Genomic DNA, 72,089 nt, shown 5'->3' on the forward strand with positions numbered 1-72,089 from the left:
GATGCATCGTTTAATCTGGTTTGCTTTTGTCTATGCTTCATGGAATCGATCATGTTCATTCTTTTTGGCCTGAGCACTGTGTTCAGAACCATATTTTAGCAATGACATTTGCTGATATTAGTCCGTAACTTGCAAATGTTGTAGTTATAGAAGCTATTCTGTAAATTGCTTGATTGTGTAATTTAACACTGTCTCTGTGTTGTGAACAATAGGTTGCCATCCCGCTAGCCCAGCTGAGGTCCGTTAATCCTTCGACGAGCAGAACAAACGCAGCTGAGAAATACATCCAGGTGGTCTCGGTCGATAATCACGAGTTTTGGTTCATGGGCTTTGTGTACTATGACAGTGCTGTAAAGCACCTGCAGGAAGCACTCCAGGAGGCCCGTATTTTGCAAGCTTAGTGATGTCTATAGGTTTGGACTAGCATACAGTTGTGGTATACTTTGTGTGTCAGACAAACTGGGAGTTGCCCATGTGTAGTTTGATAGGTGTTGTCGTTTGCTGCGATTCGTGTCACTTTGAACTGGGTTTTTCGATTTGTGGCATCATATCCATCCTGTCATGTTCGTTCAATGTGTTGTTTGATGTCTACGATTGAATTTTCATTTTGCTTCCTGCAAGAGCAGTCTGTTCTGAGGTTGTATGCTTGTAGTACAAAGTAGGCTGATTGCAGGTGAGATGCAGTCAAAGAAAGATGCACTCTACAACACTATCATTTGTAGTCGGATTGGCGACATTTGCTGCAGTGCACATCATCTTGAACCGCTCGTTCGATCTGTGGGTTCATATCCATCTTGTCATGTTTGGTCTTTGTTATCTTCTGTCTTTGGTTGAATTTCGTTTTGCTTCCTGCAATAGCAGTAGACCAAGCTGTTCTGAGGTTAGCCTGATTAGAGCAAAATTGCAGTTAAAAGAAAGAAGCAGTTTTAACCGGTGGAACTGAATGTTATTAATAATTCTCTGAAGAGACGTGCCTTGTGTATCAATGAACAGGTTATCCATGTTCAGTTAAAATAGAGGGAGATCATTCCAGGTACCGTTGATTGTTTTTGTTTGACAAATTACTAGTATTGATTGTCGGTCATTGTAGTCCTGCACTGTTCATGCTGCTACCGGTGAAACACGTAGCAGTATGGTCTCTACATAGTCTTGACAGGTAGGCCCAGAGGTGCCTCTCCACCCTCCTCAGCCGTCTGATCTTCCATGGTTCAGACAAGGATCGCAGACTCGGACCGAGCAAAAAGAAGCAACCTCCGCGCTGTTGGTCTTCCAAGGTTCGAATCATCCTTCACATGGGAGAGCATTGTGGCAGGTTTACAAACTTTCAAGAGGGGTAATATTTGGAGAGTGGGTACAGGATCTCAAATAAATATCTGGAATGACCGATGGATATCAGAGAGCCCTACAAGAAAGGTTCTAACCAGAAGGGGCCAAGCTCTTGTTGAGAAAGTGGAAGATCTTATTGACCCAGCCACCCATTCATGGGATGAAGCTCTTATCAGAAGCATATTTCTGCCAATAGACATGGAAAGAATTTTGAAAATCCCATTGTCTAAACACTTATTGGAGGATTTTGTAGCATGGCATGCCACAAAGTCGTTTTGCTTTTCAGTGAGACCTGCGTACTATATTGAATGGGAGCATCAATTTGGAGCAAGATTGGGCTGAGAGCAACCACTAGAGATAATCCGGTTTGGGATGTCCTGTGGAAGCTACAAGTACAGAGTAAAGTCAAAAAAATTGTTTGGCGAGCACTACATGGAGCATAATCGACATATTAAGGTCAGTCCCGAGTGCCCTTTGTGTCCAGAGGGGCCTGAAGATATCCGGCACTTAGTATTCACTTGCGCAAGAGCTCGCAAAGTCTGGGAGTCATTGGGTTTGAATGAAATAGTGGATACAAACCTAAAAAGTGATCGATCAGGATCTGTGGTGATGGAGGAGATCTTGCGACTCCCGCAAAATCACCAGTACTTGGACAGTTGGGTTTAATACGAAAAAGGGTTCGCGCCTGCTTTATATTATAAAGCAACAACACCAACCATACATGACCAGTTTAGGTTCAAGAAGAAGCAAAAGAAAAAGAGTGCAATAAGACAGTAATAGAGGTTGAGCTAGGGGCACAACACATCAAACCCCTGCAAATGAAATAAAGCTACTAGCTAATCAGGCTCCGGAGGTGGAGGTGGAGTCAGCGGAGCCATGGAGCTAGCGGTGGAGCGAAGTCCCGCGATGATCATGTCCATGTTATCCCGATTGCGCCGCTTGCTAAGTGGTCTCCAGAGCTATAAGAAGCCACACATTTTGTAAATAGCATCAGTCACACGGCAGGGAATCACATGCTCAATCACTAGTTCAGTTGGGTTATAGGAAACGGTTGCGGTAGCTGCGTGGTATATTTGGTGGGAATGTCGGGAGGCCGTGAAGGGTGAGTCGATTAAGCAGGCCGCTAGTTCAGCTTTTGCTATTCAAGTAATCACAGTTAACCATGCTCCGAAGCATAATGTTTTGATCCCGGAAAAGACATGGAAAAAACCACAGCCGGGGTCATACAAGCTGAATACTGATGCGTGTTTCTTCGAGGATGGTACGGGTGCAGTACCGGCGATCTTGCATAACTGCCGTGGGGAAGCGATTGCGGGAGCTTCTGAAACGTTTGATCATGCATACAATGCACAACCTGCTGAAGCACTAGCATTACGGAGAGGGCTCCAAATGATCTTTGATATGGGATGTTCAAAAGTTGAAGTGGAATCCAACTGCTTGGAACTGATGGATGCATGCAACGGAAAGATGGATATTCAAGGACCTAATTCAGCGTTACTTGCTGATTGCTTTCACTCATGGTATTACATCAATCTCTTTCAATTACTGTCCCAGATAAGCAAACATGTTGGCACACTTTCTGGCTATGACTTGTTTTGATTCTAAGATAGCTATGTTTGGGTGGATGTTGCTCCTGATTTCTTATTACCTTACTTCTTGATGTAACATTGCCACGTTATAAATAAAAGTGCCAGCAGGCATTCCCTAAAAAGAGTTTTCAATCCACGCCACCACCACTGATGAATCATGGTGAAGCCCGGAAGAAGTACGCAATACATTACACCGACCTTTCGAGATCGCCCCTCTCCAGGCTGCGAATTTCCGGTTAGGTTAACAATTCACGAAATGTGTTATGGTATCGCATAGCATGGTGTTGCTGCTCGAGTTCTATGCTTTTCTTCTAGACAAACATGAGTTATGTGTTTCTTTTGCCCCACCCCCATTTTAGTCTCTACTGTATGTAGTAAAACCTATGTAACAAAATGTAAGACGTTTTTAACAATTCTACATGAAACAAAATCGTCTTATAAAAAGTTACAGAGGCAGTACATCGGAGTTCGCTTGTGTTTTTATCTTCGAATACAAGAATAGATGGATGCTGTCAATTTTTGTCTTGATATTCCCCCCACTTATCCGTTCTGCATGGAAGGGCCAACGGCTAGGCCAGGTGCCTCGTCAAGCTCAACAGTTGATGCAGATTTGGATTATCATATTCTCGGACTCCATGGACAGCTCAACAAGCTAAAAGGAGTAAGAGCATTTGCAGTCACATATGACAAATCTGGCCCCTCAAACGCCTGCGGACGCGTCCGAGCACGTCCGCGGGAAGTGACCAGGCATAACTTAAATTTCACTTGTTGTATCCGAATATCTCATACTAGATTCTTATATCCTTATAAAGACATGCAAAAGGAAATAGAGCCTACGTACTACGTCAATCCTATCTACTCCCCGTCGGAGATCACGACGGTCTCCGTGCCCGGCTCCGGCAGCATGGGCGGCAGCTGCAGCTCCGGCTGCTCCGCTCCAGTCTCCTCCGCCTCTATCTCTGCGTTGAGCTCGGCAAAGAGCGTGTCGGACTCCGCCTGCTCCCGCCGGAGAAACGCCCGGTTGGCCTCCACATAGGCCTCATTCTGGATGGACTCCAGGATGACTTGTTACTCGGCCATCTCATCGGACTGGGCGACGGCGAACTCCGCCTTCGCCTGCTCCATGTTGAAGGCCGGCACCTGCTGGTCCGGCTCCTCCGCCACCTCTAGCTCCATCGGAGCCATCTCCTCCTCCTCCTCCTCTTTCCCCGGCTGCTCCTCCTCCTTTTCCGGCTCCAGCGAGTCCGAAGGCAGCCCGGCAGTGATGCGGGCGGCGCGCGCGGCTTCCTTCGCCTGGATCTGCTGCTGGATCTCGTAGCGGCGCTCCGACGTCAGTATGGCATAGTAGGCGATCTTGCTCCGACCGGAGCGTGGGCAGAGCGCCAGAGCGGGAGAGGGAGGAGGTGGATGGGTTCGGACTGGCGGCGCGGAGAGGGGGGGTGGGGATGGGTTAGGGTTGCGAGACGCCGGCCGACTTAAATAGCCGGATTCATCTTGGGCGGCGAGCCGGAGCGGCGCCACGCGGCGTTCACACCGCAGCGACAGACGTGGCATCCGTCGGACTGCTGGGTTTCCGGACGTTCCCGTGTGGGGCCGGACCATCAGGCCGACGTGGTGGGCGTGCCCAGACGCCCCATATCCATCCCATATTTGGGCTCGATATGGGGGGTGCCGGTCAACCCGAACGTTTGAGGGCGTTTGACGGATCCGTATGGGTCAAAAATTGTGACCGGGCAGTGACTGGGCGGCCCCGGCCGACCGTATGAGGCGGGTTTAAGAGGTCTGATTGTAGATGTTGTAATTGGTTGATGGATTTCTGCACCGTGTATGAACAGAATATACTGTGCATGTTATAGTATTTGGAATTGAATGAAACCACTGGGGCGGCTAGAGCTTTAGCGTGTAGTGCGATCGTGCAATGCTCCATGCGACTATGTGAGCCATGATGTCCTAATGCTGATAATTTTGTTTGGGCTATTATCCTTACAAGGCATTTGTTTGGTGTTGCAGGTTGCTAAAGAGATCAATTCAGAGGCCATGTCCCAAAATGATCCCATCTTTCAGCTAGTACGTGAATAATGATAGACCAAACACCTATCCATCCTTATTATGTTTATGACAACTATCACTAATATGTTTATGACATATCTTTTTTTTTTTGCGGGGTTATGACATATCAATCAGTCATACCTCATCTGCCCATTTCTTCAAACACGATTGGCGATCCTTTACAATTCTTTGCACGCTACTAGTTGCCTAACCATCCTTGTATAAAAGTGGCAATACACTGGTTTTGGCCTTATGTTAGCTAGTTGGGCGACTTGTGTTCTACAGAAGACAAAAGCACATATCTTAGTATATTCATTTTACCGCTTTCCTAGAACTGGTACAGAACCAATAATGGGATCCGACGTATGGTATGCTTATGTTAGAAACATGGAATTTCTCTTGTAGTTGTAGTATTATTTACTTCCTCCGTCCCATAATATAAGATATTATTACATAACGGTTGTAATAACAACTTATATTATGAGATAACGGAAGTATCTCTAATTTATATATTGTGGATGTTTTTCAGTAAATGACTCTGACAGATGCTCACGAAGGGTTAAAGAACAGCATGAGGAGAATAAACAACAAAATCGTACAGAATGGCTCGAACCATCTTGTTCATATAGTTCTCTTCGCTGTTGGCTGTTTATTTTCTGGTATATCTCGCCTCCAAATTCCCTCTTTAACAATAACATGCACCAATTTGTTGTGTCTGTATTCCCCACAGCTGTGCCCGTGGCTATGAAAAACTGAACGGAGTCAAATTTATACTCACCAGGCGTTGTCTTCAGCACTGTAAGTCGGTATATGTTACAGTATGACAGTACTATGTCATCAGTTGTTGATAGATTAATGATACGTAGTTGATGGAATGGGTTTGTTCTTCTGTATCTTGTAAGAGAATCTTGGGGAAGACTAGTATAGGGTCTCACATTAGGTGGTGAGATTAATGAAATCAACCACAAAAATTCATATTTACACATTCTGAAAAATTCTGAAATTATTTGACAACATATCTGCGCGTGTGGGAGTGGAACTCACATTAGGTTACAATTCAGAAATGTTCAGTTCTTGCCCATGAGTACAGTACAATATCGGCACTGCTGCTTTTCAAATGTGGGAGTGGAACTCTTCTGCTGACCGCTGTCTCTCTGAACAGGATAGCAGAAGTTCTGCTGATTTCTTGACATGGTGGAAAAGCTGAGCACACTAGACATCGAACTTGAAGTCTGGTTATCATCTTGATCGAAGAGTAAACAGTAATGTTATGTTGACATCTATATTATCTCAGTGAAAGAATGAAGCAGCAATACTTGTCCATTAGATTTCAGAAACCGACCCAAGGAAGTGAAAACTGAATAGTACTAGCACTTAATTTGTCTGTGCTACCTAATATGAAACACAATATCGTACACAATGTATGAAAGGCAAAAAGAAAATTCACTATACACCAGTATATCAGCCACACTACATGCGCAGTCGCACACAAAACTTGTCTGTCTGTCTTCAAGGGGCAGCCAGCTCCAGGTCTCCGGTTTCGCTCCCCACCTGCTGCTGCTGCTGCTGCTGCAGCTCGCTCTTCTGCGCCTCCAGCTTCTTCTGCTGGACCTTCTCGCCGTACATGTAGGAGGCGAAGCCCCAGAGGGAGAGCACCAGCGCGATGCCCTTTGGCCCGTCGAACTTCTCGTGGAGGAACATGACGGCGAGGATCTGGGAAAGCGGCAGGAGGACGGCGATCATGATGCCGGCGAGGAGCGAGGAGGCGCAGGTGATGAGCCCCATGATGCCCAGGTTGAGAAGCTGCCATGACACGGCGTCCCACACGAGCACCAGGTAGTAGTTGGTCTTGCCGAGCCCGAACGCCGCCGCCTCGCTCCGCAGCGCCCCGAAGTCGCTCTTGATGGCCATTCCGAGCAAGCACACGATCGTGCCGGCGGCGCCCATCACGGCCTGCATCTGCATCACCGTGGAGTAGGGAGGCGGCGTCCTCGCGGCGGGTCCCGTCCGGCGCCCGTATCGTTCCATGGCGACCTCAACGAGCGGCAGCACGAGCCCGGCGAGCGCCGCCGCAGCGATGCCCTCGCAGAACCCGGTCCAGTACGCCTTGGATGTCACGCCCGCTGGCTTCCCTGCTCCTGGCCCGACACCGAGCACCGCCGGGCCGATGATGAGCAGCAAGACGGCGTTGGCCGAGAAGGGTGTGAAGCGGAGCCCGACGAAGAGGAACGCGAACACGGCGGTGAAGGCGAGCTGCGTCGCCAGCAGCAGCGACGACGTGGACAGCGGCAGCGCCTGCGACCCCATCGCGTACACGTAGCACGACACGGCGTAGAACCCGCCGAGCACGGCGGCCGCGACGACGAGGCGAGGCGGGAGGAGGAGGTTGGCGATGCCATGGCGGCGACCGCGGAAGAGGGAGACACACAGGGGTGGGAGGAGGAGCGGCCAGCCTGAGATCTGGAGCAGCGCGGAGAGCCACAGGCGTTGGCCGCCGTGGACGAAGTAGACCCGCAGCAGGAGCGGCCCGCCGGCGCCGATCAGGACGAGGCAGGCGCTGAATATGACCAGAGGCGACGGCCGGTAGCGAGCCGGCGAAGCTGTCGAGGCGGCTGTGGCGCGGGGCGGCGAGGCGGTTGGCGTCTTCGCTGCTTCTTGCATGGCCGAACTGGCACTAGCAGTTAAGGTTGCCATGACGTGTCCTAGCTAGAAGTACTTGTATTGCTACTTTGGCTTACGAGTTTGGTTTGGACTGGCTCCTGTTTGTTTGATGCTCAAGATGGGATGAGCTTGTGTGTTAGATGACAGGCTTGTGGGGGTTTATATAGGAGCAGGAAGATGTTAACAATGAGTTCGACCCCAGAGAAAAAAACTAATTAACTACGTACACAATTTAGTTAGTAAGTCAGTCAACATAAAGGAAGGAGGAGAGAAGTACACACGTAACAGTTAACAATGAGCTCTTCAGTCTATATGTTATGTTCTCAATTCAAGATACATTTGTCCCGGAGCGCTGCCAATAATGGCAGTGGTATGTACTACTCCACCTGCATTCATCTTGATATTTTTCGTGCATGTTTAATATTCATTTGTTTGATAATGGCGCAAGAGTTAGGCTATTTTCTTGGAGAAGAAGACTATGTGGCATGAAGCTTTGAGGGCTGAGGCCGAGTCCTCGACAAGGGTTTGCCGGGCTTGCGAGGGGGGTTGGGGGGGGGGGGGGGGCGAAGGCAAAGGGGAGAAATATTCAACACCGTTTTTCTTGTTTTCGGCCAGATGATAAGGAGTATGTCCATTTTCGTGATTGAATTGAATTGCCAAAATAAATATAAAAGAAGAAGGCGACGCGACACGAGGCTCAGAGGCCGAGCCCGAGACGAGGGCTCGCCGTGACCTCCTCCGAGACAAATGGCGCGGAAGCAACGAGGGAGACGAAGGGGAGAGATGGATGACACCATTTTCTTGTTCCAAGAAACTGATAAATAGTCCGTCCCATTTTCGCGATTGAATTGAATTAGCAGAAATGCATAAAAGCGTTAATCTCCTCCATGCGCCCCACATGATCTTTCACTAGGAGCATGCTACTGCAATCTTCATCGGGATCACATGTAAACAAAGCCAAGTGTTCTGTTTAAAGCACAGATCATTCCTGCATCTCCAGATAGCCCAAAGAGTAGTGGCATGAACAAGGTTATTGGCTTGGTTCTTTTTGTTGCTAACCCACCATCTAGCCATGCATTCATAAGTGACATGTTCAATGCTAGTAAGAGAGCTGATAATTTTCCAAACTTCAATAACAATCACATAGTCAAAAAACATGCGCATGATTCTGCTTCACAATAGAAAAGACAAGGGACATCTAAATGCTATCTTTTGAAAACCTTATCCCTAGTAAGCAGTTTGTCATGAGAAACAAACCATAAAAATGTACGAATTTTAGGAGGAACAATCAATTGCCAAATAGCAGGAACATAAACAGGAACAATCCGCCTAAAATTGGCAAGAGCATACATGTATCTAACAGAGTAAAGTCCATTAGATTCCAACTTCCAAATGATAGGATCATCCCCATTCATTTAAATGCAAGGATTAAGCAATACTCACTAAATCAAACCAAAGGAGCAGCAACCTGTTATCCACACATCTCCTAAAGGTTATCTTTAAATTGCAACCAATCCAAGTATCAGATATAAATATATTTTGCTCATTGGCAATAATATGCAGCTCTCAAAACTGAATAGCTAAACAATCATCTGATGTTCTTGTATGTCACGACTCACGACCGAGCAAGGGATGACACTTGCTTCATACATTGACCAGGGCGGAGCTGCAACTTGCATGCATGTGAGCGAAACGGTCAACGTTTCATGAGCCTGAACTCGTGCTGCGTTTAATTTAACCATTCTCTCATTTTAATCAAATTTGACCATCTGGCTCGTGCCAAGTTTAATGCTGTCTTTTTAAATCAAATTTGACCATTTTCACAAGCACTGCGCTTCCGCGTGCATAGTAATCAACCGCCACTTCTAAATACCAACAGCTGACGTGTATCAACGGTCTAGTCCACGTCGGCACCGGTAAAATACTAAGCCTGCCTAGCTACAACAAAAGCTTCTCTAATACATACTCCACACATGCATGTACGTAGACGTGATGATTGTTTACCGGGAAGAAAACAAAGGAGAAGCGCCTGCGCAGAAAGTGCAGCTTAATTAGGGCTGCATGTGTTTGGTAATTGGTCCGCGCATGGCCGCCGCCGGGACTGAGTAATTAGAACGCATGTGCCTTGTTGCCCGCAACTTGGCAACTTCATTTCTGTATCTTGAAAGATTTTGGCAGTACTAGCTTCTTTTAATCTGTTCCGTAATCTACTTGCTGATATTTACGTAGGCATTCTTGCGAGGATCTAAATTGCTAATTGTAGATCCCGGTGAACAGTACCGTAACATGCCCCCCTCTCTAGACCGGCCAACATAAGCAGTGCATGGCTACAACACTTCACTCATTTTGCTACATTTTTCAGAACACTTATTTCAGTCAATTCAAAAAACAATTTCACCATTTCAAAAACTTAGAGCCTAATTGGTTTGATGCCAATAATTGGCATGCCAATTGTTGGCAAGTCTAAAAATTTGGCTCTCAATTGGTTGGCTACCAATTGGTTCTTGCCCACCTCTCAAAAAGTTGCCAATTTTTGGCAACTTTTGGTTTTGCCAAATGTTGGCTCGCCAAATATTGGCAATGCCAAACTTTGGCAGCAAACCAATTAGTTACTGTCATATCATTTGAAAAACACATTTCCCTCATTTCAAAACATTGATTTTATTCATTTCAAAAACTGATTTCACTTGATTGAAAAAATATGTTTCACTCATTTCAAAAAAAATATTTCACCCATTTCAGAAAACAGATTTCTACCTTCGATCTGGACTGTCCATTCTAAATCCAACGGGCATGTCAATAGATCTCGGTCGTTGTAGCTCCGCTATAGCTAACTTTTTCGAGGCCTAAATGCATAGCTATAGTACTTGGTAACAATATCCTAGCTACTAGTCACAATAGCATAGCTTGCCATCAGTTATAACCAAAATTATTACCTTGTAAGTGTACATGTAACAAAAACAATTTTTGATCAATTGTACACGTAATTTATAATCGTGTGCTGGACGTTTTATCTTGAAGCTTTGACCTGGTAACGACAGCTTCACGACGACTCCTATGAACACCGATGATGTTGCAACCCAGCAAGCAAATAAATCATCTATCAATAAGTTCATTAGTTAATTGTTGGATTTTCTTTAGCAATGTGGATTTTTGGAACCTGCACATGTACCCGGTTTAGCAAAACAAAATTTGAAAAAGCAAATATTTTGGAAACTTTTTTGCAACATCTGGTGCATTACTCATGTGTAAAGTTTTGAGACAAAATGACTTCCGTGATATTGCTGGCAAAAAAGACATAATTGCTACTACAAAATGTGTGAATAGTAAGCTTAACATAGTATCTATTTTTATCATTCGAAATGAGTGGTGAGCTACCTCCAAAACAAGAACAATAGTATCTTTTTTTTATTCGCCCAAAAGACCACAAAGGTCATTTCATTGCGAAACTTTACATCTGAGTAATAAACTAGAAAATGCTTGTTGCAAAAGAGTTTCAAAACTATTTGACCTTTTTTTTACTTTTTTTTTGCAATTCAGGTACACGTGCACCCATGTTCACCTTAGTATTTTTTTTGTTTCTTTAGTCCTTAGTTAGCCGTGTTTTTTGTTCCACTTTTATTCTCTTGCTTTATAAATAAATATCTTCCACGATACCTCGCTATAGCTATAGCTTAGACCTCACCGGTGAACCAACATATGGTTGAATTGTTAGGAGGACAGTTGTATCCATAGCCAACCAGGGTTCAAGTTGTAGACTTGACACTGGTGCTTGTATTTTTTCTGAATTTATTGCAGGATTCCCAGCAGGTTCATTCAGTGGAAGGAAACGTACTCATCGACTACGAGGCACCAGTGATGACTTCGTCATTCTCAAGATGCGATGCTGGCTCAGTCTCTCGGAGTTGCTCATAGGGGTATCGTGTGCGTGTGTGCATTCATAGGAATGAGTGTATGCTCGTATATGTGAGTGACTTTGATTGTATTGTGTTAAAAAAAGCTCATACCTCATCATGAAGCTGCGAAAAAACACGATTAAATCCTTGCATTCTTGTTTACTTTTGTGGGAGTGTATGTTGATATTTTGTTGATTAAGTTGCACTTTGAGCTAATTGTACTTTGTTCCCTGGGTCACCCAGTGGGTTTAAACTAAGCAGATGCTAATTGTACTTTGTTTCCTGGGTCACCCGGTGGGTTTAAACTAAGCAGGTCACCAATGCATGCAGAGTCACAAATTGCCTATAATAAATTTGTATAAGTCGGTCACCCTTGTGGATAGGCACATATCAAAATTATCATTGCCATCTCATGAGGCTTGTGCTCTTCAACATGAACTCAACGTGTTAATAAAATACTGATCCAGACACTGCAAGTCTGCCGGCTCTTACCATACAAGGTTCTGGTCGTTCGTCGTTGAGAAGGTCTGCACGTGAGAAGTTGGTAGCAGTAGGTTCAGATAACAATCGATAGCAGGAGTGAATTTTTTGTTTCACTCTCCAGCCTATGTGCATTCTGTTGGATTCTCAATGATCCAAGGGACTAAAACACATCACCTACCACAAGAAAATCGACTCGGTCAATTAGTCCATCGACCAATACTATCTCTATCCGGTTCATCAATGTTGAAGGTGGTTAGGCCCTCAAGATCAAGAAGTATTTTGCCTTGGAGTCTGGAGGGTGTTGGTACACTTATTTCATACCAGCAAAAAGCTACGTAGAAAGGGAAGTGCACAAGGAGATGTTAGTTTTTCAAGATTGTTTTTCTTTGCAGCCGAGCTGTTCCTCGTATGAAATGTAGAAGCAGATGTAGCCACGCATGATTGATTGGTTCAAACTGCAAGGATCAATGATGAAGCGAAGACCACATATAATAAGGACATAAGTACCGAGAGGCCCGATGTAAACCATTCTTCAGAAAAGGTAGATCTTTTCTGGAGATTTCTCCGGACATTTTGACATGTGTAAGTACTATATACCAATTGCTTAGATAAACTAATTAGAACTTTGACAGAAATTGCCAAGTCAATAAGGTGTGTATGCTACTGGCCCAGTCATACTCCTACGGAAAACTGAAATTTTGTTGTTGTACCTACACTTGCTTGGGTCAGTTTGTGAATTATAATGGATAAGTGTTGCTGCTTCATTCTTTTCACTAGTACAATATGTCAACATAGCAAGACACATATCAAACTTCAAGGTCAATGTCGAGAGTGATTTTTCTACCATGCACGGGATACATCGCGCATGCACCCCCGTTTGTTATTACTTTGAGATTCATGCTAGTACGTTATTTGACAGCATGCAATTTTTGTCTTGTTACAAAGTGTTACATAATGTTTCATTAAGTTTTTGTCTTGTTTCAAAGTGTACCATAATGTATAAATGTGTACCAACAAATAAGAATGGACTTGTTTCCTATCGAATTTATTGGTAGACAAAGGTATACAGAAAAACATTATGCTACACTTTGGAACAAGAAAAAACTCTAATGTAATACCCTGAAGCAAAACAAAATTTGCTGAAAAACATGGCATGAATCTCAAAACAATGGTGGAATGTGGATCCATTCACCATTACTTGGTAGAATATCATTCTCTTGTGTCCAAGAGCCTTTCGTACTTCACTTTGGAAATCTGTGTTTTCTTCTTCTTAACAATTGATACATGATTTTTTGGAGGCTTTCTAACATCTAATATAACCTTTACTCTATAAAAGTTACCAACAAAATCACCGAAACCCTGTTCCTCTGCATAAAACTCGCCGACCTTTCCAACAAGAAGCTTCATCAGAGGGCCAAACCCATCCGTCAGATCATGGAATCATATCCATATTTTGAAGGGACAATTATATTTGTGCCCTTAATTGGAACCCACTACTCAAATTTGCCCCTAATTCTGAAGTGTGCTCAAATTTACCCCTCTTCCGTTAAGTACGGTTATAGAAATGCCCTTTCGTACATTTTCCGTCTAGTGAAAGTCCCTTGCGCGTATAGAAAAATGTAACGGTCAAAGGCCTTTGACCGGACGGAAAATGTACGGAAGGGCATTTGTATAACCACACTTAACGAAAGAGGAGCAAATTTGAGCACGCTTCAAAATTAGGGGTAAATGTGAGTAGGTTATTCGAGTTAGGGGCTGAAATGTAATTGACCCTATTTTGAAAGTGTTGAGGTCAATCTTTGATGGTTTGGTGAATCCTTCATATGGAGCTAGCAAAACTAATCGCCCTCGGAAAGTCAAGCCCCCCCATCCATCACCTTGTCGCAATCTCCAAGGCATGAAAGGTGCAGAGTATAAAGATTATTGCCCAAAGATCAAAATTTGACAGTCTGGGCTAAATCCCATGCGCTTCTCATATTCTAGTAAAACCAGAAATCACCATACTCAGGGTTTGTATCCACTTTGTTGATCACCCGCCACCGAGCCTCCATAGTTTCTGCTAGTGTCACATCCTCATAGACCAGGTCATCTATCGTCTCTCCTTCGTCAATGCCCAATCCGTTCATCAGATCCTCAAGTTCCTTGTCCTTGCGAACAACTGAAGCCGATGATGTGGCCACCATCGCCGAACTCGTTCATCGCGCCGGGGAAGTTTTTTTTACGCGTCAATGGCAGGCTTACGCGGGCCTGAACCATATATTCGAACCAAAGTTACCATTACAAGAGAGAGAATAGATATACAGGGGGCGGCGGGGAAGTTTCACAACCTAAAACCCTACTGTCGCCTTCACACCAAGGCCAAGAAGCAATTCAAGGTTGCCCCTGGATCAGCCCGAACGCGAGATCGGAGGGGAGAGGAAGGAGAACGACGGGAAGGACTCAACGGCGACCCAGATCAGGATGGCATATTCACATCTTCCACTTCCGAGAAGTGAACATTTCTAAATAGGCATTTTATACAAAAAGAATATTTTTAAATACACTTTATTAACTCAACAGTACCACTTGATTTCTTTGTGCTACCTAGCTACTCCCTCCGTTCCAAAATAGATGACTCAAATTTGTACCAACTTTAGGTACAAATTTGAGTCATCTATTTTGGAACGGAGGGAGTAGAACAGAATGAAATAATGTCGTACGAAATGTATGTCTCTATACTATATAGTTTGTACTTTTGAATGGCAAAAACAATAATTCTACACCAATAATATCAAGGGGCAGCCAGCTCGAGGTCTCCGGTTTTCCTCGCCACCTGCTGCTGCAGCAGCTCGCTCTTCTGCGCCTCCACCTTCTTCTGCTGGACCTTCTCGCCGTACATGTAGGAGGCGAAGCCCCATAAGGACAGCACGAGCGCGATCCCCTTTGGTCCGTCGAACTTCTCGTGGAGGAAGAGGACAGCGAGGATCTCAGAGAGCGGCAGGAGGACGGCGATCATGATGCCGGCGAGGAGCGAAGAGGCGCAAGTGATGAGCCCCATGATGCCCAGGTTGAGCAGTTGCCACGACACGGCGTCCCACACGAGCACCAGGTAGTAGTTGGTCTCGCCGAGCCCGAACGTCGCCGCCTCGCTCCGCAGCGCCCCGAAGTCGCTCTTGATGGCCATGCCGAGCAGGCACACCATCGTGCCGGCGGCGCCCATCACGGCCTGCATCTGCATCACCGTGGAGTAGGGAGGCGGCGTCCTCGCGGCGGGTCCCGTCCGGCGCCCGTATCGCTCCATGGCGACCTCAACGAGCGGCAGTACGAGCCCGGCGAGCGCCGCCGCAGCGATGCCCTCGCAGAACCCGGTCCAGTACGTCTTGGATGGCTCGCCAGCCGGCTTCCCAGACCCCGGCCCGACACCGAGCACTGCCGGGCCGATGATGAGCAGCATGACGGCGTTGGCGGAGAAGGGCGTGAAGCGAAGCCCAACGAAGAGGAACGCGAACACCGCCGTGAAGGCGAGCTGTGTCGCCAGCAGCAGCGACGACGTGGACAGCGGCAGCGCCTGCGACCCCATCGCGTACACGAAACACGACACGGCGTACAAACTGCCTAGCATGGCGGCCGCGCCGACCAGGCGAAGCGGGAGGAGGAGGTTGGCGATGCCATGGCGGCGGCCGCGGAAGAGAGAGACGCACAGGGGCGGGAGGAGGAGCGGCCAGCCGGAGATCTGGAGCAGCGCGGAAAGCCACAGGCGTTGCCCGCCGTGGACAAAGTAGACCCGCAGTAGGAGCGGCCCGCCGGCGCCGATCAGGACGAGGCAGGCGCTGAATATGACCAGCAGCGAAGGCCGGTAGCGAGCCGGCGAGGCCGTTGGGGCGGCCATGGCACGGGGCGGCGAGGCGCTTGGCGTCTTTGCCGCTTCTTGCATGGCACTAGCAGTTATGGTTGCCATGAAGCTCTGCTGGGAATATGCGTGTTCTGCTACTTTCGCTCACGAATTTTGTTTGGAGGCTCCTGTTTGTTGGATGCCCGAGATGGTGATGAGCTTGTGAGTAACATGACAGGGTCGTAGAGTTCATATAGGAGACCTAATCAGGAGAAAAATAGTAAGTAGGTGGGTCAAACCTAAAGGAAGGAGGAGAGAAGTACACACGTAGCAGTTAACAATGAGCTCTCCGGTCTATATCTTCTGAACTCATGATATATTTGTCCGGAAGCGCTGCTAATGATGGCAGTGTATGTACTGTACTCCATATCTTGCGTTCAGCTAGAGTAAATATTTTTCGTGCGGTGTTTGCTATTTGTAAGGTATAGCCGAATTTCTCAAACCCGCCATATACGCTTGGTCACGATTTTTGACCTAGACGGGCCCATCAAACGGCCGGAGTGACCGGCACCCCCCATATCCAGCCCAGGCACGTCCACCATGTCATACCCGACAACCCGACCCCACCTAAAAAGTATCTCGCGAAACACCAAGACTTCATAATAACCATCATATGGAGCACATGAAAAAAAAAACAGCTCCAGCAGAGCCCCGTATGAGTCACTATCCCGTGCATTACGTAGAGTCCTCCATATCTGGCCTCCGAGCCTTCATATTTAACGTCCGTGTGCCAACTTATGAAACCGTGTGGCATGAAAATAAATTCACATGGTCCCTCATCTCATGGTGGAGATGGAAGAGAGGTCGAGGAAAAAAACGTCCCTTTAGCGAGTGGGCCCCATGGGGCAGATGAAATTTGGAGGCTAGAATATATAGCGATTCTGAGTGCATATTTTTTTAGCCTGCCATCACTATAGCGATTTTGACGATCGTTTTTTTTTGGCTACTCTGCTAGAATTGCTCTTAGTCACCTAAAAATTGCAAGGACGAGTCGAGTTCCTGGGAGAAGAAGTTACGCGGCATGGAGTTCCGAGGTTGAAGGGGGAAGATGGAGGAGGACACATTTTGTTTTTGTTTTCATGCACCTAATAAATTCCCTGTCCTATTTTGGTGATTGAATTGACTCGGTATAAAAACATAAAAGCAATACTATTTGACATATAATAGTTTCCTGTTTTCAGCTTCAGTCATGACATGGTACATGTCTCTTATGTACTTATGAATTCCCCTGAAACTGTTCAAAATCCTGCATGAATTAATCTGAACAAATTTATTGTTGTCCAAAAGAATCAATTGATACTTGACCAGGGAGTAGGTTTTGTGTCATGGGCACGGCTCACGACCGAGTAAGGATGACTCTTGTTTCATTGACCAGGGCACGCAGGAGCAACTTGCATGCATGTGAGCAAAACGGTCAGCTTAGACTTGTGCGGCGTATTATTTAACCATTTTCCAGTAAGCATTCCGTTTCCGCGTCCATATATATAACCAACCACCACGTATCATCGGTCTATTCCACGTCGGCTCCACTAAATTACTAAGCCTAGCCTAGCTACAACAAAAGTTTCTCTAATACATACCCCTTTTTTTGAATTAAAAAAAACGAACGAGAAGCGGCAGGACCGAGTCATTGGAACGCATGTGACTTGTTGTCTTGAAGGATTTGGTACCTTCATTTTATTTGTTCAGTCACTAATCTACTCCTCTTTGCATGTTGGCATCCTGTAATTTATTTAGTTCGGATCCATATTTTGTGTAAGTTGGGGTCTATCAAATTGCATATATTTTTTGTTCAACCTTGTGCCTAAGCAGAGATTGAAATTGTCATTTTGCTATCTCGACGTGCGTTTGACAGTCAAGTACTCCCTCGATAACTTAATATAAGATTTTTTTTTACACTATGCAAGGTATTTGGGATCCGTAGTTGACGATGGTAAAATTGATGACCGCATGGGTGCCGTACGCGAAATTGGTAGCAATAAGTTCAGAAAACAAACAGTACATTATTGACGTTCTTTCACTTTCAAGTCTGCGCGTGTTCCGTTCCATTCTCAATTATCAAAGCGCTGAAAACACATTCACCTACTACGAGAAAATTGACTCGGTCCATTAGAGCAACTCTAGCAGACCCCGTATCCTCCCGACTCGCAAAACGTTTTTGCAGTTCACGAAAAAACGTCTTTGCGGGCCGGCGCGGACGGCCGTAGTTGCAGACCCCGCATAATGGACCCTAAAAAAAGATATTCCCAGAATATGCTTTTTTACGGGTTGGGTTGCGGCGTCTGATCTGGCGCAGCTTCTCCCGGCCCGCAGAACTTAAATTTGCAACTTAACTTGATCTAGCATATTGCATTGCTTTGCTTTATTAACAACATTGGATACAAAAGGCATCACCAAATCTTTGCTAGAATAGCAAGATCAAAGAAAACAAAAACTACAAGTATGCATTTTAGAAGATTTCCAACTTCCATAACTGCTCCCATTAGTTGGACTAACATCTTCTCCATGCATTCGTTGTTGATCTGTGGATTCTTGATTTTGCATTCTTCTTTCTTCATCTTTGGTTCGGAAGAAGTAGATGTTGCTTTCCCTCTAGTTGCACATGCAGCCGCATCATTGCCTTCGATTGTACTAAGGAGTGCACTAACATCTATTAAATTTCTTTCTATCAACAAATCAATGTATTGCCCTTCCCAAAACCAAAATGAGCATCCATCGTCCTACACAAAAGAATGAGCAAGCTCGAAGTGAGCCAGCGCAATCGTCCTACACTTTCCGCGTGCAGTCGTCGCACTCTATGAGCGGCATCGGCAAGCCACAAAGACGCTGCGCGAGCGCCGAGCCCGGCGGACGGCCAGACGAGTCCCTGCCCGCAAACCTTCGGCGACGGCGGGCGGACGAACTCGTACCTGCATGCGGCGATGCGCCCTTGCCTGGGCTGCGGGAGAGGCTCCCCGACCACTCCATCGCTTGGGGCAGCAACCGGCGGCCGGAAAAAGCCAAATCCGGCGGCCCGCGATGAAGTGTCGCAGATCTGCAAATCCGGCGGCCTGCCGACGCAGGGGGGAGGCCTCGTGCGCGTGGCGGCCTTCCGGCATGCTCCTGCCGGCTGTGGTCGCCTGAATCTTGGGCGGCGGCCGGCGGCGGCGCGAGGGGGGAGAGGAGAGGTGGTTGGTGTGAGAAAGCGCGGGATGAAATGTTCCCCCACCAACCACTTCCGCTTATATGCAGGGCACCGCAGCCGCGAGGGGAAAACCCGCGTTTTTCCGGGTTGGGCTCGGGATTTTGCCGCGCCCTCTAAAATTTTTTGCGGGCCGGGACGGGATGCGGGGTCTGCTAGAGTTGCTCTTGCTCCATCGACACAACATTCTCTCTCTCTCTCTCTCTCTCATCGATGGTGCAGGTGGTTAGGACCCGCCAGATCTTATCATCCGATCGAGGAAGTCTTCTCCGTTGTAGTTTAGGAGGGTTGGTACCCTTAATTGGTAGTAGTAGGAAAAGGCCAAAAAGGGAATGTTGATTAGTTTCCCATGGATTGCTTTGCTTAGCAGCCGAGTTGTTCGTAGTAGGAAATGTAGCAGCAGATACAGTGGCGCATGATTGATTGGCTAGATATTCAAACTTCAATGATCAACGATGAAGCGAATCCACCTATAACATGGACAAAAATCTAGAGAGGCCGTCGTAAGCCATTCTTCAGAAAAGATATCTCTTTTGTGGAAATCTCTCATGGTATTTTGACATGTGTAAGTTCACCCTAATAGTCCATGACCAACCACCACTTCTCAATACCAACAGCTGACGTGTATCGTCGGTATAGTCCACGTCGGCACGGGTAAAAATACTAAGCCTAGCCTAGCTACAACAAAATATTCTCTAATACTCTGCATACTCAGCACATGCATGTACCTAGACGTGGTGATTGTTTAGCAGGAAGAAAACAAAGGAGAGGCGCCTCCGGAGAAAGTGCAGCTTTGAGCTGCATGTTTGGCCCTTGTTCTGCATAGCCACCGCCGGGACAGAGTAATTAGGACGCATGTGCCTTGTTATCCCCAATTTGGCAACATCATATTTCTTTATCTTGGAAGATTCTCGTACTAGCTTATTTTAATTTGTTCGGCAATCTAATTTCTAAGACATGTATGTATGTATGTATGTATGTATGTAGGCATTCATGCAAATGCAATGGTTTAAATTGCTAGCTATGGCTGTGCTATAGTTAACTTTTTGGGAGCATAAAAACTAAGCTATGGTATTTTGTACCGATGTCATAGGCCGCTATAGCATGGCTTGCATCACTTTAAGCCAAATCTGGTACTACCTCCGATCCAAAATAAGTGTCGCCGTTTTGAACTAAACGGCGACACTTATTTTGGATCGGAGGTAGTACTTTGTAAGTGTATCTGTACCATAAACAGTATGTAATCAATTATACACGAAATTTTATTCCATAACGACAATGAAAATTAAACCTAACAAGTTAGCATCCAATCTTTTGTTCACCGATTTTTATCCTGAATTTTTGGCCAGCTGACGATTACGTCCCGACTACTCCTATCAACTCTCATGATGTTGCAACCTGGCAAAAAAATAAATCATCCATCCCTAGTTAATTAGTTAATTGTTGGATTATTTGTTTTTGGTTTGCTTTTACTTTCTTTCTTCCGCGATACCCTACTATAGCCGCTCAGCTCTCGCCGCGAAGCTGAGAAAAACACGATTTAGAACCTTGCATTCTTGTTTACTTTTGTGGGAGTGTATGTTGGCATTTTGTTGGTTAAGTTGTACTTTGAGCTAATTGTACTTTGTTCCGTGGGTCGTCCTGTGGGTTTAAACTAAGCAGGTCACCAATGCATGCAGACTCACAAATTGCCTATAAGAATTTGTGTAAGTCGGTCACCCATGTGGACAGGCAGAGATCGAAACTGTCATTGCTATCTCACGAGACTTGTGCTATGCAACATGAACTCAACGTGTTAATAAACTACTGAACCAAACACTGCAAGTGCGCCGGCCCTTACCATACAAGGCTCTTGGGTCGTCCGTCGTTGAGAAAGGTATGTATGTGAGAAGTTGGTAGCAGTATGTTCAGAAAACAATCCATAGAAGGAGTAATGTTTTGTTTCATTTTCCAGCCTATGCGCATTCCGTTGGATTCTCAACGGTCCAAGCGACGAAAACACTTCACCTACTGCAAGAAAATCAACTCGGTCAATTACTCCATCGACCAGCATTCTCTCTATCCGGATCATCAATGTTGCAGGTGGTTAGGCCCTCAAGATCAAGAAGTGTTTTGCCTTGGAGTCTGGAGGGTGTTGGTATACTTATTTCATACCAGCAAAAAAACTAGAAAGGGAAGTGCGCAAGGAGGTGTTAGTTTTTCAGGATTATTTTTCTTAGCAGCCGAGCTCCTCGTCGTATGAAATGTAGCAGCAGATATAGTCACGCATGATTGATTGGTTCAAACTGCAAAGATCAACGATGAAGTTGAAACCACATATAATAAGGACAAGAATACTGAGAGGCCACTGTAAGCCATTCTTCAGAAAAGGACGATCTTTTGTGGAAAATTCTCTGGACATTCTGACATGTGTAAGTACTATATACCAATTGCTTAGATAAACTAATTAGAACTTTGACAGAAATTGCCGAATCAATAAGGTGTGTACGCTACTGGCCCGGTCATACTCCTGCGGAAAACTGAAATTTTGCTGTTGCACCCACACTTGATTGGGTCGGTTTGTGAATTGTAATGGATAAGTATTGCTGCTTCATTCTTTTCACTAGTACAGTATGTCAACATAACAAGACACTCATCAAACGTCAAGGTCAATGTTGGGAGTGATTTTTCTACCATGCACGGGATATATCATGTATGCATCCCCGTTTGTTATTACTTTGAGATTGGTGCTAGTACGCTATTTGACAGTTTGCAAACTTTGTCTCGGTACAAAGTGTTACATAATGTTTCGCTGAGTTTTTGTCTTGTTTCAAAGTGTACCATAATATATAGTTGTGTACCGACAAATAAGAATGGACTTGTTTCCGATCGAATTTGCTGGTAGACAAAGGTATATAGCAAAACATTATGCTACACTTTCAAAGAAGAAAAAACCCTAAAGCAAAACAAAGTTTTCTGAAAAACATGGCATGGATCTCAAAACAATGGTGGACTGTGGATCCATACACCATTACTTGGTAGAATATCATTCTCTTATCACCAGGAGTCTTTCGTAATTCACTTTGAAAATCTGTGTTTTCTTCTTCTTAATGATTGATACATGATTTTTCAGAGGATTTCTAACATCTATGCGCTTCTCGTATTCTTGTAAAACCAGAAATCACCATACTCATGGTTTGTATGCACTTTGCTGATCACCAGCCACCGAGCCTCCATAGTTTCTACCGGCATCACATCCTCATAGATCAGGTCATCTATCTCTCCTTCATCAATGCCCAATCCATTCATCAGATCCTCAAGTTCCTTGTCCTTGCGAACAGCCGAAGCCGATGCTGTGGCACCCATCGCCGAACTGGTTCAACGCCCCGGGGAAGTTTCACAACCTAAAACCCTACCGCCGCCACCACACCAAGGCCAGGAAGCAATGCAAGGTTGCCCCTGGATCAGCCCGAACGCAAGATCAGAGGGGAGGGGAAGGAAGGAGAATGACGGGAAGGACTCAACGGCGACTCAGATCACGATGGCGTACTCACATCTCCCACTTCCGAGAAGTGAACATTTCTGAATAGGCATTTTATACAAAATGAACATTTCTGAATACGCATTATTAACTCAACGGTACCACATGATTTCTTTGTGCTACCTAGCTGGTATAGAATGAAAGAATGTCTTACGAAATGTTTGTCTCTATACTATAGTTTGTACTTTTGAATGGCAAAAAATAAAAAGTTTACTACACCAATAATATCAAGGGGCATTCAGCTCCAGGTCTCCGGTTTTCCTCGCCACCTGCTGCTGCAGCAGCTCGCTCTTCTGTGCCTCCACCTTCTTCTGCTGGACCTTCTCGCCGTACATGTAGGAGGCAAATCCCCAGAGGGAGAGCACCAGTGCGATGCCCTTTGGCCCGTCGAACTTCTCGTGGAGGAAGAGGACGGCGAGGATCTCGGAGAGCGGCAGGAGGACGGCGATCATGATGCCGGCGAGGAGCGAGGAGGCGCAGGTGATGAGCCCCATGATGCCCAGGTTGAGCAGCTGCCACGACACGGCGTCCCACACGAGCACCAGGTAGTAGTTGGTCTCGCCGAGCCCGAACGTCGCCGCCTCGCTCCGCAGCGCCCCGAAGTCGCTCTTGATGGCCATGCCGAGCAGGCACACCATCGTGCCAGCGGCGCCCATCACGGCCTGCATCTGCATCACCGTGGAGTAAGGAGGCGGCGTCCTCGCGGCGGGTCCCGTCCGGCGCCCGTATCGCTCCATGGCGACCTCAACGAGCGGCAGTACGAGCCCGGCGAGCGCCGCTGCAGCGATGCCCTCGCAGAACCCGGTCCAGTACGTCTTGGATGGCTCGCCAGCCGGCTTCCCAGACCCCGGCCCGACACCGAGCACTGCCGGGCCGATGATGAGCAGCATGACGGCGTTGGCGGAGAAGGGCGTGAAGCGGAGCCCAACGAAGAGGAACGCGAACACGGCCGTGAAGGCAAGCTGCGTCGCCAGCAGCAATGACGACGTGGACAGCGGCAGCGCCTGAGACCCCATCGCGTACACGAAGCACGACACAGCGTACAAACTGCCTAGCACGGCGGCCGCGCCGACGAGGCGAAGCGGGAGGAGGAGGTTGGCGATGCCGTGGCGACGGCCGCGGAAGAGAGAGACGCACAGGGGCGGGAGGAGGAGCGGCCAGCCGGAGATCTGGAGCAGCGCGGAGAGCCACAGGCGTTGCCCGCCGTGGACAAAGTAGACGCGGAGCAAGAGCGGCCCGCCGGCGCCGATCAGGACGAGGCAGGCGCTGAATATGACCAGCAGCGAAGGCCGGTAGCGAGCCGGCGAGGCCGTTGGGGCGGCCATGGCACGGGGTGGCGAGGCGCTTGGCGTCTTTGCCGCTTCTTGCATGGCTGGACTAGCACTAGCAGTTATGGTCGTCATGAAGCTCGGCTGGGAATATGCGTGTTCTGCTACTTTCGCTCACGTATTTTGTTTGGAGGCTCCTCTTTGTTGGATGCTCCAGACGGTGATGAGCTTGTCTGGAGTAACACGACAGGGTTGGAGGGTTTATATAGGAGAACTAATTAACTAAAAAATTAGTAAGTAGGTGAGTCAAACATAAAGGAAGGAGGAGGGAAGTACACACGTAACAGGTAACAATGAGCTCTTCGGTCTATGTCTTCTGAACTCGAGATATATTTGTCCCGGGGCGCTGCCAACAAGGGCAGTGTATGTACTCCTCCGCCACTTGTTGCATTCATCTACAGTAGATATTTCATATTTCTAAGAGCAAAGTTGCTAAAAACACCCAAACTTCACAATAACCTTCATAAGGCATACATGCAAAAAATAATAATTCTCAGCTCTAACAGAGTCGCCATCCTGCATGAATTAATCTAAACAAACTCCCCCTCAAAAAAAATCTAAACAAACTCATTTGGCGTCCTAAAGAAACATTTGATAGGTTTTGTGTCACGGGCACATGGCTCACGACCGAGTAAAGGACGACTCTCGTTTCATTGACCAGGGCGCGCAGCAGCAACGACTTGCATGCATGGGTGCAAAACGGTCAGCCTGTACTTTTGCCGCGTATAATTTGACCATTTTCCGGTAAGCATTCCGCTTTCGCGTCCATAACCAACCACCACATATCATCGGTCTAGTCCACGTCGGCTACACTAAAATACAACAAACCTAGCCTAGCTACAACAAAAGCTTCTCTAATTCATACTCCACACACGATGATGCAAGTAGTAGATATGATGATTGTTGAGCGAGAAGAAAACGAAGGAGAAGCGCCACGACCGAGTCATTGGCACGCATGTGCCTTTGTTTGTTGTCTCCAACTGCTAACTTTCCATTGTTTTATCTTGAAGGATTTGGTAGCTTCACTTAATTTCTCCGTTCACTAATTTGTTTTATCTTGAAGGATTTGGTGGCTTCACTTAATTTGTCCGTTCGCTAATCTACTCCACTTTCTGCGGGTACATGCATGCATGCATGCAATTATGCTGGCATTTTGTACTAGTTTAATTAGCTCGGAGCCAGATTTTTGCGCAAATTGTACTACTTCGTTCCTTGGGTCACAGATTTCGGATCCGTCGTTGACGATGATAAAATTGATGACCGCATGGGTGCCGTAGGTGAAATTAGTAGCAGTAAGTTCAGAAAACGATCGGTACAGTAGTGACGTTCTTTCACTTTCCAGTCTGACGAGTTCTACTTCCACATTCTCAATGATCAAATAGCTGCAAATACATTCACCTACTGCGAGAAAATCAGGCTCGGTCAATTACTTCTCGACACAAAATTCCCTCTCTGTCTCTCGGGGTCATCGACGGTGAAGATGGTTAGGACCCGCGAAATCTTATCATCCGATGGAGGAAGTCTTCCCCGTTATAGCTAGGAGGGTTGGTACGCTTAGAGCATCTCTAGGAGACCCTGCATTCTGTCCCGACCCCATAAAATAACCATCAAAATGCGGGTCGGGGCGAAAAAATCTGCCCGATTGGACCCCGCATCCCGCCCCGGCCCGTAAAAAATTTTGAGGGGCGCGGCAAAATCTCGGTCCTAACCCACGAATACGCGGGTTTCCCCCTCGTCGCTGCGGTGCCCTACATATAAGCGGAAGCGGTTGGTGGGGGCGACATTTCAGCCCGCGCTTTCCCCACCAACCACCTTCCCTCTCCCCCTTGCCCCGCCACCCAAGATTTCGGCGAAAGCAGCCGGCAGGAGCACGCCAAAAGGCCGCCACACGCACGAGGCCTCCAATCCCCCCCCCCCCCCCCCGCGTCGGCGGGCCGCCAGATTTGGCTTTTCCGGCCGCCTGTGGCTGCGCCAAGCCAGCTTGGCCGGCGAGCCGGGGCAAAGTACACAACGTTGTTGTCTGTGTGTTGTGTGCCCCTACAAAATGATGGTTAGCCCTCCATTTAGTGCTATTGTTCAAAAGAGAATGCATGGCTGAGCCCGGGCAACTGCCCCGGGTAGCCGGGAGGTAGCTCCGCCACTGCGCCAAGCGATGGAATGGTCGGGGAGCATCTCCGCAGCCCCGGCAAGGGCGCATCACCGCATGCAGGTACGGGTTCGTCCTCCCGCCGCCGCCGACAGTTTGCGGGCATGGATTCGTCCGGCCGTCCACCGGGCTCGGCGCTCGCGCAACGGCTCTGTGGCTCGCCGATGCCGCTCATACAGTGCGACGACTGCACGCGGACAGTGCTGCGGCTGACTTCGGGCACGCCGAAGCACCCCGGATGGGTGTTCTTCAAATGCGAAAATGACGGGGTACGTGCACTTGCGGTAGCGCATTTTGATAGCTCATTAGCTCATTTCGAACATGCTCATTCATGTATGTAGGAAGATGGATGCTCATTTTGGTTTTGGGAAGGCGAATACGTTGATTTATTGATAGAAAGAAACTTAATAGATGTTCGTGCACTCCTTAGTAGAATCGAAGGCAATGATGTGGCAGCATGTGCAACTAGAGGGGAAGCAACGTCTACTTCTTTCAAACCAAAGATGAAGAAAAAAGAATGCAAAATCAAGAATCCGCAGATAAACAATGAATGCATGGAGAAGATATTAGTCCAACTAGTGGGAGCAGTTATGGAAGTTGGAAATCTTCTAAAATGCATACTTGTGGTTCTTGTTTTTTTGGTCTTGCTATTCTAGCAAAGATTTGGTGATGTCTTATGTATCCAATGTTGTTGAAAAAGCAAATAAATGCACTATGTTAGATCAAATTAAGGTGCAAATTTAGGTTTTCCGGGCCGGGAGGAGCTGCGCCAGATCAGACCCCGCAAAGACGACCCGTAAAAGAGCATATTCCATGAATATCCTTTTCTACGGGTCCGTTATGCGGGGTCTGCATCTGCGGCCGTCCGCGCCGGCCTACAAAAGCGTTTTTCTGCGAACTGCAAACGCGTTTTGCGAACGGCCGGATGCGGGGTCGGGGTCTGCTAGAGTTGCTCTTAATTCATGTAGTAGTGGCAAAAAGCCAAAAAGGGAAGTACGTACAGACATGTTAATTAGTTTCTCCGGGATAGACTGGATTGTTTGTCAGCATGATCGATCGGATAGATATTCAAACTTCAAAGATCAACGATGAGGACAAAAATGCTGAGAGGCTGCGGTAAACCGTTCTTCAGAAAAATAATATTTTTTGTGTGGAAATTTCTTCAGACAATTTGGCATGTGTAAGATCACCCTAATAATGTGTAGGCTATATCAGTTGCTTACAGATAAACTAATTAGAACTTTGACGGGAATTACCAAGTCACTAAGGTGTGTGCTACCGGCCTGTCATGCTCGTGCGGAAATTTGTGTGCATTGACTGAGAAAGTACTGCATTTTAAGTCTAGAAACCATCCCTCCATTACAAGATCAGGAAACTATACCGGTGCTTAACTTTTAGAGCAACTCTAGCAAAATCACTATATCGGATCGATCGGCATAATACTATCTAGTATATAGCAATTTTGGTCGAAAAGACCACTCCAACAAAGTCGCATACGCCCTTTGGCCTACAAAATTTACAGAGCACGCTTCGAATCGAGTCCGCAAGCTTGCATAGCTGAAGGCTAGGGGCGTTGACATGGAGCGGCCTCCATCGGGAGAGAAGTTTTAGTCCGGCCTCTTTCTCTCGCACGCAGCCCGGTCAATGAGCTATTGTCCATACCTCTGCCGCTTCCTGCCCTCACATATTTTGACCGCATGTCGACGAGTGTGTGGGTAGAAATGGTCGCCACTACACTTTCTCGGGTCAGTTTCTGAATTATAATGGAGATGTATTGTTATTTCGATCTTTCCACTGCGATGGTATATGTCAACAAAACACTTCTATTTTGAGGGAACTAATACGCACATGAGCTTGCCAAAAAAAATACGCACATGAGACTTCAAAGCCATTGTCTAGTGTTTTTTCAACTCTTGGAATTATATTTCTACTACCATGCATGGGATATACTCCCTCCGTTTCTAAATATTTGTCTTTCTAGACATTTCAACAAGTGACTACATACGGAGCAAAATGAGTGAATTTACACTCTAAAATATGTCTACATACATCCGCATGTGGTAGTCATTTAAAATGTCTAGAAAGACAAATATTTAGGAACGGAGGGAGTACAGGGCATCCAGGACCCATCATTACAGATTCATGGTACGCTTTTTGGTTGTTGGCAAAATTTCATTTACTTTTTTTCTTGTTTTGAAGTGTATCATATGCATGTTGCGTACTAACAAATAAGCTTGCACATGTTTCATATAGAATTTCTTGGTACATGATGGTACACAACGAAGCATCATCTTACACATTTAAACAAGAAAAAAGCCATAATGTTTTTTTCAAAACTGTCAACCGGGGGGGGGGGGGGGGGACTCCCCACCTGAATATATTTCAAAAAATAGTGGTTCAGAGGAGACGAGAGGAGAAAAAATCCCGCCACAATCCAGCGTGGATTTTTTTATCCGCCTTTTTAAGGCGGTGGGACCAAAGAGTGAGGTCCGAGATGATAGCCCTAATTACATTACACAGTGAAGGAGACAAATCCCTAAAGGTTTTGCCGTTGCGAGCGTCCCAAATTTTCCATAAAATGAGAATCAAAATGAAAGGCCAAAAAGACTGAGGTAGGCCGTGCAGAACCGGCGCCTGCCAAATGTTGGACAGAGGAGGGTGGCAGGGCAGCAGCCCAATGGCCCCCCAAATGGAGCTAATTTTTTTTAAATAATACATTTTTTATTAATTTGCACAAATATTACGCTGAAAAAATAATTTTCAAAAATAATACACCGTCGGCCCGCTGCAGGCCGACTGGGCCTAGTCAGCCCACAGCAGGCCGACTGGGCGTACTCGGCCAGTAGCAGGCCGACAGCTGGCCCGCCTGCCACTTGTCGCACGCGCATTGGGCAGGCCACGTCGCGGGGTGGGGAGAGGGAGCTGTCGGCGCGGCGGTCACGGGGTGAGCCCCTGTCAGCCTACTGCGGGCCGATCGGCTAGCTGCGGGCCGACATGGTGCGGCCCCACCTGCAGCACGCCCGGCTCCCTGCGGCTCGAGCATATCTGTTCGCTATCCCACTCGAGCATATCTGTTCTTCCTCTGTTCTTTCCTTCTCCCTTCTGTACACGAAAATGCCTTCAATTTCTACACCTAAATGAGCCAGTTTTTTGTGGATTTGGCACCGTGAATGGATTCAACTTAGTTAGGGCAGCCAAAAGAGTCCTCGATCTACTGATGGGGTAGCTTGTGGTGGTCGTGGTGAGCATTTTGGTAGCTCGTGGAGGTGAAGGTGGTGGTGGTGAAGTTGGGGCAGTGTGGTGGAGGTGGTGGAGGTGAAGCTCGTCGTTCGTCGTTCTTCGTTGGAGGCGGAACACCGGCAGTTTGATGGCCGCCGTTCGTCGTTCTTCGTTCGCACGCACGCTTCAAGGGTACATTTTAGCAAACATTTTATTTTTCGTAGGTGCTCCGGTAGTATTTGTTAATATGTTTGGATGTGAAATAAATTAGGTGTGCGATTATTGTTATTTGCCCCGGTAGTATACGTAAATATATTTAGGTGTCAACTAATTATTTGTGTAAAAATGTGTAGTTGCTCCGGTAATATTTCGTACTATATGTGGATGTGAAGTATTTAGGAGTGTCAGTATTTGGAGTAGCTCCCGTAAAATCCGTAACATAGGTAGTCAAATATTAAAATCTGTAAATATTTGTAGTTGCTTCGGCAAATATTTGTAATATACTTGTAGGTGTGTGAATTGTATTAGTTGCTCCGTTAATATTCTGTAATATATATAGACATGTCTAATATTTTTTAGTGAATTGTATTTCGTTGTTGAAAAAAATAGATGAGCCGAGATGTCTGATGTAGTGAAGTTCAGATTTTACTATGGTCCTGGTCCTGTCCAAACAACTGTGATGGGAGCAGATCTGAGTGAATTTACTCACATAGAGGTGCCAATGAGCGCACCTCAAACATGGTCTGTCAGTCAGTTGAAAGAATGGATTGCGGCAAGTTTAGGTCTTGATACTGAAACACACACCGTCGGTGTTCATGCATTATGGACACAGTCAAGTACAATAATTTACTTTTATTTGAGGCCGATAGAGCGAGACTCCGATTGGGTGCGGTGGTTACAAGGTTGTGAACGAAGGGGATGCAATCCTTTTGCTTTAGTGCTTCCCGTCGTGAAGGAGGTCACTGCACATGTTGCTCTAGTGCTTCCCGTCGTCGAGCTTCGTGTTTTCTCCAGAGCCACAGCAGCACGATCCCTCGTCGAGCTTCGTGTTTTCTCCACAGCCACAGCAGTACGGTCCCTCGTCCAGCTTCGTGTTTGAGCCAGAGCAGCCGTCACATCCAGCAGGTATGTGTCTTCATATTTATTGTTTTCAATATTAATTGACGCGACCTCATTCTTCATGATGAAACGTTCCATCGCGCAGGAGCATACGGATATCAGGCATCTATGTCGGCATCACATGACACGTGGGGGAGTGATCAACATCCCGGGGAGAACATACAGGCTCAGATGTCGCAGCACACCCAGTGGATGAACATGTTTTCGACTCCTCCACCAGGCCCCACACAGGATACACAACATGACCAGGAAGAGTCTGAGATTCCTCCTCGTCACATTATTCCACCCGACAGGTGGGGATGGTCGCCGCTTCCAGATCCGCCTCCCCGCCAGGCTAGACGTCGTCACTGACGCTTCTATCTATCTGTACAGACATTACCATCTATTTCTGTGTGAGACTTATGCCTATTCTATGTATGAGACAAATGACTATGTACTTATGTATGAGACATATGCCTACTCTATTTTAGTACTCTGTTATCTGAACTACAAGATCATATTTAGATAGAATATAATGCTCATACAACAAGACATTACAAACAACTAGATAGAACTACATCTAAATTAAACGGTACGTACGACTGAACTTGCAACATACAGCATAAAAACTACATGAAGTCATCATCGTCATTCTCGATCGATGCAGAACTCTTGCCCTTCGACGGTGAAGAACTCTTGCCCTTCGACGATGAATAAGTCGTGCCCTTCGACGATGCAGAAACCTTGCCCTTCGACGATGCAGAACCCGGAAGCGGCGGCATGAAGATATCATCTTCGTCCTCGCTCTCCTCAGTCCATAAACATGGATTATTTGCTGCAATCCTTCTGAAAGTTTCACTCTTCGGCACCACTACCTTCTTCCACCTTTCATGCAACCTAAGAAGTTCTTTACGTACCTCCTCATAGGTCCTTTCAGGCCACCCAGACCTACGTAATTCGTGAGCCAACTCTTTCATTATGGTGTCACTACCGGTGAGTTCATCCCATGGAACTATCCTATTGTCCATCCTGAAATCGATAGCTAGCCTCAGAAGAGTCTTGCTCATCCCAGGGTGAAAACTACGATCGAAAGGATAATGCGACATCTCAACTACACTACACTGGAATGCTTATCCACCTCCGTCTGAAGGGGGTTTTATAGGTAGAGAGGAGAAAATGGCGGGAAAGAACGACTGCAGTATGGCGGGAAAGAGTTGGCGGGAACATATGGCGGGAAACGGGTGGCGGGAAAGAGTTGGCGGGAACATATGGCAGGAAACGGATGGTGGGAAAGAGTTGGCGGGAACATATGGCGGGAAACCGTGGATAAGAAACGGGTGGCGGGAAAGAGTTGGCGGGAAAATATTAAGGGGAAAGGGTTGCGCGAAAATACGTCGTAGTTTTGAAAAAAAAAATCTGTAATATCGTACGGGGCAAAAAAAATCTGTAATATGGTATGCATGCATCAGTCGGCCCACAACAGGCCAATTAGTTCCTGTCGGCCCACAGCAGGCCAATTAGTTTCAATCGGCCCACAGCAGGCCGACTGGACCTTGTCAGCCCCCAGTTGGCCGACTGGACTTTACCTGGTGGCCGATAGGCCAATCGGCCAGCAGCAAGCGGATAGGACCCCAGTCGGCCTGCTGTAGGCCGACTAGGACCAGTCGGCCTGCTGTGGGCCGACGGTGTATTATTTTTGAAAATCATTTTTTGGGCGTAATATTTGTGCAAATTAATAAAAAAAATGTATTATTAAAAAAAAAATAGCCCAGATGGATGCCGCCGAAGGGATGCAACAGTCTGGAACAAACAAAATTTGCTAGGACGATTGAAAAGCAACTATGGACAGTGGATCCATGCACGGTGCATATGGTAGAATATCATTCTCATCTCTGGTGTCCTCACCTTTGTATTTTGCGACGGTAGTGTACTCAACATAACGTTTGCTACCTTTTCCCTCCCATAACTTCTGCCATCTTTTCCAATGAGATGTTTGTATAGTCTTTTGAATCCCCGTTTGACGTCAATAAAAGCTTCCCGCAAAAGAAAAGTTAATAAAAGCTCTCCTTAAAAAAATTCCTGAAGAAGCAGCAATATGCATATTGTACTACACTTATTGCAAGAAGTGAACATTTCTGAATAGTAATGTTTTTTATTAACTCAATGGTAGCACTTGATTTCTCTGTGTTACCCTACTCTTGTATTTCCTGTGCTTTTGAAATTTAAAAAATAATCACTACACTACACGCATAGAGAATTTGCCGGTCTTCAAGGGGTAGCCAGCTCGAGGTCTCCGGTTTTCCTCGCCATCTGCTGCTGCAGCAGCTGGTTCTTCTGCGCCGCCGCCTTCTTCTGCTGGACCTTCTCGCCGTACATGTAGGAGGCAAAGCCCCAGAGGCAGAGCACGAGCGCGATACCCTTTGGTCCGTCGAACTTCTCGTGGAGGAAGATGACGGCGAGGACCTCGGAGAGCGGCAGGAGGACGGCGACCATGATGCCGGCGAGGAGCGAAGAGGCGCAAGTGACGAGCCCCACGACACCCAGGTTGAGAAGCTGCCACGCCACGGCACCCCACACGAGCACTAGGTAGTACTTGGTCTCGCCGAGCCCGAATGCCGCCGCCTCGATTGGCAGCGCCTTGAAGTCGCTCTTGATGGCCATGCCGAGCAGGCACACCATCGTGCCGGCGAGGCCCATCATGGCTTGCATCTGCATCACCGTGGAGTAGGGTGGCGGCGCACTCGCGGCGGGTCCCCTCCGCCGCCCAAACCGCTCCATGGCGACCTCAACGAGCGGTAGCACGAGCCCGGCGAGCGCGGCCGCCGCGATGGCCTCGCAGAACCCGGTCCAGTACGTCTTGGATGGCTCGCCCGCCGGCTTCCCGGACCCGGGCCCGACGCCGAGCACCGCCGGACCGATGGTGAGCAGCAGGACGGCGTTGGCAGAGAAGGGCGTGAAGCGGAGCCCGACGAAGAGGAACGCGAACACGGCGGTGAAGGCGAGCTGGGTCGCCAGCAGCAAGGACGAGGTGGACAACGGCAGCGCCTGCGAGCCCATCGCGTACACGAAGCACGACACAGCGTACAAACTGCCTAGAACGACGGCCGCGCCAATGAGGCGAGGCGGGAGGAGGAGGTTGACGATGCCGTGGCGGCGGCCGCGGAAGATGGAGACGCACAGGGGCGGGAGGAGGAGCGGCCAGCCGGAGATCTGGACCAGCGCGGAGAGCCAGAGGCGTTGCCCGCCGTGGACGAAGTAGACCCGCAGCAGGAGCGGCCCGCTGGAGCCGATGAGGACGAGGCAGGCGCTGAATATGACCAGCGGTGAAGGCCGGTAGCGAGCCGGCGAGGCGGCCGTGGCGCGGGGCGGCGAGGCGCTTGGCGTCTTTGCTGCTTCTTGCATGGCCGGACTGGCACTAGCAGTTGTGATCGCCATGATGTGTCTTAGCTTAGCTGCAAGTATGTTTGTACTGCTACTTTGCTGTTTCTTGGATGCCCTCTCTAATCCTCTCACACGGGTGGTGAGAGCTTGTGTTAGACAGGGGCTTGTTGCAAGGGTTTATATAGGAGCAGGAAGACGTGAAGCTCGACCCCAGAGAAAAACTAGTGGCTAATTTTCTTTGATAAGAAAAAACTAGTAAGTAGACAAATTATTAAGTAGGTGAGTCAACATAAAGGAAGGAGGAGACAAGTCAGTACACACCTAAACAGTTAACAATGGGTGATTGCGTCTGCTTGTTCTACTATTTGTCACTCAAAATAATGCCAATAAGGTACTCCTACTATTCCACTTGTGGAAACTTGTAGCATACTTGTATGCCGCTGGATATTTTCCGGATTGAATTTCAACATAAAAACAAAGTTGTTTGACGTACAATGTTCCACTGGTTTCGGCCACTCAGTCATAAATCACACTCATCAGTACTGTACACCGAGTCATAGTTATGAACTCCACAGAAACTGTTTGAATCCTGCATGAACTATTCTGAGCAAACTCATTTACTAGTATCCTAGACAAACATCCCATATCCTTCATTTAAAAATAATATATGATATCCTTTTTAGTTTTATACCACGGCTCACGACCGAGTCCAGGATGTCATTTGTTCATTGACCAGGGCGCATGCAGCTGCAACCTGCATGCATGCGGGCAGAACGGTCAGCGTTCCACGAGCCTGGACTCGTGCCGCGTTGGGTTTGACCAATCTCATCAGTGAGCATTACGCTCCCGCGTCCATAACCAGCCAACAACCACCAGCTCTCCATACCAACAGCTGAGCTATCACCGATCTACTCCACGTCGGCACCAGTAGAATACGAGTGCTAGCCCTATCTAGTCTTATTACAAGTTTACAACGAAAGCTTGTCTAATAATTCAGACAGGGATGCGTGTAGTACGTAGACGTGACGTGATGATTGTTTAGGGAGAGCAAAACAAAGGAGAAGCGCCTCCGGGGAAGGTGCAGCATGCATGCTTGGCAACTGGCGTGCACGGCGGGCGGGACAGGGTAATAACTTACTCCCTTCGTTTCTAAATATTTGTCTTTCTAGATATTTAACAAGTGACTACATACGAAACAAAATGAGTGAATCTACACTTTAAAATATGTCTACATACATCCGTATGTGGTAGCCATTTAAAATGTCTAGAAAGACAAATATTTCAGAACGAAGGGAGTAGACCGCATGTGCCCAACTTGGCAACTTGATCTCCGTATATTGTTTTTGTTTTCAAGGATTTGGTTGCTTCCTTGATTTCATGTACAGTACTCCCTCCGTTCCTAAATATAAGTCTTTGTAGAGATTTCATTATGAACCACATACGGATGTATATAGATGCATTTTAAGTGTAGATTCATCTATTTTGCTCCTGTATGTAGTCCACCTAGTGGAATCTCTACAAAGACTTATATTTAGGAACGGAGGGAGTATAATAGTACTATGCAGAGTACTGGTGTTCCGTAGTTTAGTTAACCGGGCCAAGTCCTTTAACCAATTGTACTCCCTCCGTCTAGGTGTGTAAGTCACCTTACGAAAACTAAATAATCCCAAAACACTTAGGCACGGTACATTAACTCCCTCCTCGTTTTTTGTTTTGTGACATATCAACCAATAAGAGATGTGGGCCGTGCATGCTTTTAATGACTTGAGACTACCAAACATGACATGCAGTGGTTAGTTCATTGCATGCAACGCTATTAATTAGCAAAAAGACATTAAGTTTTCTCGTTTTCCTCTCCGCCTTGGTCGCGGTGCACAACGTAAGATGACTTACACACCTAGACGGAGGGAGTAGTTTGGTCCGTGGGTCACCGGGTGGGTTCAATTAAGCAGCTGGTCGTCATTGTTTCATTATGTTTCTCTCGGTTTCTCCTTTGCTATATACTGTATGTCACGGGACGTGTGCTCTATAATACTCAACTCAGCCCATGTTCGCTCTTATATTAATTTACAGAGTAAAAATGTGCTATGGGTCGTACTGTTATATAGTACTATTATCTGGGCCGCTGGTCCACCTCGAGATGGTTGCCACATATTTAACACTGTATTTCGATGGAGGAAAAAAAATCCTATACGACCAGCTCGTACGGGACTAAACGGGAGACCCATCTCCGCACTTGACACCTGTCAAAAGCGAATCTCAAAGCAGCAGCCCTTCATCCCATCGTTTCCCTTCGTCAAATCTCGTTTCCAACTTCCAGTTCCAGCTCACTCCGATTCCCACGTTCAAAAAGACCATCCCATCTATTTACATCTCGCCGGCGACAGCGCAGCCCGCCGACGACGGCTAGGCTCTGCAATCAGTAGTCTCTCCGCCAGATCCTCCTTTGCCCACACGTAGCTCCTCCACGCCAACGGCGACAGGCAACTGGGCGGTGCCTGAGCTTGGGCGCCGACGAACATGGCCGTTTCCGGCGGGAATGGACCACCACGAGCAGGGAAGTTGCTGCCGGCGTCAAGGAGTAGGGCCGTGAGTGGATGTGGCAAGTAGATAGGGCGGGCATGCGCGATGGGGCGTCGATGAGCGTCGCCGTTGCCGACGAGGATGGAGCGAGCAGAGTTGGGGACTTGCCGATGGCGTCGAGGAGTGCACCGGCGGCGACGAGGTGAGCAGCCGGGCGAACCTCACCGGCGGCTGTAGAATTTGGGGCTACAGAAAACGAGATTTGGCAAAGGGAGTCGATGGAAAAAGGCCTGTTGCTTTGAGATTCGGTTTGACAAGTGTCACATGCGGAGATGGGTCTCCCGTTTAGACAGCATGCATGGTTTGGAGGGAGTACTGTACAAGTTACCGGTAGAGTATACTGTATACATGTCCTGGAGCCAATGAGCCGATCTTGACGATGATGATAAAATCGACGACCGCATGCAGGCCCTACGTGAGAAGTTGGTAGCAGCCGCAGTAAAAGATCTGAAAACGATCGATAGCAGCGACTTTTCCACTTTCAAAGCCTGTTCTGTCGGATTCTCACTGAAAAGTAAAACACACACACTCACCTACTACTCAAGAAAATCGGCTCGGTCCATTACTCATCGACCACCATGCCAGGCCGAGTAATTGGTCTGAACATGCTGTCTCAGGGTCATCGATGGTGCACGTTGTTGTTAGGACTAGGACCCGAGATCATATCATCCGGTCGAACAAGTCTCAAGTCTTCTCTTCTCTGTAGGATTATGGAGGGTGGGTAGATAAGCTTATTGCTTCAAATTACTAAGTTGCTAGCATAAGGCCAAGAAGGGAAGTGGGTACAAAGAGATGTCAAGCATTTCTAACACTAACCCGTAAATTTGCTTCTTCATCCGTTCGTGGACACGAATGCGGTAGCTGGCCATCCAATGTTATTTTATATATGTTCGTTAGTAAAGGGCAATTTAAAGTTCAAATAAAGTCCAATTCATAGCGCGCGCCGGATCACACCAGCGCCAAATCACATGCCCGATCACAATAAAAAAGAGACAAGTATGCTTAAGTTTTTACATGCCCCGTCACAAAAGAGTATGAGTACGGCAAACCGTGTTGAAAATTAAGATTTTCTTTCCTACCGGACCGGTAATCCGAGCCTCTGTGCTCAAGGTGCCGCCGCTGCCGCGTAGGCAGCCTTCGCCTCCTTCTCCGTTGCCTCCTCCTCCTCTTTGTCCACTGCCTCCAAGTCATCTTTCTGCGAGTGTTTGACAAAAAACTACCACTTTAGAGGTTCGCGTCCCACAGAACTACCACTTTTTTTAAAAGTGGCAGAAAACTACGAAAAAAACTTAATCCCGTGACTAAAAACTACCAAGCTGACGGAATGATCGTTTTGACCGATTTAACCGCGATTCAGACAGCAGGGGCCCACGTGCCAGGCTGGCGGGCGGCCTAACGGCTAATGGCGCGCGCGTGCTACCGTTAGAGCCGCCGCTCGGTCGCACCTGGTCGGACCAGGTCAAACCTGGCCGGCCGGCTCCCCATCCCCCACCCTCTATCACTCTCCCCCGAGCTCGTCCCTAGCCCTAGCCGTCGCCAGCCATGGCGGCTGTGGATGCAAACTCCGGCAGCGATTCAGGCATACCTGCGGACGTGGTCGGCAGCTTGCCGCAACAGCCTTCTCAGTCCGAATCTCATCCTTCGCAGAGGTTGGGTTGGTCGGCGCCGGCGCGACCACCGTTGACGACAAGAAGCACAGGTCAAGGTCGACGGAAGCTTCCACGTTCTGCGGGCGGTGGCAGGTACGGCATCTCATCTATTAGATTCAGAGATTTCAAATTGTGTAAGAAACTGAACAAAACAGTTTGACAAAAACTCAATATTGTGCATACTTAGGTTCAGTTATCCGGTTTTCAGTTAATAAAGGTTATTCATTAAATAATTTTCAGAATTGATGACCCAAAGTGGGCAATTTGGTTCCATTTCAATGCCAGAGAATCTGTGGTTCGAAATCTGTACCAGTCAGACATATCATATTTGACAATGCTTTCTCTTATTGGGAATGAGGGCTTTGTGGCTGATGATTATATGTACTATGTATTTGATGAGGAGAAAGGATTAGAAGGTTTAGATCAAATATGCTGTGAAGATGATGTGCAGCAGATGTTGATCCATTCTCATAATGAAAAGATTCTGAACATAAGAGTAGTGGGAGCTCTTGAGGCATGTAATGCAGATGAAAACAGAGATAGTTATTTTGCTAAACATTGCATTAACACTCAACAAAGTTGCACTAAGGTGGTGGATATAAGCATGGACAGAAAGGAAGAGCTGAAGAAAAGCATGGTGCGGAGACAAGTTGACCTTAACCATTTTGAAGGTGGCACTGATGTGTCTGAATTTGTTTCTGATGATGAAGCTGCAAATTCACGTTCAGATGGGAACAATGTGGATTTTCAGTTACAGTATTCCTCTGAAGATGAAGCTGCAAAACAAGATACAACAGTGGTACAGAAACTGAAGGTAGTGAGAAAACCTGGTCCAACCAGTAGATCCCACCATGAGGTTGAGAAAAAGGAGAAAGCAGATTGGTTCCCTGAAGCAGATGAAAAATGTTTCCCTGGTGATTATTGCATCAATGATGAAGAAGATGAGCCTGAAGGATCCTATAAACTACCAAGTGGTAGGAAGAGAAGGAGTAAGAAGTTGAAAGATAGGATATGGTATGATCACAAACTTCAAGGACCAGTAGAACAGTTCTATAAGGGCTTGTGCTTCACCACTGTGTATGAGTTTAGAGATGCACTTAGGGATTTTCACATTAGGACTTTGAGAAATTTTCATTACCAAAGAAATGCCCCAGATAGGATTATTGTTTGGTGCTCAGAGAGAGCACAGGGATGTGATTTTTATATATGTGCCTCTAAGTTAGTGAAGGAAATATGCCCTAGAGGCAATAATAAAGTTATTATTTATTTCCTTATTTCATGGTAAATGTTTATTATTCATGCTAGAATTGTATTAATCGGAAACATAATACATGTGTGAATACATAGACAAATAGAGTGTCACTAGTATGCCTCTACTTGACTAGCTCGTTTATCAAAGATGGTTAAGTTTCCTAACCATAGACATGAGTTGTCATTTGATAAACGGGATCACATTATTAGGAGAATGATGTGATTGACTTGACCCATTCCGTTAGCTTAGCACTTGATCGTTTTAGTTTACTGCTATTGCTTTCTTCATGACTTATACATGTTCCTATGAGATTATGCAACTCCCGATTACCGGAGGAACACTTTGTGTGCTACCAAACGTCACAACGTAACTAGGTGATTATAAAGGTGCTCTACAGGTGTCTCCGATGGTACTTATTGAGTTGGCATAGATCGAGATTAGGATTTGTCACTCCGATTGTCGGAGAGGTATCTCTGGGCCCTCTCGGTAACGCACATCACTATAAGCCTTGCAAGCAATGTGGCTAATGAGTTAGTTGCGGGATGATGCATTACGGAACGAGTAAAGAGACTTGCCGGTAACAAGATTGAGCTAGGTATGAGGATACCGACGATCGAATCTCGGGCAAGTAACATACCGATGACAAAGGGAACAACGTATGTTGTTATGCGGTTTGACCGATAAAGATCATCGTAGAATATGTAGGAACCAATATGAGCATCCAGGTTCCGCTATTGGTTATTGACCGGAGACGTGTCTTGGTCATGTCTACAAATTCTTGAACCCGTAGGGTCCGCACGCTTAACGTTCGGTGACGATCAGTATTATGAGTTTATGTGATTTGATGTACCGAAGGTAGTTCGGAGCCCCGGATGTGATCGTGGACATAACGAGGAGTCTCAAAATGGTCGAGATGTAAAAATTGATATATTGGACGGCTATATTTGGACACCGGAAATGTTCCGGGTGGTTTCGGAGAAAACCGGAGTGCCGGGGGTTACCGGAACCCCCCGGGGAAGTATTGGGCCTTAGTGGGCCTCAGGGGAGAGAGAGGGCAACAGCCCAGGAGGTGGCGCGCCCCCTCCCATGAGGAGTCCGAATTGGACTAGGGGAGGGGGGCGCGGCCCCTCTTTCCCTCTCCCTCTCCCTCTCTTTCCTTCCCCCTTCCCTCTTCCTAGTTGGACTAGGAAAGGGGAGTCCTACTCCTACTAGGAGGAGGACTCCCCCCTCCTTGGCGCGCCCCAAGAGCCGGCCGGCCTCCCCCCTTTCTCCTTTATATACGGGGGCGGGGGCACCCTAGAACACACAAGTTGATTGTTCCAAGCCGTGTGCGGTGCCCCCCTCCACCATAATCCACCTCGATCATATCGTAGCGGTGCTTAGGCGAAGCCCTGCGTCGGTAGCAACATCATCACCGTCATCACGCCGTCGTGCTGACGGAACTCTCCCGTGAAGCTCTGCTGGATCGGAGTTCGTGGGACGTCATCGAGTTGAACATGTGCTGAACTCAGAGGTGCCGTGCGTTCGGTACTTGGATCGGTCGGATCGTGAAGACGTACGACTACATCAACTGCGTTCTCATAACGCTTGCGCTTACGGTCTACGAGGGGACATGGACAACACTCTCCCCTCTCGTTTCTATGCATCACCATGATCTTGCGTGTGCGTAGGAATTTTTTTGAAATTACTACGTTCCCCAACAGTGGCATCCGAGCCAGGTTTATGCGTAGATGTTATATGCACGAGTAGAACACAAGTGAGTTGTGGGCGATACAAGTCATACTGCTTACCAGCATGTCATACTTTGATTCGGCGGTATTGTTGGATGAAGCGGCCCGGACCAACATTACGCGTACGCTTACGCGAGACTGGTTCTACCGACGTGCTTTGCACACAGGTGGCTGGCGGGTGTCAGTTTCTCCAACTTTAGTTGAATCGAGTGTGGCTACGCCCGGTCCTTGTGAAGGTTAAAACAACACTAACTTGACGAAATATCGTTGTGGTTTTGATGCGTAGGTAAGAACGGTTCTTGCTCAGCCCGTAGCAGCCACGTAAAACTTGCAACAACAAAGTAGAGGATGTCTAACTTGTTTTTGCAGGGCATGTTGTGATGTGATATGGTCAAGACATGATGCTAAATTTAATTGTATGAGATGATCATGTTTTGTAACCGAGTTATCGGCAACTGGCAGGAGCCATATGGTTGTCGCTTTATTGTATGAAATGCAACCGCCATGTAATTGCTTTACTTTATCACTAAGCGGTAGCGATAGTCGTAGAAGCAATAGTTGGCGAGACGACAACGATGCTAAGATGGAGATCATGGTGTCACGCTGGTGACAATGGTGATCATGACGGTGCTTTGGAGATGGAGATCAAAGGCACAAAATGATGATGGCCAAATCATATCACTTATATTGATTGCATGTGATGTTTATCTTTTATGCATCTTATTCTGCTTTGATTGACGGTAGCATTATAAGATGATCTCTCACTAAATTTCAAGGTACAGGTGTTCTCCCTGAGTATGCACCGTTGCCAAAGTTCGTCGTGCCGAGACACCACGTTATGATCGGGTGTGATAAGCTCTACGTTCATATACAACGGGTGCAAGCCAGTTTTGCACACGCAGAAATACTCGGGTTAAACTTGACGAGCCTAGCATATGCAGATATGGCCTCGGAACACTGGAGACCGAAAGGTCAAGCGTGAATCATATAGTAGATATGATCAACATAGTGATGTTCACCATTGAAAACTACTTCATCTCACGTGATGATCGGACATGATTTAGTTGATTTGGATCACATGATCATTTAGATGACTAGAGGGATGTCTATCTAAGTGGGAGTTCTTAAGTAATATGATTAATTAAACTTTAAATTTATCATGAACTTAGTCCTGGTAGTATTTGCATATCTACGTTGTAGATCAATAGCTCGCGTTTAGCTCCCCTGTTTTATTTTTGATATGTTCCTAGAGAAAACTAAGTTGAAAGATGTTAGTAGCAATGATGCGGATTGGATCCGTGATCTGAGGATTATCCTCATTTCTGCACAGAAGTATTATGTCCTTGATGCACCGCTAGGTGACAGATCGATTGCAGGAGCAGATGCAGACGTTATGAACGTTTGGCAAGCTCGATATGATGACTACTTGATAGTTTAGTGCACCATGATTTACGGCTTAGAATCGGGGCTTCAAAGACGTTTTGAACGCCATGGAGCATATGAGATGTTCCAAGAGTTGAAATTAGTATTTCAGACTCATGCCCATGTCGAAAGGTATGAGACCTTTGACAAGCACTTTGCCTACAAGATGGAGGACAATTGCTCAGCTAGTGAGCATGTGCTCAGAATGTCTGAGTACTACAATCACTTGAATCAAGTGGGAGTTAATCTTCCAGATAAGATAGTGATTGACAGAGTTCTCTAGTCACTATCACCAAGTTACTAGAACTTCGTGATGAACTATAATATGCAAGGGATAACGGAAATGATTCCCAAGCTCTTCGTGATGCTGAAATCGACGAAGGTAGAAATCAAGAAAAGCATCAAGTGTTGATGGTTGACAAGACCACTAGTTTCAAGAAAAGGGCAACGGGAAGAAGGGGAACTTCAAGAAGAACGACAAGCAAGTTGCTGCTCAAGTGAAGAAGCCCAAGTCTGGACCTAAGCCTGAGACTAAGTGCTTCTACTGCAAAGGGACTGGTCACTGGAAGCAGAATTGCCCCAAGTATTTGGCGGATAAGATGGATGGCAAAGTAAACAAAAGTATATTTGATATACATGTTGTTGATGTGTACTTTACTAGTGTTTATAGCAACCCCTCAGTATTTGATACTAGTTCAGTTGCTAAGATTAGTAACTCGAAACGGGAGTTGCAGAATGAACAGAGACTAGTTAAGGGTGAAGTGACGATGTGTGTTGGAAGTGGTTCCAAGATTGATATGATCATCATCGCACACTCCCTATACTTTCGGGATTAGTGTTGAACCTAAATAAATGTTATTTGGTGTTCGCGTTAAGCATGAATATCATTTGATCATGTTTATTGCAATACGGTTATTCATTTAAAGTCAGAGAATAATTGTTGTTCTGTTTACATGAATAAAACCTTCAATGGGAATACACCCAAGGTGAATGGTTTATTGAATCTCGATCGTAGTGATACACATATTCATAATAGTGAAGCCAAAAGATGCAAAGTTAATAATGATAGTGCAACTTATTTGTAGCACTGCCGTTTAGGTCATATTGGTGTAAAGCGCATGAAGAAAATCCATGCTGATGGGTTTTTGGAATCATTTGATTATGAATCAGTTGATGCTTGCGAACCATGCCTCATGGGCAAGATGACTAAGACTCCGTTCTCCGGAACAATGGAGCGAGCAACAGACATGTTGGAAATAATACATACTGATGTATGCAGTCCGATGAGTGTTGAGGCTCGCGGTAGGTATCATTATTTTCTCACCTTCACAGATGATTTGAGTAGATATGGGTATATCTACTTGATGAAACATAAATCTGAAACATTTGAAAAGTTCAAATAATTTCAGAGTGAAGTGGAAAATCATCGTAACAAGAAAATAAAGTTTCTACGATCTGATCATAGGGGAGAATATTTGAGTTACGAGTTTGGTCTTCATTTGAAACAATGCGGAATAGTTTCGCAACTCACGCCACCTAGAACACCACAGCATAATGGTGTGTCCGAACATCGTAACCATACTTTATTAGATATAGTGCATGATGTCTCTTACCGATTTACCACTATCGTTTTGGGGTTATGCATTAGAGACAGATGCATTCACGTTAAATAGGGCACCATCTAAATCCGTTGAGACGACACCATATGAACTGTGGTTTGGCAAGAAACCAAAGTTGTCATTTCTTAAAGTTTGGGGTTGCGATGCTTATGTGAAAAAGTTTCATCCTGATAAGCTCAAACCCAAATCAGAGAAATGTGTCTTCATAGGATACCCAAAGGAGACAGTTGGGTACACCTTCTATCACAGATCCGAAGGCAAGACATTCGTTGCTAAGAATGGATCCTTTATAGAGAAGGAGTTTCTCTCGAAAGAAGTGAGTGGGAGGAAAGTAGAACTTGATGAGGTAACTGTACCTGCTCCCTTATTGGAAAGTAGTTCATCATAGAAATCTGTTCATGTGACTCCTACACCAGTTAGTGAGGAAGCTAATGATGATGATCATGTAACTTCAGATCAAGTTACTACCGAACCTCGTAGGTCAACCAGAGTGAGATCCGCACCAGAGTGGTACGGTAATCCTGTTCTGGAGGTCATACTTGACCATGACGAACCTACGAACTATGAGGAAGCGATGATGAGCCCAGATTCCGCGAAATGGCTTGAGTCCATGAAATCTGAGATGGGATCCATGTATGAGAACAAAGTGTGGACTTTGGTTGACTTGCCCGATGATTGTCAAGCCATAGAAAATAAATTGATCTTCAAAGAGGAAGACGGACGCTGATAGCAGTGTTACTATCTACAAAGCTAGACTTGTCAAAAAAGGGTTTTTGACAAAGTTCAAGGTGTTGACTACGATGAGGTTTTCTCACTCGTAGCGATGCTTAAGTCTGTCCGAATCATGTTAGAAAATTGTCACATTTTATGAAATCTGGCAAATGGATGTCAAAACTACATTCCTTAATGGATTTCTTGAAGAAGAGTTGTATATGATGCAACCAGAAGGTTTTGTCGATCTTAAAGGTGCTAACAAAATGTGCAAGCTCCAGCGATCCATCTATGTACTGGTGCAAGCATCTCAAAGTTGGAATATACGCTTTGATGAGTTGATCAAAGCATATAGTTTTATACAGACTTGCGGTGAAGTCTGTATTTACAAGAAAGTGAATGGGAGCACTACACCATTTCTGATAAGTATATGTGAATGACATATTATTGATCGGAAATAATGTAGAATTTTCTGGAAAGCATAAAGGAGTATTTGAAAGGAGTTTTTCAAAGAAAGACCTCGGTGAAGCGGCTTACATATTGAGCATCAAGATCTATAGAGATAGATCAAGACGCTTGATAAGTTTTTTCAATGAGTACATACCTTGACAAGATTTTGAAGTAGTTCAAAATGGAACAGTCAAAGAAAGAGTTCTTGCCTATGTTGCAAGGTGTGAAATTGAGTAAGACTCAAAGCCCGACCACGGCAGAAGATAGAAAGAGAATGAAAGTCATTCCCTATGCCTCAGCCATAGGTTTTATAAAGTATGCCATGCTCTGTACCAGATCTATTGTATACCCTACACTGAGTTTGGCAAGGGAGTACAATAGTGATCTAGGAGTAGATCACTGGATAGTTGTCAAAATTACCCTTAGTGGAATAAGGATATGTTTCTCGATTATGGAGGTGACAAAAGGTTCTTCATAAAGGGTTACGTCGATGCAAGTTTTGACACTAATCCAGATGACTCTAAGTCTCAATCTGGATACATATTGAAAGTGGGAGCAATAAGCTAGAGTAGCTCCGTGCAGAGCATTGATAACATAGAAATTTGCAAAATACATACGGATCTGAATATGGCAGACCCGTTGACTAAACTTCTCCCACAAGCAAAACATGATCACACCTTAGTACTCTTTGGGTGTTAATCACATGGCGATGTGAACTAAGATTACTGACTCTAGTAAACCCTTTGAGTGTTAATCACATGCTGATGTGAACTATTGGTGTTAAATCACATGGCGATGTGAACTAGATTATTGACTCTAGTGCAAGTGGGAGACTGAAGGAAATATGCCCTAGAGGCAATAATAATGTTATTATTTATTTCCTTATTTCATGATAAATGTTTATTATTCATGCTAGAATTGTATTAATCGGAAACATAATACATGTGTGAATACATAGACAAATAGAGTGTCACTAGTATGCCTCTACTTGACTAGCTCGTTTATCAAAGATGGTTAAGTTTCCTAACCATAGACATGAGTTGTCATTTGATAAACGGGATCACATTATTAGGAGAATGATGTGATTGACTTGACCCATTCCGTTAGCTTAGCACTTGATCGTTTTAATTTACTGCTATTGCTTTCTTCATGACTTATACATGTTCCTATGACTATGAGATTATGCAACTCCCGATTACCGGAGGAACACTTTGTGTGCTACCAAACATCACAACGTAACTGGGTGATTATAAAGGTGCTCTATAGGTGTCTCCGATGGTACTTGTTGAGTTGGCATAGATCGAGATTATGATTTGTCACTCCGATTGTCAGAGAGGTATCTCTGGGCCCTCTCGGTAATGCACATCACTATAAGCCTTGCAAGCAATGTGACTAATGAGTTAGTTGCGGGATGATGCATTACGAAACGAGTAAAGAGACTTGCCGGTAACGAGATTGAGCTAGGTATGAGGATACCGACGATCGAATCTCGGGAAAGTAACATACCGATGACAAAGGGAACAACGTATGTTGTTATGCGATTTGACCGATAAAGATCTTCGTAGAATATGTAGGAACCAATATGAGCATCCAGGTTCCGCTATTGGTTATTGACCGGAGACGTGTCTCGGTCATGTCTACATAGTTCTCGAACCCGTAGGGTCCGCACGCTTAACGTTCGGTGACGATCGGTTTATGAGTTTATGTGATTTGATGTACCGAAAGTAGTTCGGAGTCCTGGATGTGATCACGAACATAACGAGGAGTCTCGAAATGGTCGAGACGTAAAGATTGATATATTAGACAGCTACATTCGGACACCGGAAGTGTTCCGGGTGGTTTCGGAGAAAATCGGAGTGCCGGAGGGGTTACCGGAACCCCCCGGGGAAGTATTGGGCCTTAGTGGGCCTCAGGGGAGAGAGAGGGCAGCAGCCCAGGAGGTGGCGCGCCCCCTCCCATGAGGAGTCCGAATTGGACTAGGGGAGGGGGGCGAGGCCCCTCTTTCCCTCTCCCTCTCCCTCTCTTTCCTTCCCCCTTCCCTCTTCCTAGTTGGACTAGGAAAGGGGAGTCCTACTCCTACTAGGAGGAGGACTCCCCCCTCCTTGGCGCGCCCCAAGGGCCGGCCGGCCTCCCCCTTGATCCTTTATATACGGGGGCGGGGGGGACACCCTAGAACACACAAGTTGATTGTTCCAAGCCGTGTGCGGTACCCCCTCCACCATAATCCACCGCGATCATATCGTAGCGGTGCTTAGGCGAAGCCCTGCGTCGGTAGCAACATCATCACCGTCATCACGCCGTCGTGCTGACGGAACTCTCCCATGAAGCTCTGCTGGATCGGAGTTCGTGGGACGTCATCGAGCTGAACGTGTGCTGAACTCGGAGGTGCCGTGCGTTCGGTACTTGGATCCGTTGGATCGTGAAGACGTACGACTACATCAACCGCGTTCTCATAACGCTTCCGCTTACGGTCTACGAGGGTACGTAGACAACACTCTCCCCTCTCGTTTCTATGCATCACCATGATCTTGCGTGTGCGTAGGAATTTTTTTGAAATTACTACGTTCCCCAACAGTTAGTTCATGAAAAAACATTCTGCATCAAGAAGTGTGATATGTTGCACACTTGTGGAGCATGTGCAGAGTCCACAAAGGTTACTACTAAGTGGATGTCAAGTTCAGTACAGGCAGCATTGAGAGAAGACATTAGATCTCCTGTGGATGCATTAATTAAGAAGACCAAGACTAAGTTTTTAGTGGATGTATCAAGAAGTGTGGCATATAGGGCAAGGAGGAAGGCTGTTGATGTAGTTCAAGGTGACCACAAGCAGCAGTACTTGAGGCTCAGGGGTTATCTTCAAGCAGTTCTTGACACAAACGCAGGTAGCAGGTGTATAGTAACAACATTTGAAGATCCAGAGAACCCAGCACCTACTCCTAGATTCAAGTATATGTTCTACTGTTTAGCAGCTTCAAAGGAAGGTTTCCTTAATGGTTGCAGACCATTTATAGGTCTTGATGGATGCTTCATCAAGTTAACCACTGGAGAGAAAATTCTTGCAGCCACAGGAAGGGATGGAAACAACAATATTTATCCTATAGCGTTTGGCGTGGTTGACAAGGAAGATGGTGATAGTTGGAATTGGTTTTTAACTCAATTGAGATGTTGCATTGGCAGTGGCACCAAATTTGGAACATACACTATCATATCTGACGGGCAAAAGGCTGGGAAGAATTTCATTGAGCAATTTAGTTGTTATTACTTTTTTGAATTAATTCATTATGTTCAATTGTACTAATAATTTGTGAATGTACAGGGCTTGCTTAAGGCAATAAATGAGGTATTCCCTGATTCACCTCAAAGGTATTGTCTTAGGCACATATATGCAAACTTTCAATCTGCTGGGTTTAGAGGCCAGGAACTAAAGAAGTGTATTGACAAGGCTAGCTACTCCTACACTAAACATGGGCATGAACTAGGGATGGCAGAGGTGAAAGCACAGTATGAGGATGCTTGGAAGTGGCTCGAAAAAATTCAGGTCTCTACTTGGGCTAGGTTTGCTATGGATCATACTTGCAAAACAGATTTAGTTGTGAACAATCTTAGTGAAGTCTTCAACAAGATGATACTGGATGTTAGGGCCAAACCAATAAGGACAATGTTTGAAGGGATTCAGACCAAGCAAATGATCAAGAGGCAACATACTAGGGAGAATTTATAGATTAGCAGGTGGACAATCACACCTACCTACTATGAGATTTTAGAATAGAACAAGCAGTATGCCAAGTATTGCCAGGCTGATAGAGCTGGTCCAACAATTTGGCAAGTTACTAGCAAAGAAAAACAGTATTGTGTGGACATGGAAGGGTGTGATAGCCTGGCTTATTAGGGATATAGACTACTCATATCAATAAGGAATTCCTTCTTTTCCGAAAGCCCATTCGGACAGAACTCCAAAGTTAAGCGTGCTCAGCTTGGAGTAAGTTTAGGATGGGTGACCGACCGGGAAGTTGCTCTCGGGTGCGCACGAGTGAGGACAAAGTGCCCAGAAAAGACTAGTATTGATCTTTGGGGCTAGTCTAGATCCCTCCAGGGGTAACGACCACCGGCGGGTGTGTCCGGGGTGTTACAAGTTGGTATCAGAGCCGACCCTCGCGGTTACACGGATGTTTGCGGACAGGTGCGCGGTCATGTTGTTCATGATGTTTGTGACCCGTTGTGGCACACGGCATGGCACATGTACCGAACTGGATGCACAGACGTATGTGCCAAGAGGGAACGTTCTTATGGCCCGACGAGGACGTCGGTTCCTCTGAGTGGGGGTGTATGTAGCCTGGCTTATTAGGGATGATAGACTGCTCATATCAATAAGGAATTCCTTCTTTTCCGGAAGCCCATTCGGACAGAACTCCAAAGTTAAGTGTGCTCAGCTTGGAGTAAGTTCAGGATGGGTGACCGACCGGGAAGTTGCTCCCGGGTGCGCATGAGTGAGGACAAAGTGCACAGAAAAGACTAGTATTGATATGTGGGGCCAGTCTAGATCCCACCAGGAGTAACGACCACCGACGGGTGTGTCCGGGGCGTTACAAAGGGTATACATGTGACTGCAAGAAATGGAACATGACTAGTGTACCTTGCAGTCATGGCATATCTGTAATGACAAAGCAAAAGCTGCATCCTGAGGACTATGTCAATGGGTTTTTCAAGAAGCCACTTTATTTGGAGACATACAAAGAAATTATATACCCTGTTCCTGGTCCAGATTTCTGTCCTAACACAAACACTCCAGACATTGAACCTCCTATGTTCAAAGAAAAGGCAGGCAGAAAACAAACTGCAAGGAGAAAAGGGGACTTTGAAGTTCCTGGCCCAAGAGACACCAGTAGGATGGGGACAGTTACCTGTGGAAATTGTGGGTTGAAAGGACACAAGTATACAAGTTGCAATAAGACTCTTAGGCCTACCACACTGTCTACATAAGAGAAGCCACCAGAAACCAGTGGATCCCTGCGCCTCATTCCTGACACGTCTCCAACGTATCTGTAATTTTTGATTGTTCCATGCTATTATATTATCCATCTAGGATGTTTTATATGCATTTATATGCTATTTTATATGATTTTTGGGACTAACCTATTAACTTAGAGCCCAGTGCCAGTTTCTGTTTTTCCTTGTTTTTGAGTATCGCAGAAAAGGAATACCAAACGGAGTCCAATTGACGTGCCAATTTTTGATGATTTTTTATGGACCAAAAGAAGCCCCCGGAGTAAAAGAGTTGGGCCAGAAGAGTCCCGAGCTGTCCACAAGGGTGGAGGGCGCGCCCACCCCCCTGGGCACGCCCCCTATCTCGTGGATGACTCGGAGACCCCCCTGACGTGAGACCTACGCCAAAAATTCCTATAAATACAGAAACCTCCAGAAAATAACCTAGATCGGGAGTTCCGCCGCTGCAAGCCTCTGTAGCCACGAAAAACCAATCGGGACCCTGTTCCGGCACCCTGCCGGAGGGGGGATCCCTCGCCGATGGCCATCTTCATCATCCCGGCGCTCTCCATGACGAGGAGGGAGTAGTTCACCCTCGGGGCTGAGGGTATGTACCAGTAGCTATGTGTTTGATCTCTCTCTCTCTCTCTCTCTCTCTCTCTCTCTCGTGTTCTTGATTCGGCACGATCTTGATGTATCGTGAGCTTTGCTATTATAGTTGGATCTTATGATGTTTCTCCCCCTCTACTCTCTTGTAATGGATTAAGTTTCCCCTTTGAAGTTATCTTATGGATTGAGTCTTTAAGGATTTGAGAACACTTGATGTATGTCTTGCGTGGGATACCCATGGTGACAATGGGGTATTCTATTGATTCACTTGATGTATTTTTTTGGCGATCAACTTGCGGGTTCCGTGACCTTGGGAATCTATGCATAGGGGTTGGCACAAGTTTTCGTCTTGACTCTCCGGTAGAAACTTTGGGGCACTCTTTGAAGTTCTTTGCGTTGGTTTGAATAGATGAATCTGAGATTGTGTGATGCATATCGTATAATCATACCCGCGGATACTTGTGGTGACATTGGAGTATCTAGGTGACATTACGGTTTTGGTTGATTTGTGTCTTAAGGTGTTATTCTAGTACGAACTCTAGGATAGATTGAACGGAAAGAATAGCTTCGTGTTATTTTACTACAGACTCTTGAATAGATCGATCAGAAAGAATAACTTTGAGGTGGTTTCGTACCCTACAATAATCTCTTCGTTTGTTCTCCGCTATTAGTGACTTTGGAGTGACTCTTTGTTGCATGTTGAGGAATAGTTATATGATCCAATTATGTTATTATTGTTGAGAGAACTTGCACTAGTGAAAGTATGAACCCTAGGCCTTGTTTCAACGCATTGCAATATCGTTTGTGCTCACTTTTATCATTAGTTACCTTGCTGTTTTTATATTTTCAGATTACAAAAACCTATATCTACCATCCATATTGCACTTGTATCACCATCTCTTCGCCGAACTAGTGCACCTATACAATTTACCATTGTATTGGGTGTGTTGGGGACACAAGAGACTCTTTGTTATTTGGTTGCAGGGTTGCTTGAGAGAGACCATCTTCATCCTACGCCTCCCACAAATTGATAAACCTTAGGTCATCCACTTGAGAGAAATTTGCTACTGTCCTACAAACCTCTGCACTTGGAGGCCCAACAACGTCTACAAGAAGAAGGTTGCGTAGTAGACATCAAGCTCTTTTCTGGCGTCGTTGCCAGGGAGGTGAGTGCTTGAAGGTATATCTTTGGATCTTGCAATCGAGTCTTTTTGTTTCTTGTTTTATCACTAGTTTAGTTTATAAAAGAAAACTACAAAAAATGGAATTGAGGGTACCTCACATGCTTCATCTTTTTAATAACTTCCATGAAAATAGGCTTCCGATAATTGTGCCAAAATGTTAGAAGAAGAATGCATTAAAATGTTTGGCACTAAATATTTGAATGATGAGCATGATTGCAATGTTGTTAGTATGAATTTTTTGAATATCTATAGTACTAATGATGATTGCACTAGTCATGATGACAATGTATCTTATAAACATGTCAACTTTTGTGGAATACATAGAGTTTGCAAGTACACACCAAACAGGGAAGATAGATTTTGCAAGAGGCATAAGTATTTGGAAACTAAATAGTTGCAAGAAAGGCTAGATGATTGTGCTGAAAGATTCAATATTTATCGCCATCCTTGTGAACTTTGTAATGAACATGGTCATTTAAAGCTCCAATGCTATTTTTTTTCATGATCAAATCGTGTCCAAAAATTGTGATAACTTGATTACCCTTGAGCTTCATAAAGAGCTTAGTCTTCTTTTGGGGTATGAAGAAATGAAACGTATAACTGAGGGTATTCCAAAATTTAATCTTGATAGATCTCTTGATTTTGATCTAGAAGAAATTTTTATGTATTGTGCGGTGAATTGCATTGAAAATCCATATATTGCCAATTACATAAAGACGGGAAAACAAATAGAAGATGAAGAGAATACTAATGAAAGGGAAGAGACTTCCCAATATCTTCCTATTATTTCTTATGATCAATCAGGTAACGAGGAGGAGCCTTCTATTCAACCCATCTCATTAATAAGGAGCTCCAAAAATAGGATTAAACCCACGCATAATGTGAAGAAGAAAAAGAAAAGACGGAGAAGCAAAGGTGAAAATGTATCCCTCCCAAATGATGTTGCTCCTATTACTCATTGTGATGATGATAATTGCTATACTATTGGTGCTATCCATACTATTAATTATGAGAGCGATTATGCTTATGATATGAAAAGGCCCAAGCTTGCGGATGATATGTTTGATGAGGATGACATGTTTGAGAATTTATTTGCTGCAATTAATGTTTGTCCCAAGCTTGGGGATGCTATGTTTAATGAAGATGATACTTTTAGCCTCCCAAGTTTTGATGAGCAAATTTATTATGATGATAGCATGCCTCCTATTTATGATGGTTATATTGATGAAAGTGGATTTGGAGAGGTCGTGACTTTATTTAGTAATGATTCCACTATCTAGGAAGAGGTTTCAATCGATTATGATGAGAACAAAGTTGCTACTTATGATGATTATTGTGATGACACTTATAGTAATAAAATTTATATGCTTGTGGATCATGAAAAGAATGCTTTAGGTGATGGTTATATTGTTGAAATTATTCATGATGCTACTGAAACTTATTATGAGGGAGGGATATATGCTTGTAGGAATTGCAATAATATCAAGTTTCCTCTCTATGTGCTTAAAATCTTGAAGATTTGCTTGTTTTGCCTTCCTATGCTAGTTGATTATTGTTCCCATAAGTTATTTACTCACAAAATCCCTATGCATAGGAAGTGGGTTAGACTTAAATGTGCTAGTCATATTCTTCATGATGCTCTCTTTATGTTTCAATTATTATCTTTTATGTGAGCATCTTCGAAATCATCATGCCTAGCTAGGGGCGTTAAACGTTAGCGCTTGTGGGGAGGCAACCCAATTTAATTTTTGTTCTTTGATTTTTGCTTCTATTTAGTAATAAATAATTTATCTAGCCTCTGTTTAGATGTGGTTTTATGTTTTAATTAGTGTTTGTGCCAAGTAGAACCTTTGGGAAGACTTGGGTGAAGTCTATGCGATTTTGCTGTAAAAAACAGAAACTTTTGCGCTCACGAGATTAGCTGCCATTTTTTTACTGGAGAGTGCTTTTAGGTTGAATATTTTTGCAGATGATTAATAGAAAAATTCCTCAGGTCCACAAAGTTATTTCAGAATTTTTGGAGTTACAGAAGTATTCAAATGATACAGATTACTACAGACTGTTCTGTTTTTGACAGATTCTGTTTTCTATGTGTTGTTTGCTTATTTTGATGAATCTATGAGTTGTATCGGAGGGTATGAACCATAGAGAAGTTGTAATGCAGTAAATATTACACCAATATGAATTTAGAATTAGTTCACAACAGTACCTAAGTGGTGATTTATTTTCTTATACTAAAGGAGCTTACGAGTTTTCTGTTGAGTTTTGTGTTGTGAAGTTTTCAAGTTTTGGGTAAAGATTCGATGGACTATGGAATAAGGAGTGGCAAGAGCCTAAGATTGGGGATGCCCAAGGCACCCCAAGGTAATATTCAAGGAAAATCAAGAGCCTAAGCTTGGGGATGCCCCGGATGGCATCCCCTCTTTCGTCTTTGTTCATCGGTAACTTTACTTGGAGCTATATTTTTATTCACCACATGATATGTGTTTTGCTTGGAGCGTCATTTTATTTTATTTTGTTTTGCTTGCTGTTTGAATATTACCAAGATCTGAAATTCTTAAATGTTAGAGAGTCTTCACATAGTTGCACAATTATTTGACTACTCATTGATCTTCACTTATATCTTTTGGAGTACTTTGTCATTTGCTCTAGTGCTTCACTTATATCTTTTTAGAACACGATGGTGGTTTTATTTTGAAGAAATAGATGAACTCTCATGCTTCACTTATATTATTTTGAGAGTCTTTAGAACAGCATTGTAATTTTCTTTGGTTATAAACTTAGTCCTAATATGATAGGCATCCAAGAGGATATAATAAAAACTTTCATATAAAGTGCATTGAATAGTATGAGAAGTTTGATTCCTTATGAGTGTTTTGAGATATGAAGATGGTGATATTAGAGTCATGCTAGTTGAGTAGTTGTGAATTTGAGAAATACTTGTTCTAAAGTTTGTGATTCCCATAGCATGCACGTATGGTGAACCGTTATGTGATGAAGTCGGAGCATGATTTATTTATTGATTGTCTTCCTTATGAGTGGCGGTCGGGGACGAGCGATGGTCTTTTCCTACCAATCTATCCCCCTAGGAGCATGCGCGTAGTGAAGGAAATATGCCCTAGAGGCAATAATAAAGTTATTATTTATTTCCTTATTTCATGATAAATGTTTGTTATTCATGCTAGAATTGTATTAACCGGAAACATAATACATGCGTGAATACATAGACAAACAGAGTGTCACTAGTATGCCTCTACTTGACTAGCTCATTGATCAAAGATGGTTATGTTTCCTAGCCATAGGCATGAGTTGTCATTTGATTAACGGGATCACATCATTAGGAGAATGATGTGATTGACTTGACCCATTCTGTTAGCTTAGCACTTGATCGTTTAGTATGTTGCTATTGCTTTCTTCATGACTTATACATGTTCCTATGACTATGAGATTATGCAACTCCCGTTTACCGGAGGAACACTTTGTGTGCTACCAAACGTCACAACATAACTGGGTAATTATAAAGGTGCTCTACAGGTGTCTCCGAAGGTACTTGCTGGGTTGGCGTATTTCGAGATTAGGATTTGTCACTCCGATTGTTGGAGAGGTATCTCTGGGCCCACTCGGTAATGCACATCACTATAAGCCTTGCAAGCATTGTAACTAATGAGTTAGTTACGGGATGATGTGTTACGGAACGAGTAAAGAGACTTGCCGGTAATGAGATTGAACTAGGTATTGAGATACCGACGATCAAATCTCGGGCAAGTAACATACCGATGACAAAGGGAACAACGTATGTTGTTATGCGGTTTGACCGATAAAGATCTTCGTAGAATATGTGGGAGCCAATATGAGCATCCAGGTTCCGCTATTGGTTATTGGCCGGAGACGTGTCTCGGTCATGTCTACATAGTTCTCGAACCCGTAGGGTCCGCACGCTTAAAGTTCGATGACGGTTATATTATGAGTTTATATGTTTTGATGTACCGAAGGTTGTTCGGAGTCCCAGATGTGATCACGGACATGACGAGGAGTCTCGAAATGGTCGAGACGTAAAGATCGATATATTGGACGACTATATTTGGATACCGGAATGGTTCCGGGTGAGATCGGGATAATACCGGAGCTCCGGGAGGTTATTGGAACCCCCCGGGAGGTATATGGGCCTTAATGGGCTTTAGTGGAAAGGAGGGGAAAGGAGCAAGGGAGGGGGCGCGCCCCCCACCAAGCCCAATCCGAATTGGGAGGCCCCCCCTCTTTCCTTCCTCCCTCCTTCCTCTTCCTTCCCTCTCCCTCTCCAAATAGGAAAAGGAGGAGTCCTACTCCCGGTGGGAGTAGGACTCCCCCTTGGGCGCGCCTCCTCCCCTTGGCTGGCCCTCTCCTCCCCCCTTTATATACGGAGGAGAGGGGCATCCCATAGAAACAACAATTGATCCCTTGGATCTCTTAGCCGTGTGCGGTGCCCCCCTCCACCATAATCCACCTCGGTCATATCGTAGCGGTGCTTAGGAGAAGCCCTGCGTCGGTAGAACATCATCATCGTCACCACGCCGTCGTGCTGACAGAACTCTCCCTCAAAGCTCGGTTGGATCAGAGTTCGAGGGACGTCATCGAGTTGAACGTGTGCAGAACTCGGAGGTGCCGTGCGTTCGGTACTTGATCGGTCGGATCGTGAAGACGTACAACTACATCAACCGCGTTGTGCTAACGCTTCCTCTTTCGGTCTGCGAGGGTACGTGGACACACTCTCCCCTCTCGTTGCTATGCATCACCATGGTCTTGCGTGTGCGTAGGATATTTTTTGAAATTACTACGTTCCCCAACAGTGGCATCCAAGCCAGGTTTTATGCGTTGATGTTATATGCACGAGTAGAACACAAGTGAGTTGTGGGTGATACAAGTCATACTGCTTACCAGCATGTCACACTTTGGTTCGGTGGTATTGTTGGATGAAGCGGCCCGGACCGACATTACGCGTACGCTTACGCGAGACTGGTTCTACTGACGTGCTTTGCACACAGGTGGCTGGCGGGTGTCAGTTTCTCCAACTTTAGTTGAACCGAGTGTGGCTGCGCCCGGTCCTTGAGAAGGTTAAAACAACACTAACTTGACGAACTATCGTTGTGGTTTTGATGCGTAGGTAAGAACGGTTCTTGCTCAGCCCGTAGCAGCCACCTAAAACTTGCAACAACAAAGTAGAGGACGTCTAACTTGTTTTTGCAGGGCATGTTGTGATGTGATATGGTCAAGGCATTATGCTATATTTTATTGTATGAGATGATCATGTTTTGTAACCGAGTTATCGGCAACTGGCAGGAGCCATATGGTTGTCGCTTTATTGTATGCAATGCAATCGCCCTGTAATTGCTTTACTTTATCACTAAGCGGTAGCGATAGTTGTAGAAGCAATAGTTGGCGAGACGACAACGATGCTACGATGGAGATCAAGGTGCCGCGCCGGTGACGATGGTGATCATGACGGTGCTTCGGAGATGGAGATCACAAGCACAAGATGATGATGCCCATATCATATCACTTATATTGATTGCATGTGATGTTTATCTTTTATGCATCTTATCTTGCTTTGATTGATGGTAACATTATAAGATGATCTCTCACTAAATTACAAGATAAAAGTGTTCTCCCTGAGTATGCACCGTTGCCAAAGTTCGTTGTACCCAGACACCACGTGATGATCGGGTGTGATAAGCTCTACGTTCATCTACAAGGGGTGCAAGCCACTTTTGCACACGCAGAATACTTGGGTTAAACTTGACGAGCCTAGCATATGCAGATATGGCCTCGGAACACTGAGACCGAAAGGTCGAGCGTGAATCATATAGTAGATATGATCAACATAGTGATGTTCACCATTGAAAACTACTCCATCTCACATGATGATCGGTTATGGTTTAGTTGATATGGATCACGTGATCACTTAGATGATTAGAGGGATGTCTATCTAAGTGGGAGTTCTTAATTAATATGATTAATTGAACTTTAATTTATCATGAACTTAGTCATGGTAGTATTAGCATATCTATGTTGTAGATCAATAGCTCGCGTTTAGCTCCCCTGTTTTATTTTTGATATGTTCCTAGAGAAAACTAAGTTGAAAGATGTTAGTAGCAATGATGCGGATTGGATCCGTGATCTGAGGATTATCCTCATTGCTGCACAGAAGAATTACTTCCTTGATGCACCGCTAGGTGACAGACCTATTGCAGGAGCAGATGTAGACGTTATGAACGTTTGACAAAGCTCGGTATGATAACTACTTGATAGTTTAGTGCACCATGCTTTACGGCTTAGAACCGGGAATTCAAAAATGTTTTGAACGCCACGGAGCATATAAGATGTTCCAAGAGTTGAAATTGGTATTTCATACTCATGCCCGTGTCAAGAGGTATGAGACCTCTGACAGTACTTTGCCTACAAGATGGAGGAGAATTGCTTAGCTAGTGAGCATGTGCTCAGAATATCTGAGTACTGCAATCATTTGAATCAAGTGGGAGTTAATATTCCAGATAAGATAGTGATTGACAGAGTTCTCTAGTCACTATCACCAAGTTACTAGAACTTCGTGATGAACTATAATATGCAAGGGATAACGGAAACGATTCGCAAGCTCTTCGTGATGCTGAAATCGACGAAGGTAGAAATCAAGAAAAGCATCAAGTGCTGATGGTTGACAAGACCACTAGTTTCAAGAAAAAGGGCAAAGGGGAGAAGGGTAACTTCAAGAAGAACGGCAAGCAAGTTGCTTCTCAAGTGAAGAAGCCCATGTCTGGACCTAAGCCTGAAACTAAGTGCTTCTACTGCAAAGGGACTGGTCACTGGAAGCGGAACTACCCCAAGTATTTGGCGGATAAGAAGGATGGCAAAGTGAACAAAGGTATATTTGATATACATGTTATTGATGTGTACTTTACTAGTGTTTATAGCAACCCCTCAGTATTTGATACTAGTTCAGTTGCTAAGATTAGTAACTCGAAACGGGAGTTGCAGAATGAACAGAGACTAGTTAAGGGTGAAGTGACGATGTGTGTTGGAAGTGGTTCCAAGATTGATATGATCATCATCGCACACTCCCTATACTTTCGGGATTAGTGTGGAACCTAAATAAGTGTTATTTGGTGTTTGCGTTGAGCATGAATATGATTTGATCATGTTTATTGCAATACGGTTATTCATTTAAGTTAGAGAATAATTGTTGTTCTGTTTACATGAATAAAATCTTATATGGTTACACACCCAATCAAAATGGTTCGTCGGATCTCGATCGTAGTGATACACATATTCATAATATTGAAGCCAAAAGATGCAAAGTTAATAATGATAGTGCAACTTATTTGTGGCACTGCCGTTTAGGTCATAATTGTGTAAAGCGCAAGAAGAAACTCCATGCTGACGGGCTTTTTGAATCACTTGATTATGAATCACTTGATGCTTGTGAACCATGCCTCTTGGGCAAGATGACTAAAACGCCGTTCTCCAGAACAATGGAGCGAGTAACAGATTTGTTGGAAATCATACATGCTGATGTATGTGGTCCGATGAATATTGAGGCTCGCGGCGGGTATCGTTATTTTCTGACCTTCATAGATGATTTGAGCATATATGGTATAGCTACTTGATGAAACATAAGTCTGAAACGTTTGAAAAGTTCAAATAATTTCAGAGTGAAGTGGAGAATCATCATAACAAGAAAATAAAAGTTTCTACGATATGATCGCAGAGGTAAAATATTTGAGTTACGAGTTTGGCCTTCAGTTAAAACAATGTGAAATAGTTTCGCAACTCATGCCACCCGGAACACCACAGCGTAATGGTGTGTCCGAACATCGTAACCGTACTTTATTAGATATTGTGCAATCTATGATGTCTCTTACCGATTTACCACTATCGTTTTGGGGTTATGCATTAGAGACAGTTGCATTCACGTTAAATAGGGCACCATCTAAATCCGTTGAGACGACACCGTATGAACTATGGTTTGGCAAGAAACCAAAGTTGTCGTTTCTTAAAGTTTGGGGCTGTGATGCTTATGTGAAAAGTTTCCTCCTGATAAGCTCAAACCCAAATTGGAGAAATGCGTCTTCATAGGATACCCAAAGGAAACTGTTGGGTACACCTTCTATCACAGATCCGAAGGCAAGACATTCGTTGCTAAGAATGGATCCTTTCTAGAGAAGGAGTTTCTCTCGAAAGAAGTGAGTGGGAGGAAAGTAGAACTTGATGAGGTAACTGTACCCGCTCCTTTATTGGAAAGTAGTTCATCACAGAAATCTGTTCCTGTGACTCCTACACCAATTAGTGAGGAAGCTAATGATGATGATCATGTAACTTCACATCAAGTTACTACCAAACCTCGTAGGTCAACCAGAGTAAGATCCGCACCAGAGTGGTACAGTAATCCTGTTCTGGAGGTCATGTTACTTGACCATAACGAACCTATGAACTATGAGGAAGCGATGATGAACCCAGATTCCGTGAAATGGCTTGAGGCCATGAAATCCGAGATAGGGATCCATGTATGAGAACAAAGTATGGACTTTGATTGACTTGCCCGATGATTAGTGAGCCATTGAGATTAAATGGATCTTCAAGAGGAAGACGAACGCTGATAGTAGTGTTAATCTACAAAGCTAGAATTGTCGCAAAAAGGTTTTCGACAAGTTCAAGGTGTTGACTACGATGAGAGTTTCTCACTCGGATCTATGCTTAAGTCTGTCCGAATGATGTTAGCAATTGCCGCATTTTATGAAATCTGGCAAATGGATAAACAAAACTGCATTCCTTAATGGATTTATTAAAGAAGAGTTGTATATGATGCAACCAGAAGGTTTTGTCAATCCTAAAGGTGCTAACAAAATATGCAAGCTCCAACGATCCATCTATTGACTGGTGCAAAGCATCTCGGAGTTGGAATATACGCTTTGATAAATTGATCAAAGCATATAGTTTTGTACAGACTTGCGGTGAAGCCTGTATTTACAAGAAAGTGAGTGGGAGCACTACAACATTTCTGATAAGTATATGTGAATGACATATTGTTGATCAGAAATAATATAGAATTATTCTACAAAGCATAAAGGAATGTTTGGAAGGAGTTTTTCAAAGAAAGACCTCGGTGAAGCTGCTTACATATTGAGCATCAAGATCTATAGAGATAGATCAAGACACTTGATAAGTTTTTTCAATGAGTACATACCTTGACAAGATTTTGAAGTAGTTCAAAATGGAACAGTCAAAGAAAGAGTTCTTGCCTGTGTTACAAGGTATGAAATTGAGTAAGACTCAAAGCCCGACCACGACAGAAGATAGAAAGAGAATGAAAGTCATTCCCTATGCCTCAGCCATAGGTTCTATAAAGTATGCCATGTTGTGTACCAGATCTATTGTATACCCTACACTGATTTTGGCAAGGGAGTACAATAGTGATCTAGGAGTAGATCACTGAACAACGGTTAAAATTATCCTTAGTGGAATAAGGATATGTTTCTCGGTTATGGAGGTGACAAAAGGTTTGTCGTAAAGGGTTACGTCGATGCAAGCTTTGACACCGATCTGGAAGAATCTAAGTCACAATCCAGACACATATTGAAAGTGGGAGCAATTAGCTAGAGTAGCTCCGTGCAGAGCATTGTAGACATAGAAATTTTCAAAATACATACGGATCTGAATGTGGCAGACCCGTTGACTAAATTTCTCTCACAAGCAAAACATAATCACACCTTAGTACCCTTTGGGTGTTAATCACATAGCGATGTGAACTAGATTATTGACTCTAGTAAACCCTTTGGGTGTTGGTCACATGACAATGTGAACTATGGGTGTTAATCACATGGTGATGTGAACTATTGATGTTAAATCACATGGCGATGTGATCTAGATTATTGACTCTAGTGCAAGTGGGAGACTGAAGGAAATATGCCCTAGAGGCAATAATAAAGTTATTATTTATTTCCTTATTTCATGATAAATGTTTATTATTCATGCTAGAATTGTATTAATCGGAAACATAATACATGTGTGAATACATAGACAAACAGAGTGTCACCAGCATGCCTCTACTTGACTAGCTCGTTGATCAAAGATGGTTATGTTTCCTAGCCATAGACATGAGTTTTCATTTGATTAACGGGATCACATCATTAGGAGAATGATGTGATTGACTTGACCCATTCTGTTAGCTTAGCACTTGATCGTTTAGTATGTTGCTATTGCTTTCTTCATGACTTATACATGTTCCTATGACTATGAGATTATGCAACTCCCGTTTACCGGAGGAACACTTTGTGTGCTACCAAACGTCACAACGTAACTGGATAATTATAAAAGGTGCTCTACACGTGTCTCCGAAGGTACTTGTTGGGTTGGCGTATTTCGAGATTAGGATTTGTCACTCCGATTGTCGGAGAGGTATCTCTGGGCCCACTCGGTAATGCACATCACTATAAGCCTTGCAAGCATTGTAACTAATGAGTTAGTTACGGGATGATGTGTTACGGAACGAGTAAAGAGACTTGCCGGTAACGAGATTGAACTAGGTATTGAGATACCGACGATCAAATCTCGGGCAAGTAACATACCGATGACAAAGGGAACAACGTATGTTGTTATGCGGTTTGACCGATAAAGATCTTCGTAGAATATGTGGGAGCCAATATGAGCATCCAGGTTCCACTATTGGTTATTGGCCGGAGACATGTCTCGGTCATGCCTACATAGTTCTCGAACCCGTAGGGTCCGCACGCTTAAAGTTCGATGACGGTTATATTATGAGTTTATATGTTTTGATGTACCGAAGGTTGTTCGGAGTCCCGGATGTGATCACAGACATGATGAGGAGTCTCAAAATGGTCGAGACGTAAAGATCGATATATTGGACGACTATATTTGGATACCGGAATGGTTCCGGGTGAGATCAGGTTAATACCGGAGCTCCGGGAGGTTATCGGAACCCCCCGGGAGGTATATGGGCCTTAATGGGCTTTAGTGGAAAGGAGGGGAAGGAGCAAGGGAGGCCCCCCAAGCCCAATCCGAATTGGGAGGGGGCCGGCCCCCCCTTTCCTTCCTCCCTCCTTCCTCTTCCTTCCCTCTCCCTCTCCAAATAGGAAAAGGAGGAGTCCTACTCCCGGTGGGAGTAGGACTCCCCCCTTGGGCGCGCCTCCTCCCCTTGGCCGGCCCTCTCCTTCCCCCTTTATATACGGAGGAGAGGGGCACCCCATAGACACAACAATTGATCCCTTGGATCTCTTAGCCGTGTGCGGTGCCCCCCCTCCACCATAATCCACCTCGGTCATATCGTAGCGGTGCTTACGCGAAGCCCTACGTCGGTAGAACATCATCATCGTCACCACGCCGTCGTGCTGACGGAACTCTGCCTCAAAGCTCGGCTGGATCGGGGTTCGAGGGACATCATCGAGTTGAACGTGTGCAGAACTCGGAGGTGTCTTTCATTCGGTACTTGATCGGTCGGATCGTGACGACGTACGACTACATCAACCGCGTTGTGCTAACGCTTCCGCTTTCGGTCTACGAGGGTACGTGGACACACTCTCCCCTCTCGTTGCTATGCATCACCATGATCTTGCGTGTGCGTAGGAATTTTTTTGAAATTACTACATTCCCCAACACGTAGTACTTCATTTCGATAACTAATAGATTTTTGCAATAAGTATGTGAGTTCTTTATGACTAATGTTGAGTCCACGGATTATACGCACTCTCACCCTTCCACCATTGCTAGCCTCTCTAATACCGCGCACCTTTCGCCGGTATCATACACCCACCATATACCTTCCTCAAAACAGCCACCATACCTACCTATCATGGCATTTCCATAGCCATTCCGAGATATATTGCCATGCAACTTTCCACCGTTCCGTTTATTATGACACCCATCATCATTGTCATATTGCTTTGCATGATCATGTAGTTGACATCGTATTTGTGGCAAAGCCACCTTCATAATTCTTTCATACATGTCACTCTTGATTCATTGCACATCCCGGTACACCGCCGGAGGCATTCATATAGAGTCATATTTTGTTCTAAGTATCGAGTTGTAATTCTTGAGTTGTAAGTAAATAAAAGTGTGATGATCTTCATTATTAGAGCATTGTCCCAAGTGAGGAAAGGATGATGGAGACTATGATTCCCCCACAAGTCGGGATGAGACGCCGGACGAAAAGAAAAGAGGCCAATAAAAGAGATGGCCCAAAAAAACAAAAAAATGAGAGAAAAAGAGAGAAGGGGCAATGCTACTATCCTTTTACCACTCTTGTGCTTCAAAGTAGCACCATGATCTTCATGATAGAGAGTATCCTACGTTGTCACTTTCATATACTAGTGGGAATTTTACATTATAGAACTTGGCTTGTATATTCCAATGATGGGCTTCCTCAAATTGCCCTAGGTCTTCATGAGCAAGCAAGTTGGATGCACACCCACTTAGTTTCCTTTTGAGCTTTCATACACTTATAGCTCTAGTGCATACGTTGCATGGCAATCCCTACTCACTCACATTGATATCTATTGATGGGCATATCCATAGCCCGTTGATACACCTAGTTGATGTGAGACTCTCTTCTCCTTTTTGTCTTCTGCACAAATTCTATTCCACCTATAGTGCTATGTCCATGGCTCACGCTCATGTATTGCGTGAAAGTTGAAAAGGTTTGAGAACATCAAAAGTATGAAACAATTGCTTGGCTTGTCATCGGGGTTGTGCATGATTAAATACTTTGTGTGATGAAGATAGAGCATAGCCAGACTATATGATTTCGTAGGGATAACTTTCTTTCGCCATGTTATTTTGAGAAGACATAATTGCTTGATTAGTATGCTTGAAGTATTATTGTTTTTATGTCAATATTAAACTTTCATTTTGAATCTTTCGGATCTGAATATTCTTGCCACAATAAAGAAGATTACATTGATAAATATGTTAGGTAGCATTCCACATCAAAAAAATCTGTTTTTATCATTTACCTACTCGAGGACGAGCAGGAATTAAGCTTGGGGATGCTTGATACGTCCCCAACGTATCTATAATTTTTTTTATTGTTCCATGCTATTATATTATCCATCTAGGATGTTTTATATGCATTTATATGCTATTTTATATGATTTTTGGGACTAACCTATTAACCTAGAGCCCAGTGTCAGTTTCTGTTTTTCCTTGTTTTTGAGTATCGCGGAAAAGGAATACCAAACGAAATCCAATTGACGTGCCAATTTTTGACGATTTTTTATGGACCAAAAGAAGCCCCCGGAGTAAAAGAGTTGGGCCAGAAGAGTCCCGAGCTCTCCACGAGGGTGGAGGGTGCGCCCACCCCCCTGGCGCGCCCCCTTATCTCGTGGACGACTCGGAGACCCCCCCGACATTAGACCTACGCCAAAAATTCCTATAAATACAGAAACCGCCAGAAAATAACCTAGATCGGGAGTTCCGCTGCCGCAAGCCACTGTAGCCACGAAAAACCAATCGGGACCCTGTTCCAGCACCCTGCCGGAGGGGGATCCCTCACCGGTGGCCATCTTCATCATCCCGGCGCTCTCAATGATGAGGAGGGGGTAGTTCACCCTCGGGGCTGAGGGTATGTACCAGTAGCTATGTGTTTGATCTCTCTCTCTCTCGTGTTCTTGATTCGGCACGATCTTGATGTATCGCGAGCTTTGCTATTATAGTTGGATCTTATGATGTTTCTCCCCCTCTACTCTTTTGTAATGGATTGAGTTTCCCCTTTGAAGTTATCTTATCGGATTGAGTCTTTAAGGATTTGAGAACAATTGATGTATGTCTTGCGTGGGATACCCATGGTGACAATGGGGTATTCTATTGATTCACTTGATGTATGTTTTGGCGATCAACTTGCGGGTTCCGTGACCTTGGGAAACTATGCATAGGGGTTGGCACACGTTTTCGTCTTGACTCTCCGGTAGAAACTTTGGGGAACTCTATGAAGTTCTTTGCGTTGGTTTGAATAGATGAATCTGAGATTGTGTGATGCATATCGTATAATCATACCCGCGGATACTTGTGGTGACACTGGAGTATCTAGGTGACATTACGATTTTGGTTGATTTGTGTCTTAAGGTGTTATTCTAGTACGAACTCTAGGATAGATTGAACGGAAAGAATAGCTTCGTGTTATTTTACTACGAACTCTTGAATAGATCGATCAGAAAGAATAACTTTGAGGTGGTTTTGTACCCTACAATAATCTCTTCATTTGTTCTCCGCTATTAGTGACTTTGGAGTGACTCTTTGTTGCATGTTGAGGAATAGTTATATGATCCAATTATGTTATTATTGTTGAGAGAACTTGCACTAGTGAAAGTATGAACCCTAGGCCTTGTTTCAACGCATTGCAATATCGTTTGTGCTCACTTTTATCATTAGTTACCTTGCTGTTTTTATATTTTCAAATTACAAAAACCTATATCTACCATCCATATTGCACTTGTATCACCATCTCTTCGCCGAACTAGTGCACCTATACAATTTACCATTGTATTGGGTGTGTTGGGGACACAAGAGACTCTTTGTTATTTGGTTGCAGGGTTGCTTGAGAGAGACCATCTTCATCCCACGCCTCCCACGGATTGATAAACCTTAGGTCATCCACTTGAGGGAAATTTGCTATTGTCCTACAAACCTCTGCACTTGGAGGCCCAACAACGTCTACAAGAAGAAGGTTGCATAGTAGACATCAATTCCCCTTGACCAAAACCTAGCCGCCAGAAACCACATCCACCATTGATAGATTCACAGTTAGGAGAGGTAGTTGATGAGCAAGAGGAGGTTGCTAGTGCTGAAAGGAGGGCCAACCGTCGAGCACAAGAACAGGAGCGACGCCGAAGGATTGCTGCCATGATTATGGCGGAACGCAACTAGAATGACGTCAAGCAGTTCAATGACGTGTTCCAAGAAGGAACCAACATCACAGATGAACTAATAATTTGGTGGGCCAGAGATAGGGCATCTTTCCATCGATTTCAAGCAATAAGCAAGAGATGGACTCAGATCCTGGCTGCAGCCGAAGGAAGACAGGATTAGTTCAACGCGGTAGTTTCTGTTGTTGTACTGAAGCTTGTCTTGTTCTGAATCCTGTCTCATTCTGAATCTTGTTCAACTTATCGAATTTGTCTTGTTCTGAATCTTGTTCATCTTGATATGCATGTGCAAATGTCTGAACTTTCAGAACTTTATGATTGCAGCAAAGGAGAGGAGAAGCAGAAAAGAAGATGCAACATTCAGAGTACTCCAACATCCATGATGAAGACGATGCAATGTGGTTGCCTCATCTATCTATGTTTTTATGTTGAACAATATATTTATCTATGTTTCTATGTTTGCGTTGTTGAAAAATCTATGATAAAGACGATCTGAACTTTCTGAACTTTATGATTGGCTGCTGAATTGTGAGTTTTTTTGTCACACTAATCTTAAAACACTTTGACCAGCACAAGCTATATCCCTCCAGCACAAGCTACGGCTCCTCCAGCTGCTATGGGCAACGACGACGAGGACCTGCAGATCATCGCCCCACCAGCACTGCTGGCTCGCCGACATCCTCCTCCCATCATTGTCATCGATGGAGACGAAGAGGAGGTGCCAGAGCTGCCACCTCCCACTCAAGTCAAGCAAGAGGTTCGACGGTCAGGTCGCATAGCAGGGCAAGGGCCTAACAATCTGAAACTGTAAGTTTCAGATTCAGTTACAACAGTTATCGCCAGCTCTATGTGAGATTCAGTTATGTCTGTTTAGTTCTGTCAGTTTAGCAGGGTGTTTGCAATCTCAGTGAGATTCAGTTCTGCCAGTTTAAGTGTCTTTGAACAATTTCAGTGTCCCTGTGCTATCTATGTAAGACTAAATGCTATCTATGGGAGACTAAATGTCTTCCAAACTTCTCTGAATTTGTCTGAATTTGTTTAGATATTATTTACCTTTCTTGCAGCCTGTGATGAAGCTTTTTCTGAACTAAACAGATCTCAGCAACAAATTATGATACAACACACAGAAATAAACTGCATCAGACTTAGATAATTTAGTTCTTAACTAACTTAGCACCAGTTCTCAACATCAGGATAATATTTGGGCATTACAGATCAGGGCAAACAGCACCCCCCACACCAACCAAAATGATCTGAACCCATTCCAGTTCTTAGGCAGTCCATAGCTAATATTAATATTAGGATGCATATTTTCATCAGGCTGATCAGTCCTAGGCCAATTATATATAGGCCTCATATATACTTACCATCCATAGCTGCCACCTCACTCCTCCATCACAACTTCCTTGATCTTGTCCAGCTTTTCCTTGCACCCATGACCAATCTTCAGGAGCTCAGCAATGACATTCTCCAGCTTCTTCTTCTCTTCTTTAAGGAGGTCTCTGTCCACCTCTATCTCCTTCATGGCCTTCCTTGTGTTTTTTATTATATCAGCTTGACTCTGAAGGATGCACCTCTGTTCTTTCTTGAGCTTAAGCTTCTCCATTTTAAGCTCAATTTTTGCCTGCTCCTCAAGTTGCTTCTTCTTATCCTTCAGTTCATTCATTGCCTGGCTTGTGCAATCCATGTCATGACATTTCTTTCCATCCTGATAATCAAACAACTTGGGCACATCATCCACCAGCTGGCTATATTGATTGGCCAGAGAATCAAGCTCCTTCTGTAGTTTTGCAACCTCTGTCCCATGAGCCTTATTATCCTGGGCTCTACCAAGGTTCTGCTCATGATAAATATCCCAGAGCTTGCTTAAGCACCTTTGCAAAATTACAGGCCAGGGGGCTTCTACCCACTCCAGAACACCACCATTCACACCATCCTGAAAATCAATTTAAAATTACAGTGAACCCCACAGTTAACAAGCAAATTCAATTCAGAATAACAAATCATATACAGTAATGATATACATAGCTACACTAGCTCTATCTATACTAAAAATACAATACATCAATATGTTTCCAGTGCTCTATGTTAGTAGTACAGTATTCAGACCTACCAATGTTTTTACACTTAAGGAAAATTCAGAAGAAAAAAAAGCTACTGAACGCTACTCTGTTTCCACTAAATGGCAGATAATCAAGCTAATCAAATCCACAACTACTTGGTCCATTACCTCAGTAGCACATCCTATGAATCTCTTGCCAGTGTCAGTGCCTTCAAATGCCACAAACTTGCCTGGCATCTGCCTGTGCAGGATGCACCTTCTATCAGATTCAATCACAAGCCCATAGAAACTAGGGTGTATCACAGTGTCAGGAGTTACCTGCAACAATCAAAAACATATCTATATCAACTACAACTCACATATATCAACTTAAATGGAAAAAATCTCGAATATCTTCAAACCCTAACCCTAACCCTAGAACAGACGGGAGAGAGACAGGATAAACTGAGCTGACTTACAAAATACTCCATCTGCATGCTGCTGAACTCGCTCATGTACTCATCATCGCCGTCCGACGTCTCGTTGCTGTTCGGCCACGACGGCATGGTCACGGCGTCGCCGGAGCGCGAGAAGAAGAAACAGAAGCATATGAGAGCAGAGAGGAGTGGAGTGAGCTCGGGGGAGAGTGAGAGAGCTGGTGGGGACGAGCGGCCCGGTCGGCCAGGTTATTCCTGGTCCGACCAGGTGCGACCGAGCGGCGGCTCTAACGGCAGCACGCGTGCGCCATCAGCCGTTAGGCCGCCCGCCAGCTTGGCTCGTGGGCCGCTGTTGTCTGAATCGAGCTTAAATCGGTCAAAACGACCATTCCGTCAACTTGGTAGTTTTTAGTCACGGGATTAAGTTTTTTTGATAGTTTTCTGCCACTTTTAAAAAAGTGATTGTTCCGTGGGACGCGAACCCCTAAAGTGGTAGTTTTTTGTCAAACACTCTCTTTCTGCCGCTATAACATCTTGTAGCGGATGGCTTGCACGATCATTCTTGCGTCCGCATCCAAAGAGTCTAAATTCAAGGACAACATCTTGGCGTCCTCCGCATCGGCTGCGATCTTCACCCTGTTTTTTCTTCGAGCATGGCAGTCTTCTCGTCGATGGCATTCTTCTCTTCGATTGTGGCTCTCTGCTTCTCTTCGAGCTTGAGCTTCTTTTCGGTCACCTCCATGAACATTTTAAACCTCTCCACCTTTTTTTCCTTCTTGATGTCCGAGCTCTTGACGTCTGCCTCCTCCTTCGTCAAGATGTCCTTGAACCCGTCCGTCATGTTAGAATAAATCCGAGTCATACCGTCGATCATTCGAGGACCAAGCAATCACACGAGCACGACACCGAGATTTGTTAACGAGGTTCACCGATATGGCTACATCCCCGGGGCCTGACTATGGGCGCTCCTCCCCATGACACCGCTACAATACCGCACCCGATCGCCCTGGACACCGGCACATGCCGTCAGCTTCCTATGCGTTCCGTGCTATTATGTTGGCATAGGTTACATCGTGTGTCTACCCCCGCTATATATGAGAGGCCTAGGATACAAGTGTCCTAGTAGGACACGACTCCATATCCTATATAAACACAATACAACTACAAGTCCAACTGTAACCTACCTTGTACACAATATTCGACACAACTTTAACACGTCATCTTGGCCGCCGCACTTTCTTGCTTAGTCCTCTTCTCCTCCCACTTCTTTCCCCGAAACCCTCTTCTAACCGCGTAGAAGTACGAAGCCTTGTAATGCTCCGGCCATTGAGGCGTCTGTACAGTGGGCGACACCATCGGGGCACCGCGGCCCAGGCGGTGATCTCCACCACGTTCGCGACCAGCACGCTGACCACCCCGTCTGCCACCAGCACGCCCACCGCCCCGTCCACTACCAGCACGCCCTCTGCCGGCATTCTGCTCCTTGAGCGTTTCCTCCTTTGCGGCCTTCGCTTTTGGCACGGCGATTTTGCCGCATCACCGAGTTGATCTTTCGAGCGAACGTGATGCTCGGATCCTCCTGCACCTTCACCACCTCCATCTCCGGCGGGTTCTCCTCCGGTTCCATGCGGCGGCGGCGAAGGAAAGAACAGAGTGGGAGAAAATAGTGGGAATTGTGTGGAGAGCGGTGGGGTAAAAGAAGAGAGTGTGGATTTGGCACGGAAACAATGCGGGCAGCTACACAAGCGCAGGATCCGCCTTCCTTTGTGGTGGGCCATGGGCGTCAGAGTCTGATGTGTCTCATGCCCGGGCTCCCGCAAAGTCCCTCACGTTTGATTCCGGTTTTACGGGGAAATCGTGGTATGGATTGCTCCGGGGACGGACGGGGTCGGTGTTGGATGACTTCTTGGGTCCGGACAGCTACGTCCGAACGGTTGCGGGCGGTTTGTGGGTTGACGTTGAAGATGCCCTTTTCCTATAATGTTTTGCTTAGCAGCCGGGTGGGTCGTTCATCCGTCGTATTTGTAGCAGGGCCAGCGGATAATAAGTATTTAATTATTTGATTGCTTGGATTTTGGATGGACGTTCAAACTTCAAAGATCAACAATGTAACGGATTCACCTACTATAAAAAGGGGCAAAACTAAGAACCGAGAGGCTGCGGCGAACCATTCTTCAGAAAGCATTTTTCCCTTCGCGGAAAATTCTTCAGGCATTATGACATGTGTAAGTTCACACCGATAGCTACTAATTAGAACATGTGTAAATTCTTCACGAGTTGTATAAATACCAGTTGTTTCGGGTCAGTGAGGTACTGAGGTGTGTGTATTACAGACCTGTCACGCTCATCCTGAGTATATATCGAGTGTACGAACACGTACGTATGCCTCGCCCCTCGGTCTACGCATGCCAGAAAACTGACCGGTCAACTAAAGGTAAGATAAGCACCGATTAATTTGTGATCGTTGATCCATCCCTCCGATGGAGCCAATGTAAGCCGCGCGGAAGTAACATCCACGCTGAACAATTCTCGCATGTGTGTTCCGATTAAGCTCGAGACCGGCCGATCGAGATCATCCACCTAACACGATTTGACAACCAAATAACGACCTTTACGATAAAAAGGGTCAACATAACGTGACAGTATAAAGTGGAAAATAAAAAGAGAAAACCATGAGTCTCTGTCTGAGGTTGTACATATCCCAGCAGTACAGGCCCTGATGAAGGAATGAGTGCTCACAGCGATTTCACATTCCAGACCATCCG

General features: G+C 45.2%; 5 protein-coding genes across 5 annotated transcripts in view; 1 reads left to right on the forward strand and 4 right to left on the reverse strand.

Moving 5' to 3' along the window:
* Positions 1–573, forward strand: part of LOC123098717 (GEM-like protein 1) — a 2,450-nt gene extending 1,877 nt beyond the window's left edge. Inside the window, exon 4 of the mRNA XM_044520781.1 lies at positions 213–573. Within this exon, the coding sequence (XP_044376716.1) occupies positions 213–401 (189 nt within the window). The 3' untranslated portion in view covers positions 402–573. The remainder of the gene's footprint in view (positions 1–212) is intronic.
* A 5,742-nt stretch (positions 574–6,315) lies between these two features.
* On the reverse strand, positions 6,316–7,752 carry LOC123100369 (purine permease 3-like). Its single transcript, XM_044522305.1, has one exon. It carries the CDS (start codon positions 7,656–7,658, stop codon positions 6,474–6,476), a length of 1,185 nt encoding a protein of 394 aa, XP_044378240.1. The 5' UTR covers positions 7,659–7,752; the 3' UTR covers positions 6,316–6,473.
* A 7,022-nt stretch (positions 7,753–14,774) lies between these two features.
* Positions 14,775–15,941, reverse strand: LOC123100370 (purine permease 3-like). The gene has a single exon (XM_044522306.1). The coding sequence runs from the start codon at positions 15,939–15,941 to the stop codon at positions 14,775–14,777; it is 1,167 nt and encodes a 388-aa protein (XP_044378241.1).
* A 6,663-nt stretch (positions 15,942–22,604) lies between these two features.
* On the reverse strand, positions 22,605–24,060 carry LOC123100371 (purine permease 3-like). Its single transcript, XM_044522307.1, has one exon. It carries the CDS (start codon positions 23,977–23,979, stop codon positions 22,804–22,806), a length of 1,176 nt encoding a protein of 391 aa, XP_044378242.1. The 5' UTR covers positions 23,980–24,060; the 3' UTR covers positions 22,605–22,803.
* Positions 24,061–32,499: 8,439 nt separating this feature from the next.
* LOC123100372 (purine permease 3) lies at positions 32,500–33,883 on the reverse strand. The gene has a single exon (XM_044522309.1). It carries the CDS (start codon positions 33,800–33,802, stop codon positions 32,636–32,638), a length of 1,167 nt encoding a protein of 388 aa, XP_044378244.1. The 5' UTR covers positions 33,803–33,883; the 3' UTR covers positions 32,500–32,635.
* Positions 33,884–72,089: the final 38,206 nt, after the last annotated feature.

This window comes from Triticum aestivum, chromosome 4D, assembly GCF_018294505.1.
Source record: "Triticum aestivum cultivar Chinese Spring chromosome 4D, IWGSC CS RefSeq v2.1, whole genome shotgun sequence".
NCBI classification, from domain to species: domain Eukaryota; kingdom Viridiplantae; phylum Streptophyta; class Magnoliopsida; order Poales; family Poaceae; genus Triticum; species Triticum aestivum.

What these genes read in the sequence shown, in the direction of transcription:
- LOC123100369 (XM_044522305.1), bottom strand. Translation starts at nt 7,658, where the DNA reads ATGGCAACCTTAACTGCTAGTGCCAGTTCGGCCATGCAAGAAGCAGCG.
- LOC123100370 (XM_044522306.1), bottom strand. Translation starts at nt 15,941, where the DNA reads ATGGCAACCATAACTGCTAGTGCCATGCAAGAAGCGGCAAAGACGCCA.
- LOC123100371 (XM_044522307.1), bottom strand. Translation starts at nt 23,979, where the DNA reads ATGACGACCATAACTGCTAGTGCTAGTCCAGCCATGCAAGAAGCGGCA.
- LOC123100372 (XM_044522309.1), bottom strand. Translation starts at nt 33,802, where the DNA reads ATGGCGATCACAACTGCTAGTGCCAGTCCGGCCATGCAAGAAGCAGCA.